We start from the raw sequence: 72089 nt of genomic DNA, 5'->3' as shown, positions 1-72089 counted from the left end.
ATTAACCGCCAACATCGCATTATGAAAAATCTTAAACCATTTAACGTTCGGAGTATAAACATGACTCGTCGAAGCAGAATCCTTGATCTTCTTAAGTTCCTGAGAATAAGTCGACTTCAAACTCCTTAGTTTATGATGCGCGTCCTTGGGTCCGAAGTCTCTGAGCCCCATACACGCACTTAACTTTACAAGTGCTGCATTACGCGCGTACCTGACTCCGAAACCGTGGCAGTTGACGTTATAAAGGCATTCGTGTTTTATATATTCTGTGACGAATTTAATCGTCTGTTCCTCAGTCCACTTCATGTTAGAAAGTATAAAGTACTCACAAGCCACTGTCTGACGCTAAAGTATAAGTACAGATAGATGTAAAGTACAGCGGACTCGCCACTGCCGACGCTGTAAATGCGAGTGATCAGTAGTGAGTGTCGTCCGGGAGTCGACCAAAATACCACGCGCTACTTCGCACTTGTTCTTCTCGCTCGCACTTTAGTGTGTACGTTCGTTTATTGATCCGCTCGCAGGGATGTTGTGACGTGGAGCGTGTTTGTTTTAAGGTGCACCCACACAGTAATACTATTAATAATAAAGTTAAGGAAGATGTTTGGTTTTGGATTTGGATTTGGATGATTTGCCACCTATGCTATGCTTAGGTGATATAGGTTATGTTTGTTTAATTTTAAACAATATTTCGTTTGTGTCTCCATCTGTATGCCTTTTTTTGCAATAGATTATGACATATAGGACATATCAGCGACGGAGGTTCCGTAACTTCCGATTCCTGCCAGCTTCCCTTTCGTTATTTATGTAAAGTCTATTTATCATAAGAACTGTGACATATTACATCTTCATGATCATTATCTTCAGCCTTTGGAAGTCCACAGCTGAACATATTTCAAGTTATCACATAACAGATGTAAATTACTAGTCAATATGATGTAACAAAATATAGAGCTTCTTTGGCATCTGCGTGAAGACACCTTTACTATTTAACTATGAGTAGTATTTTTCAAGTTTGGTTCCCGTGCCAATCTTACTGGTGTTTTTAGATCTGTCACTACCACACAAAGTTACCATAAACACCAGCACCAGAATATTTCAAAAACTAGACTTTTACATAACGTAAGTTGAATAAGTATAATATTGTCTACTTATATTTTGTACATTATACGACTTAGCTAGCGGCGATAGCCTAGTTGCGTGTGGCGGGCTGAAGAAAGGAATGTCTGCAGGTTCAAAACCCAAGGGCACCTTTTCTTTTTATAAAGATCTGTGAGTAATCTTTGTATATTGTCGCATGCTTAAACCGTGAAGAGAAACATCGTGAGAATACCTGCATATCTGAGAAGTTCTCTATAAGAATTTTGAGGGAATGTAAACCTGCCACCCTGCGCTAGGCCAGCGTGGTGGATTAAGTAAGGCCAAATCCCTTTCGATAGGCTTGTGCCTAGCAGTGGGACAGTATATAATACAGGACTAATATTATTAGGTATACAATTACGATGCAAATGATTATATCGCACCTGCCTGCACTTGTTTTGTGGTTTTTATTATTTTACGATTTAGTAGCTCTGCTGGATATTTAACACATTTAGTTTTTCCTAAAAAATTGGGTCTGTCATGAACTTTAAAGTTATATTTTACGTTATTATTCATATCGGTATACCTGTTTTTTTTGTATCAATACTGTTATACGTTCCCAATTTTCGATCCCGTGAAAAAACCAATCATTTGTAAGCTGTCAAAAATACTTTATTCTGATTGGTCCATTTTCGCCATGTCTTATAAAACGATTTAGATTGTTTATTGAAAACAGTTAAGGCACGTTACGTCACGTCAAAGTGTATTAAGGCACGGAACTGCGAACTTAACTGGTTTTTGAGCGTAATACAAACTGAATACGTTTAATATCTACCTGATACATTTAAGTAAAATTTTTGCGTAATCTACGAGGCTGATATTTTATTGTATGTTTGAGATTGTGACAGATTTAAAATTCGTACCAGAGAGATATGATTTTCTGTCATCAAACAATTATTACATTAATAGATGTATTTTATGAAATAAATATTCTATATAAAAATATATTTATCTAATGTTGCTTTTAGTTTTTTATTAGTTTAAATATTGATGTTACTACTGACGGAGTAGCTGGCAGCCCTCATGTTGAGAGCCTCCACTTGAGTAGTTGCCACCATAATGTGCGTTTGTTAGAGGAGTATTAAAAAAGCGCATCGTATAACACGCCATCTATACATCAGAACTAGAAATAAAGAAAAATCCGCATTGCAATTGACAAAGCACCTATCACCTTTAGGTTGATATTACATGTGGTACTAACACTGGTTATAAATACTAATATATAATGCTTCAGAGTTAGTTTGAACATTATATAAAATTAATAATTAATTATAGCTAAATTACGCCTAACGACCGAAATACATATCCTTTAATACATTGGATTATAAGCAAATATTTTTAGTCGTAAAGGTCAATTGATTTTAATTTGCAAACATTTTATTACAGTTATTGAAACTAGCGGTGTAAACGAGTTTGTTAATGCTATTGAATATGCGTAATCTATGCAGGGTCATTTTAATATTACGTAAATAAATGAAACCAGATTATCTTCTTGAAAATAACACTTTATAATAAATTCATGAACCGTAGACGCAAAAAAAAGTGTGACTTTCCAATAAAGTACCTTCTGTCAAACAATGCACAAGATTCTTTTCACTATTAAATCTGAGGAGCATTTATTAAATGTGATTTATAAATAGGTACCAATAATAAAATTTTAAATTAAATTTGATAGGGCCATCTATTAGTATTTTGTGTAACCAGTAAATTCAGTACTAGGAATTAATTTATAAATGTTTGCTACTTTAACGCTAGATGGCGCTTTTAAACAAAAAAAGAGACGCTTACCCGAGCTGAATTTAATGATACTATAATATGCTATGCTACTGAGATGGATTAGGCCTTAGTCCACCACGCTGCAGTGCGGATTGTTAGACTACACACACAATGATTTCTTATGTTTACGCGAATGTTAGACGTTGAAATAAAAACTATTTAACGGATTTTATCGCGGTTTTTATATTATTATCTTCTCCCGACGTTTCGAAGACTTTGCAGGCTTCATGGCCACGGGGGGGACTGAGGTGTTGTTCATCCGTAAATTCAAAGTTACAATATCTACCTACATTTTTCAAATATACAACTTTTTAAAAATTTTTAGCTGTTGACGGTCCGATCTACGCAGAATGAGCTCACAGTGGCTTGAGGTCTGGCAGCCGGTCTTTTGGGATCCGATTTAATTAAATGTAGAACAGGATCGCAGGATTGTGCAAGCTTCCAACCATCTTTCCTATTGAAATTTGGGTGTTTTTTAATTTCAATAGCCTCGCGAATCATCCTAGGCAGGAATCGGTGTTCTTTGGCAAGGATTTGTGGCTTGTCTAATCGCAAATAATGATTGGAACCTCCTACAGAATGTTCAGCGACTGCAGACTTTGTAGAGCGTCGGAAGGAACAGTCGGATCCCAAAAGACAGGCTGCCAGACCTCAAGACACTGTGAGCTCATTCTGCGTAGATCGGACTACACACACCTTCGAAATTCCTCTAGAGAATTTCCCAGGTGTGCAGGTTTCCTCCCGATGTTTTCCTTTACTGTTAAGGCAAGCGATAATTCACAAAGAATACACAGATCATTTTAGAAAAGTTAGAGACGAGTGCCCTTTGGATTTGAATCTGCAGACATTAGTCGCGGCAGTCCATTCCTCACCCAACTAGACTATCAACGCTATGCATTGCACCTCATATACTTCGTACAAAAATACTAGATGAGGAGATTAATATCGAGTCTGATGAAGTAAGAGTGTGTAAAGAGTTAAATAATACACATAATATATTAAAGCATTTATTTAGGAAATTATTTACAATTCTTACAATAAATTTTATATTACAATTGATTTTATCAACAACATTAATCAACTTTAAAGCGTAAATTATTTTAAGCAAATATAAACGTCATTACGTCGAATTATTAGTAGTCTTATCATTAAATGCATAAATAATATTAATTTTAAATATTAGATGTTTAGTTTTAAGGATAGGGAAGCAATGTTATAGAGAGATTGTTTTCTTACAAAAAATTTCATTTGTTTATCACAGAATATCTTATTTATAACTTAAATTAAATAATCTTAAATTAGTCTTTTATTGAGCACACTTAAAAAATCCACGTTAAGTTACGAGAATTGCTATATAGGTATCAAAAGCAAAGGGAGACATTTTTTAAAGGCAACCCATACAAAAATAATGCTTTAGTTAACATATCTCAACCAATTTAACACAAAACAAAAAATGAGAAAAAAAAAATAAACCTAGAAGGGAAGCCGGTAGGAATCGAATTGATAGGTGTAAATATATATCGGTATAGATAATTAATGTTTTGTGTATCATTTTATGTTTTTACTAATTATGATTAGATCAAAATGTTATTCTAGTTGTATATATGGGCATTTAGTATCTAGGCTAAGACCCAAGGCAGTCACAAGGTTCATTTAATTCTGCCTAAATAAAAAGTTATTGATATTATTATAGTTTTGACCTTATGTGACTTATTTGCGATGGTCACCTAAACAATGATATTGAAGAAAACTAGTGTTTCTTTATTTTGGTGTTGGCCTTATAAATAACAAAGTCAAGGAAGTGAATTTCATTATTTTTTGGTATTCCGGTATTGGATCGCCTGAATAAGTTCAAGTATCCTCTGAAACATTGTGAAGTAGTAGTTTAAATTTTGACACAAATGTATTCTAAAACACTCTTATTATTTCTATAATATTAATAATAAAAAAATTGGTCAATAAATTAGTGACGGCTTACCGCCATTTTGAATAAATGATTCCAACAGTTTTTTTTCGATGTATCTTAAAAATGAAACAAAGTTTTTTTTTAATCGCTTACAAATGAGTTATTGACATGACTTATTTGATTGATTATTTTCATCGATATATATTTATTCGTGTTACGTACTGGATATGGCGTTCCGAACACTCACTGTGTTAAACAGGATTGTACTGCAATTCAGTATTGGTTACCATTTTACTTATACTCTATTTAAAGCGCTTTAGCACTGCATTTTTAAAAGTTTGGTTAGACGATTGATCTTTTAGCGCTGTAGCGAACTGTAGGTCTAACTCCAAATTTTGAACTTTAATTTATATGAACGTTCGTGTCTTTAGAATGTTCGTTATTGATTAATTTACTTAATTGTTGGATTGGAGAGTCTTTTGTATAAAGCAGGAGTCATTCGTCCTGGTTTCCAACCCGGATTATTATTATGCTAACACTGGTTAAAGGATATCTAGTAAAAAAGTATCATATTATATGTAAAGAAAAACTTAACTATTTTTTTATAGGACTTGTTAATTCTCTTTTAACTGAGATAGGTGTAACTTATATTAATACGACTAAGATTATAATTAAATGTCTTTATCGGGTAATTAAGTCGATCTGAAATTATTTTCTTTTCCTAAAAAAAAAATAATTAAAAAAATAACATTTTTTAGTTATGACTTACAAATTAATGAAATTACACCGAATATAATCAACATAATTTGTAAATAGATGATTGGGTATACATCTGACATATGGCAATTTACACGAGTTTTAAAAATATTTTTATAGCACCGTGACGCGTCGAGTTTACATACTTAAGTTAAACCTAACGTCCTCCTATGACGTCACAGGAAGGAACCATCCCTCTCCCAGAACAGAACCCATGACCAGTCAATAAACCCACATATTCCAAGACGATAGATACTATATCTATTCTAATTTAACGCTTTGGAATCTTTTTAAAAAATCAACAATGTACCACTGAATGTGATAATAAAAAGGCAGTAATCCTATAGTTACGCCAATGAAAAGCCTGAAGTATATTGTGCCTTGAAGATATGTTAGGACTGGATATGGCCATATACCCTTCTCGTAGTAAGAGCCTATTAACCTGAAATCAGAAAAAAGTTAATTAAATACTGGCTTAGAGAAAGGACTTGCTTGTCGTTATGATTCTTATTTACTGTGTTTATATGATACTAGCTTTTGCTTGTGGCTCCGCTCGCTCGAGATTTTCTTTCCGGTATAATAAGGAGCCTATTGAAGTTAATATTTCAATTTAGACCTTTAATTAAATAATTTAATATGACGAAATTTTAAAGGCAGAAATATCCATGATTATTAATTATTTTTACGTTTTTCTTTCAACTGCGAGAACTAATCACTAACTAGACGTGAATTTAAATTCTTTACTTGCCAATACTTGTTTAGTTACCCAGATTAAAGCCGAAACAAAATGTATGAAAATGGACCTTGAGCTACCACCTTAAGACGGGACAACGTCTGTCGGGTCAACTAGTAATATTATAAAAATACTTACACAACCAAATAAATACTGGTGAAAAAGGCCAAGGTCATGAGATTCTTCGCATGGGATCTACGCGTGTATCGAGGGTTGAAGGCCATTTCCCAGACGACAACAGGGACGACCGCGGTGTGCACCAGGTGGTTGGAGAAAGAGCTCACCACCTTCTTCATAAAAGCTGGTAGGATCAAGTTCTTGTCATATATGAAGAGTGTCCAGAACATCGTTGGTACCATCTAGAAAATATTGTACAATAATTATACATAATCAGCTGTTTTCAACCATTTTTGAGAAGTAAGAATAAATCTATTTCCACAAAAAAATATACTAATGTCCTATAAAGACCACCACAAGCATGTAAAGATGTTGTACTGCGCCTGATCGCACTTCGGTCGTGTCGTATTGCCGTCTCACCGGACTATGAGAGTGAAGGAACAGGGAGTGCACCTGTGAATTGCGCACAAACTTGTGCACTATAATATCGCCTGCGTACGGCTGATCTACGTTGAGATTGAACGCCGTGACCAAAATTTGACTAGGATTATAACCAAATTGACATAACAATGTACAGGGCAAAATAATTAGTAACCATACATTCCAAATTCGCTCACGTGGCGCTGCTAAATTTCCGTACAAAAATTTACTTGAATGAAATCACTATGTTAACAATACTATAGCGCTAAAACTCGTTGGTAGCAGTACTGTATTCTAGAATTAAATAAGATTGGCGGTGTCTTAATTGACATAACACTTTCTTTAGCTTTTAATTTCACTTTCATAGTTCATTAAACTAGCTGCTAATTTTAGTTGTGGTTGTAACTAGGCAGTGTAGTTTAAGGTCTTGGCCCTTTTCCTCCATGACTGTGGAAAAACGGCCGCGTCACACTATCTTCGTGAAATTAACGTGGAAAGGTGTATTGCGTGCCAATTTCCATTTTCATAAGCGTATACGCATGGCATGAGGAATCAGTATCCTTTTTTGAATGTGTGATATCAAAAAATACTTACAAACGAGTATGGTACAACAATTCCTGGAAATGTGATATCGTTATATTGTTTTATTTTTTTTATGATGTTTGAATCTTTCTTTCCTTGGATATTTTTTACTTCACAGTACAGCTCTAGAGCGGCGTATATGATTTGTGCTACCTGAAATTTAATAATTTCAAATAGTTAATTCCTTGGAATACCTACTGCCTGGGTGGCGTAGTTGTGTTGCGGGATACGTCAATGTTGTTAGGTCCCAGGATTGAATCTCGGGTCGGGCAAAATTATATTGCGTTTTTCTGCTCAGCACCTATCCAGAATCTGAAACTTGTGCCTGATATGGCGATAGGCTCGCTTCCTAATCACGGGATGGAAATCACTTCGCGAAAAGCGGATGTCTTAGTCCTCTGCCTACTCTTTCGGGAATAGCGTGTGTTTTTTTTAATTAGTATTTATGAAAACAGTAATAACGAATATAAATTCGTATTTTCATTATGATTAACAAATAAAAATTATGATATTACTTTTTGGAAAGAGTAAAGAAAGATGTAGAGGAAAGTGCCATTTAATTCTAAATCCGAAAAAAAACAGTTATTTCGAGATTTTCAAGGTATTTTGTAAACAAGGTTTTTTTTGGAATTGAAAACATTGTATGCTAACGCCTTAATCATTGTAAAAATCTTCTATAACGTTATTTACCGAGAATTAATTAAGTTTGATAGTAGCAGTTCAAAAGAATACTTACAAATGTCCAGCAGGTGATGAATCTAGTCCGGAACTCGTAGTACCTCCGGACTCCAGGGTCACTCATGGCTCCACCATAGAAACCGCTCTCCATAATCAGGCCATTGACGGTGTGTACCACTATAGTCACCACGTACCCAGCAATACGAAGCTTGGTCGTGGTGGATATGGTTCTGAAAAAAGCAGTTATAAATGAAGGATTTTGTTGTCTTATTAACATTAATTTAATATTAGGCTGGTGGACTACCACCAGCTATGTACTAACATATTTTATATCTGTACTGAATAGCAACCACCGTACACAAGGTGTTAAAAAGTTTGCTGCCATTTTAGGTCATATGACTTGTGGTGCAAGTTGCCAGCATCAGCGTGAAGCTTAACACGAATAAAATTTCGAATAGACGGAGTCAGTCCTTGCTGGTGGCAGGATATATTTTATATCCGCCCGTATAGCGACCACCGTACACAAGGTGTTAAAACCCGCCATAGTGGCTCATGCAGAAGTGTCGCGTCGGATCAGCCTGTGTATATCCGGTTCCAACAGGCCGGCATAATTGTATCAACTGTCGAAGGGTAATCATCTCTCGTCAGTCGACATTCTATTTGATCTACTCCACTTATCACCACGTGCAGTGAAGTGCACTTTGCCGTGCCATTATCGAAAAAAATGCCAATCGATTTCGCATGGTCACGAAAAAATTATATTACTAGATTTTGATAGCGGTTCCACAAGCATTTAATTTCATATATCACAAAATCACACTCTGAGTTAAAAACAAACACGAAACCTTTAATAATTCCGTGTCAAAGCTAAAATAATTAAAAAGTAAACACCTACTAAACAACCTTAAAATCTGGTAAAAACCTAATTGTGCGAATAGTGAAGGACTTGAATAATTTATTACTGTCGTGACCTCATGGGTTGTCTTTAAATCCATAGTAGGATATTTTACGTAAATAGAACGAAGTATAGTTATACTTGAAGAAGTTTTTTTTTTTTTGGCAAGAATGTTCTGGAGTGGAGGCTACGAACTGGCAAGCGCAGCGTCGGACGTCCGCCCACGAGGTGGACAGATGACCTCATAAAACTTGCAGGAGGTCGCTGGATGCGGGTCGCTTCTCATAGATCAGGAAATCTTTGGAGGAGGCCCTTGTTCAACAGTGGACATCCTGCGGCTGATGATGATGATGATGTTATACAGTATACGTCTTGTATTTTTTGAAAAAGAAGACATATTCTATTTGTATTATAATAAAATTGTAACAGGCCGATGTTTGTACATTAAAGATATTGAAAAACTAACATGTTGAGTCTTTATAAGAGCAACAGACGCCGAAACAACAGTTTTTAGAATTTTTGTCTATCTGTCCGTATGTTTGCATGCATTACACAAAAACTGATGCATGGAATTGAATGCAGTATTCACCGATGTCTTGCTGAAGGTTTAACTTAAAGTATAGGCTCATTTTAAAACGGGAAAGTATGGAGCGGGATTTTTATGGAAAATCTTTTTTACGCGGGTAGAACCACAAGCAAACTGCAATTAATTATAATTATCATTATGTATAATTTAGAAGTCATTACGGTTCACTAATTCACTATTAAAAAAGAAAAAGACGTTAATGTTAAAACATTTTTTTAGGTTTCCATTGTATTCTAAAATTTATATCGTCTTTATATTTTTTCACCCGCTGGAACTAATTGTTTTTTTTTAATGGAATTTTATTATTTACGCGGAACTTGTTAAGTTGGTAATTGCGTGATTGCACATTGGAACCGCTGGTGTTGCCTGCTATTAGAACAAAGACTAATTATAATGTCAAGCGTCTAGCACTGCTAACAGCGGTGTGCAATAAACGATCTCAATCCCAATCTTCAATCCGATTCTGAGAATGACCCAAACAAAATAAACCATTTGTATTTATGTCAAAAAAAACTTTATTCTGATTGGTCCATTTCTGAGATAGATCGAAAAAGGCTGTTGTTATCGTTTATTGGTTTATGGTTAGTCAAATAGAATCGAGTTGAATTAATTCCCATTTTTTTCTTTTTATTGCTTTGAATGAAGAGACGAGCTTGCCGTTCGTCTGATGGTAAGCGAAACGACCGTCTATAAATGGTAGAAACACCATCCAGCACCTTGAATTACAAAGTATTGTTTGGTATTCCACTGCGCTCGCCATCCTGAGACATGAGATGTTAAGTCCTATTCTATCCTGTAGTTACAGGGGTACAATTTTTTCCAACCGGAATACAACATCACTGTTGTCACCTACACAGTGCTATTTGGAGCAACAGAAAAAGACATTGCGGTGGTACATACCAAGGCGAACTCTCACATAAGAGGGACCTACCACCAGTGATTAAAAAATCCCATAACTTCCCATGGAGGCAAATTACCTAAATAAAAAATACCTATGTGTTAATCGACGACATAGTCTTTTCGTGTAAAAAAATTCATACCAATCCATTCAGCTGTTTCTGAGTACCCTCAATTCAGAACCGAAGAATAAAGCTATGAAAATATAAGGAATATACAGAAAGAAATCCCATTTGAGTATAACTTGAGAAGGCTGAAAGTTAGATGATTTCTAAGGCTTTATGATAAACTTGTCCCTCAATAGGGTCCCCAAGATACAGGTTGTGCCTAGTTTGAGGACCACTAGTAATGTACTTCTTTCTTTAATGTTCTTGTACTAATAATAACACTTGTAGACATTATGTAACGAAGGTGCTGTGGAAAAATGTTTTCCTATTTTTTGACGATGATATCATTACTTTAGTATCGTGGTAAACATGAATAACTTGTTAAACTTAAAAATCATGGTGTTTTAGCAGGTTCGAAGGCGTGATTAATAATTTGCATACGGATATGCCTGAATGGCAGTATTATTTATTATTTTATTATCAAGTAATCAATCAACCATAATCAATGGAAAGGAGAACCGGATAAGTGCGAGTTGGACTCACGCACTGACGGTTCTTATAAATTTGTAGGTAAGGTAGCTAAATATGTATGTAAGTGCAAATTTAACTTTGCAGTTCGAGTCCTAGACACGGTTATTGCTCCAACTGCAAATAATAAGTTTGCAATAGTAAGGTACAGGCATTTGATTTGGCATATCGGGCAGAAGAGTGAAACTTACGTCAAAGACCGTCTGAGTTCGATTTTGTAGAGCATTATCTTTGTCTTACAGTGCTCCGACATCTTGGTATTTATATGGAGTAGTTAAAACCGATTGTGTTTTTTAAATATAGAATTATGTAATTAATATTTCTTTCTTTCTTTCTTTTCAATTAAAATGTTTATATACATTCTCTATCTTGTTATGTAATCAATTAAAATTTTTATACATATTCTATGTGTTTTTTTTCATTGAAGTACATATTTACGATATTGATTTTTTCGTTTCATGTGCTGTAAAGTCAGAGGTGTGTGCCTTTGGGATTTGAACCTGCGGACACTCGTCTCGGCAGTCCGTTCCACAACCAACTAGGCTATCGCCGCTTTGTGTGATAAGATTGAACCCATTAAAATATTTATCTAAATTAACATAATGTGGCATTATTTGTTTATGTTGTTTTTTACGTAATAAAGATAAAAAATATGCGGAAACCAGAACTTGAATGTACGATATTCCGGATAGACTCTATGGTAAATAACACGAAGTTTATATTGTATTTAATCGGACTTCCTACTACACCAATTTAGTTAGTTATGGATTTAGCCATGTTGACTATAAAAAAAATAATATTGAATAGATTATAATGTAATTAAGCCGTGTTCAATAAATCGATCTGGAAATTTTAGGGGAGGCCTGTGTTCAGCAGTGGACATCCTACGGCTGATGATGATGATGAATGTAAGTAGTTGAAACAAAATTAGAATATTTTAATCTTCCATATAATATATAAAAATAAATCCCTATTTCTCTTGGTCACGCCATCACGCGTGACGTGGCTGGACCGTTTTTATTATTTTTTTGTTGTGTTTGTTATTGTCAGGAGTAGGTTCTTATGAAAAAAAAATCAAAAAATCGCGCGGAAAATTAGAAAATATAAGAAAACGAAAATATTATTTTTATATATCTGTCAATTGTTTGAAATAACTGTCAGCGATTGACAGAATGCGTGCTGCAAATTCATAGTTAAGACGGGACAACGTCTGTCGGGTCAACTAGTATCATATAATTTTAATAAGATAAGCAATTTATATGGGACTGATTATACTTATTTAAAAAAATATAGAATTAAGGTCCCGTTTCAAAACAATTTTATTTTACTGTTATCGTTTTAAACAGCTAATGTAGATAGTACTCAATTTATACCATATATTTGGGAGCTTGTATTACAGTAGGACTTTTGTATTTTTTCAGTTTATAAATTTATGTGACGCATTACAAGTGTGAAACATGGCATAAATATTTTTATTAATAGTAAAAGTGAAAACTGAATTCAGATACAGAGCTTAAAAGATTAGAAAATTAGGTTTCGCTCGCGGCTTCGCCCGCGTGATAACCTCTCTCGCTACAAAAGTCCCTAAAACACTGTAAACACCAGCGCTGTGGCGGTTCATCGCCACTTGAAGTTCGCCGCGAGTCGAACTACGCATGCGCCAGTCAAATATATGTTGCGGTTCATCGCCCCTTGAAGTCACATACACTTCGACTCGCGGTTAACTTCAAGTAGCATGAACATGACATGAACGGCCACAGCGCCATCTTTTAAAAAATCGCATAATAATAATCCATTATTTCTCATGGGAACAACATACCGGGAAAAAAATCCTCTCATGTTAATCCAACAATCTGCCCTTTGTGTTAAAACAATTGTTTTAAAATTAATCTAAATCCTTTTAGTTGTTTTTGCGTTATCTTTTACAAACATACAAACATCCAAACACTTTAACAATTTCGCATTCATAATATAAGTAATATAAAACTATATTATGCCCTTGTTATGTAACATACGGTTATTCAAATTATTCCAATACATTTGTTTTGATTAGCCAAACTAGTTGCCAAAACTTCAAGGTTTCACCTTGAAATGACAGGCAGAATTTAAATACAGTTTTGTTTAGGAACCAAGTTTCTTGGAGGGCGATTTAATAATATAAAAGTATTTATTTGTGATCTAAAAAATAGTTGTTTAAGTAATATCTATTTTGAGAATACAATAATTCTTAATTTGTTTATGTTATGGATACAAATACTTCAACTTTGAAGTTTTCTACACTTAAATTGATACAAACAGACATGATTCAACTTCTATCCTACTCCTCCATTCTAGAACAAAATCTTTTGTCATCGCAGGAAATAAAGATTCTCACACATAGACTTGTAAAAAATAATTACGAATGTAAATTATGTCCCGATATGGATACAATATAGTAATGACTTTTCGTATTTGTACCAAACCTGCGTTTTTGAGTCTCATCCTCCTGTCCTACTGAGCCATAAAGACATTAAACAAACTATAATATATGGTTTGAATCTACTTAATATTATAGCTTTTTGGAATTAACATAAAATTATTTTTTTGTGTTATAATGTTTACATAATTTTCTGTAAATATATTTTTTATAATAAATAAAACCGGATAATTGCGAGTTGGTTCCGTATAAAATAGCTTTTTTATTAATTACAACACATATATTTTTAGTTTTCCCTAAATATGTACTATGATATTGCTTCGTGCCAAATTTCATGATCCTGGGTCAGCGGAAAGTACCCTATATGTCTGAATTTTTAGTGAAATTGTAATATATACGAGAATGTCGTAAATGGGCATATCTTTTGATCTCGTTGACTTACAAGTTTTTTCCCAGCTGAGAGAGCACATATAATTGAGTATTTGATATAAATTTCGGCATGATACCTTTATGTAGGCTTACCATACATCCCGGTTTGACCGGGATAGTCCCGGTTTGAGATCCCTGTCCCGGCGTCCTGGGTGATTGTACTTTGTCTCTTTTTCTTTTTAATAAAAAATATATTCACATTTATTAATATGTTTTCAATTCATAATAATTTTGATTGCATTTCAAATATGAAAAACACAAATTAAGCGAAAAGCAAAATGAAAATGAGCCTCTTTCTCTTCTGCGTCCCGGTTTGGCTCTTCGTAATTATGGTAAGCCTACCTTTATGTGTTCCTGACAAAAGGGGCTTGGCAGACAGAAAAACAAAGTGATCCTATAAGGGTTCCTTTGACCTGCAGAACCCTAAAAACGGTAAACTTATGTTTGTTTTAATTTGATTTTATAGCTTACTGGGTATTGCTTACAGCCCCACTGGTGTGGAAGATGTATCCAGAAAAAAATATCTGCAATTTAGTTTTCTAAAATATAAAGTAACCCACAGTGGCGAAGGGTATATATAACCCGATTCCTATTTATCCCGTGAAGACATAAAACGGGACGTAATCCCGGAAAAACTTTTCACGCGGGTGAAACCGCGAGTAACATATTGACTGCCTTGGTGACGCCGTTATAATCGGATTGCTGCGCTGGTGTATCGGGTTTGTTACTTAGGTTGGGTAAAGTGCTATTATGGTTTTTTGCTTAGTATCAGACCTGTATTCAGTGGTGGTAGGTCTGTCATATGTGAGAGTCCGCCTGGGTAGGTACCACCGCAATATCTATTTCTGCCGCCAAGCAACAGTGTGTAGTCACTGTATTGTTCCGGTTTGAAGAACATTGTAGCCAGTGTAACTATTGGAAATAATAAGACTTAACATCTCATGTCTCAGAATTGAGAGTACATCCGGCTTCGTCTCATCATTCGGAGCGGTAAAAAAAATATTTTAAATTTGTGGCTGACATGGCAATAACCTTGCTCTCTATTACATCATGGGATGGTATATATAATAGTCAAAAGTGTGCGCACTGCCTACACCTCTGCCTACCCCTTCGGGGGATAAAAAGACGTCTGTAGTATTCTAAAATTATGGAGAGAGAAAATTTGCATGGGGTAAAGGTTTCGTCTGCCGGGTCACGATGTTTAACATCCCTTAAAAGATAAATGTATAAACTCCTGGCCTTGGCTTCACCCGTGTAAAAAGGTTTTTCCGGGATAAAAGTCCCGCTATATATTTCCCGGGATATAAAGTAGCCTATATCCTTCCCAGGGCCTTAAACTATCTCCATAGCAAATTTCATCGAAATCGGGTTAATTGTTCAGCCTTACGTAGCCGAAAGCGTAACGGACAAGCAGAGTTACTTTTGGGTATTTGCATTTAAATATCGATTAATACATATGTTATTAAATTCAGCTCAAGTCTATTTTGGGTATTAGAGACCAAAGCTCTAACTTCGCTGGTGTTTTACATTAACCTTATGGAATGGCCTTATTAGTTGAACTTCCTAGTCATGGATGGACCTTCACCCAATAAAAACCAAGTATAAGAAATTAATTTGCGTATATTTTATGATTGACAATGAATATTATTTGCAATTTGGAGTGATATTGCCTTTAGTTGTTTGACATAATGTAGCTGGCAGTGTTGAAGGGTCCGTATAACTCGATTTCCGTGGGCTTCCCTATATGTAGAATTTATGTAGAATCTTATTATTGGAACGATTTGCAGACTTACAGATTAATGTTGAATAAAATTTATTGTAAGGAATGAAAATAATTTCTAAAATAAACGCTTTAATATATTATGTGTATTATTTACCTCTCTACACACTCTTACTTCACCAGACTCGATATTAATCTCCTCGTCTAGTATTTTTGTATAAAGTATATGAGGTGCAATGCACAGCGGCAATAGCCTAGCGGGTGTCGAACGGACTGCCGATACGAATGTGTGCAGGTTCAAATCCCAAGGGAACACACCTCTGTTTTTCCTAAAAATAATAATGTGTGTATTCTTGCTTTAACGGTGAAGGCAAACATCGTGAGGAAACCTGCATACCTGAGAAGTTCTCTATAGGAATTTTGAGGGTGTGTGAATTCTACCAATCCGCACTAGGCCAGCGTAGTAGACTAAGGCCTAATCCCTCTCAGTAGTTAGAGGAGGCCCGTGCCCAGCAGTAGGACAGTATATAATACAGGGCTGATATTATTATTATTATATACTTATATGTTGTGTCGGGTTTCCTCTCGGAAAAATTTGACCTTCCGCCACTGGTAGTTGGTCATTTGTTACTAACGTCATCTGCTATATTAATTGAATTAGGATTATTTTTAAAGTGCATAAAAATAGCCGCTATTGGATCTGTTCTTCCTCTTTATTTTTTGGTAGTTACTTAAAACTATTATAAGCTTTATTTTTAAGTGGCTAAGTTCTAAATTACCCTCACAATAACAGATCAAATAAAAAAACAAATCTAATCAAGACTGAGAACGCTCCATCAAAACATGCGTCACAAGAGACATAACGGAAAATTACAGATGGGTTTTACAAGAAGAGGTCCGGGTAATTGTTTTATAATTAATTGCTAGTTGCTTTGTCTTTTTAATCTCTGATGAAAAAAAGAGTGTTATAACTTTAACATGTACATAATATAACGTTGTGCGTGTGTATAGGTATCTATTTTAGGGTGTGTATCTGTAAGTATGTTTGTCAACATCATCATCATCATCAGCCCGTTGCGGTCTGCTGAGTGTCATAATTTTAACGTGTGTATCGTTGTGTGTGTGTGTGTGTGTGTGTGTGTGTAAGTATCTGTTTTTAGGGTTTGTATCTATATTTCTGTGGCATTCATCATTATCATCAACATCAGACCGTTGCAGTGCACTGAGTGTCATAATTTTAACGTATGTATCGTTGTGTGTATAGGCAACTGTTTTAGGATGTGTACCTGTATGTTTGTGGCATTCATCATCATCATCATCAGCTCGTTGCAGTCCACTGATTGTCATAATTTTAACGTCTGTATAGTTGTGTGTGTATATAGGTATCTATTTTAGGGTGTGTATCTGATGTCTGTGGTCTTCATCATCATCACCCCGTTGTAGTCCACTGCTAAACATAACCTCTACCAAGGTACGCTATAGAGCCCGGTCTGCTGCTTATGCTTCCAGTCGATGCCGGACCTCTAGTGTAAGTTGTCTCGGTATCTGATCAGAGGGCGTCTCTGGCATTGTAGCTCCTAAACGAATGGATCCATTTTCGCGTTGTTTTTAAGATGAAGTTTAACACATGTGATAGTTTGAGATTCAGATCGACCTTTAAAGATGTGGGGAAACAAGAAGATTCTAAATTTGAGAATACAACCACCCTCAAGTCTTTTTACCCAAAGGGGTAGGCAGAGGTGCAACTAGTGCACAGACTTTTCACCATCATATATACAATGATGTGATAGGGGACGAGGTTAACGCCATATGAGCCACAAATTCAGACCTGATACTATGCAGAAAACCCCAATAGCAATTTACTTGACCCGAGCATCAAACCACAGACACCAGCGCAGGAATTGACGACGCCAATTGACGTCATCACCGTTATACCAATCAATCAAAATCTTATGCAGTTAGATACCGCAAGTATGCAAGTTCAACACCCCTTTAACTTTTCGAAGTTACTTTTTTTTCCTGCCATGACAATGTTACCTTACTGCACCTGATGATATGAAGAGTAGGGTCCAATAGAATGTCGGCTGTACATAGACTGATCCCGGAAACATTGTGGTGAGGTGTAGGTATTTTTCTCAGTGAAATTGTATTTTTGTGTATTGTGTGCAATAAATGTTTTTATTATTAGTTTGTAACTTAAGTCTTCTATTTATTGTTATTGAAACTGCTTAAACACGGCACACCCGCCCAGAATGTTAATCCTACTTAATTCATTCTACGGGACAGGCAGTGCCTAGTGTAGAATGTTTTGCTAAATCTGACTGTGTAATTCTTTTGTTTTGGAAATAAATTATTATTATTATTAAATGTAGCAAAATCCCTTAACGGTGCCCGCCATCATTTCTGAAATCTTTACTAAATTTCGCATTTATTGTATTCATATAATAGTTAGATAAGATAATATTTATAGGTTATAAAGCTCTGCCTCGGTGGCGTAGTTATACGGCAATGCTCTGAGTTCCTGGATTCGAATCCCGTATCGGGCAAAGTGATATTAGGGTTTTTCTGCTCAGTATTAGCCCGGAGTCTGGAATTTGTGCCCGTTATGGCGATAGGATCACCTCCTACCACATCATGGGACGGAACACACTTGGCAAAATGTGGATGCCCTGATTACGCCTCTGCATACCCCTTCTGGGATAAATGCGTGATGTGTGTTTGTATTATTTTTATAAAGCTCTACGCCGCGCCGGCGCTGCCCGCTAGGTACACAATACAATATGTCAAAATACTTTTATTATGCACTAATAATGAGTTTAGTAGACATTTGCTTAATTGCAATACTAATTTGCGTTATTTGTCTGGTGCAACAAGTTGATAGCGTTTGCGCCGCGCCTAAATATAATCACAGGGCCAGTTCGAATATTGAAGGGATGCACGGTGATTCTAAGGCGTAAATAAAAAATAAAAAATTGACGGTAATTGAAACGACGGTAAGGTTATTTGAAAATAAAATCTTTTGAAGCGTAATCATTAAAATTAATTATAATTGATGTTCGGAAACAATTATAAAAAAATTATTTATTATTTAAATATAAATAGTGTAAAAAACACTTAAATAATCCACCTACCTTAATGATTGCACCTTCTCCATAATCACAAATTGCCAACAATTAACTTTATTAATCGCAACTAATTAATGCAATTAATGTCCCACACGTTCGCACCGAGTCAAACACACAAACATAATGTTTTGTTTACCACTATAAGTTTAAGTTTTGTTAGTAACGATCATAGATTATAAAAATAATAGACAGGTTGTCGGTTCGATTCTCCTTGTTAGCTAATTATTATGTAATTACAAATTCAATTTAAAGGCTACGCATATTTATGCGCTTTGTAAATTTTATGACATATATTATGTTGTATCAAGCTGGCCGCTTCCAATAGGTCGATCTGGATGGAATCTTTGGCTCATGTTCAGCAGTGGACATCCTGCGGCTGATGATGATGATGATATTATATTTAGACTGTTTCAGAGTTTGAATAAAGACCAATTGTAGGGTACTTTTTAAATGACAGCGTCTCATTTGATATCGCACTTCAGAGCAAAACTGCATTAATTTATCCATCAATACGACTCTTAAAACTAACCTTGAAATATGAAGCTTTACGGTTATGTTTTACGTAAGATAGCCCCTGCAATCTCAGGCTAAACCACTTATATTCCAATTGCTATATTTTTTTGTTAAAAGTAAGTCTAAAACGCACCTTTTCTTTGACATTATGGGTTATGACTTCTATCTTTGGTCGAGTTTTCTTAATACAATTTGTTTGATTAGATCCGCCAGCGTTTCCGAACAACGCCATGCTCATAATGAATTCAATATAAGATAACGGAGAGGTTCTGGTATGATGCTGCTTCGATACTTTCCCAATTCTGTTTTGTTGTGTTAAATTAAATATACGAATCTAATACAAGGACTTTTGTAAATATTGACGAATTTCTCCCTGTATTATTTTTAAGAACGTTTGTTTTTAATACTACTATGCTTGTGGTAAAAGTATGAAATCATACAGAGAAAAGGATAATACAAAATTATTACGTAGATGCAAATAGCGGCTGTATACTTTACTTTTACTCCTGTAAACCACAAGTCGTGTCTCATAAATTAATTCTGTATTCCGACAAATGCTGACAATACATCCTCGTCTAATTCATACATTTCTATGAAGTAATACATATTTAATAAAGTCATAAATCAGTACTGGGTCGCACTTTAATAGTCCGTATAAAATAACGTTCTATTCCAATAAACCGTTTTAACCGCTAACTACTCATTAATGGTAAAATAAACCAAACATTACAAGTTATCTATAAACATGTTAAAGAATTTTTTTTATTGATCAATTTTCGCTATGAATTCGACTATCACCGCCCGGTTAAGGTTTTCCATACGAATCGGTTATTAGTCGTAAGTTTAAACTGAAATATGATTTGTCGCTTCTGAGTTATTTTTATTCAGTCCGATCTGATTAGTGAACGATTAAAATTAATATGAAATAATTTGCTCTAGGTTTAATGACTTTAGTGGTTCCGTATTACGCATGTATGAAGGCCCTACTCGCTGTCTTATAGAAGTTTATAATAAATAATAATATATTGTAGAAATATGATGGTTAATTTTTCTATATTATTATCTTTACTTTGGTTGTATAATCGTTTTTAGTTTAGTTAATTTTGTAATGAAAATGCAACTAAGTTGTTTATTCTGTCATCTCTTAAATTACGCATCATTTTAATTTTCACTAACATTATTATATAGACATTCAATAAGAAATATTTGGGGGCTTCAAAATTTTCTAACAGACATAAAAATAATTTAAGTGAATATTCGTAATTGCATATTCTCGCTTTTAACTAACATGCCGCCAAAGATGGAACGAATTTCTCAAGGCCATTTGCTTGAGGAGGAACCTTAATGTATTAAATACCATCGACACTTTGGGATCATGAGGTCTCAGGATTTTACTTTTACACTTTTCAATCAGATTCAAAATAGATTAAGTATTGTATTAATATTATGAATGCAAGATGAAGTATTGCAAACCATTGAAAGGAGGAAAGGTAGATATATATCTTCGTAAACCTACAGCAGGGATGGTTAAACAATATCACGCCAGTAGTGGCAAAGACAAAATTTTTAGGACATGCCAATTGAGAATGTATGTAAAAAATCTTATATTTTTTACATACATTAGTAATTAAAGCGGCTTTAAAAAATATTTACGATTACCTATATACTGGTTACCAATTTCGGAGTCATTGGGACTAATCTGATAGAATATTCTTTCAATGAAAAAAAACAAATCGGGTAATAAAGGACTGAATACTAAGGTAACAAACATTAAAAATAAAAATACACGTTGAATTAAGAAACTCCTTTTATTAAAGTTGTGTTTTTTATTTAATTTATTCTACATATAAATTCTCTGACGTGGTCAGAGATCTTAAATGCCTCCGTACATTATTTAACATTCTTAGCATATTATATATTGAAGTTGGTTAAAATTATAGTTGGGATCTGGATAAAGGTTGGTCATGGATAATGTTATAGGCACATTATTATTTCTTTTCTCGTTATTCCCGACCTATAGGCGGCTTTTCCTTGAAATTACATAGTGGGAAATTTTATACTAAGGGTATTATTAATAGATGCAACTCACTCTCAAGTGCAATATCAGCTGAGATACTCAGAGTAAAGCCAGCATCGTAAAGTCATTATTTAAATAACAGATTTCAACATCTCAAGTGATACCGTAAGTATTAGCGTAATACAGATTTTGAGAGTTGAGTATTGTTTGTTAAACAACGCCGACTCAGCTGAGAGGCTCTTAAGTGTTAACTTAAACCTTGTTTAAATAGTTCAATACACTCTCTATTTGAAATTTTCTAAAAAGTAAGATTGATTTATTATTAATACGGTCTTAAAAAGGTTTAGCGCGGATGAACTTAACTGCCTCAGTGTTCAGTAGATGCTGGGTTTGAATCCCGGGTCAGGCAAAGTGATATTTTAGTTTTTCTGCTCAGTATTAGCCCGGAGTCTGTTATTTGTGCCTGATATGGCGATAGGCTCGCCCACTATCACATCATGGGACGGTACACATTTGGCGAAAATTGAGTGCCCTGGTTGTGCCTCTGCATACCGATTCGGGGAATATAGCTTGATGTGCGTTAGTTTGTTTTGCATCTAGCAACATTTAGAAATTATTTAAACTTTAATACGAACACCTTAAGCCAATTAACTTATAAAGTTACAAAAATCTCCAATAACAAGTTTTATTGACGCACAGAACAAGTTTAACTAATGGCCGCTTCCTACAATCTACTCGATGGTAATCTTGGGTCTTGTAATTATGGCAACTAACATTTTTAAACAGCGATTAATATAGTCATGGTTTTGTCTTTTTAATCTTATATTTGACCTTTAACCTCTTTTGGTACATTTTGAAAATGACGAATAATGATTGATGAAATAAAACTAAAAACTATTTAACGGATTTTATCGCGGTTTTTTATATTATTATTTTCTCCCGACGTTTCGAAGACTTTGCAGCCTTCATGGTCACGGGGGGGACAAAGGCTTTGAAGGCTGCAAAGTCTTCGAAACGTCGGGAGAAAATAATAATATAAAAAACCGCGACAAAATCCGTTAAATAGTTTTTAGTTTTATTTCAATGTCTAACATTCGCGTAAACATAAGAAATCATAATGATTGATGATTCAAATCCCATGTTAGGCAATTGTATTTCGTGTGAGTTTTTGATTCTAAATGCCTCATTTACGAGCTAGAAGAAAACACCCCTAAATGACCCCCGTAAGTGAGTCGCGTTTCGGGATTAGCCCGTGCATAATGGGTGTCAAATACAATGGCATAATTTTGTCATCTGGCAGAGATAATCAACTCTTGTCAGTCGACAGTCGACACTATTTGGACCCCACTCCGCTTACCATCAGATGCGGAGTCACTTCGCCGTGGTAATATAAAAAAAATTATGTACGATTAGGCCATAGTTTGTCCCGTATAAGATCAGAGAATTGAACAACTTAGTGACGTGTTCGCTAGGTCTGAACTATCCCCAATCTTGAAGATACAGACGTGAAATATAATAATATAATAAAACTATGCTAGAAACAAATATTAATCTTTACGTATAATAAAATTGTAACAGGCCGATGAAGAAAAACTTAAGCGAATTTTGTGATACGAGCGTATTAAAAAATTCCGTATCTATGTTGTTTACCGACATTTTTTTTTTCTTTTTTTTTCTATTATATGGCTACAAGCACTGAGTTGCTGTGCTACGCCAATGTCAATAAAGCTAGGGAAACATAATATTACAGAAAGAAAATAGGTTTCGGAATTTGGATTAAGTCAGGAAAGTTGGTTAAGGAAAATATATTAATATATATTAAGTAAATAATGATAATATACGTAAATATAATATATTAGGTATATACAAACTATATTTTAATATTATTATGTACAATAAATGAGGAAATAGCTTTATAAATATTTACATTAAATAAAAGGAGGGAAGAAATACAACAAGGAAAAGGAACACCAAAGGAAGTGAGTTGACTTATAAAATTAGCATTGTCAAAAAGTGGACAAGCGAAGAAGATGTGATTAAGGTCACCCTCTTCTTCACCGCATTCACAAGCTCTACTAGCATTAATACCAAGTCTAGCAAGGTGAGCTGGCGAACACACATGACCCAAGCGCATTCTCATTAATATACTAGTTGATCGCTTGCCAAGTTTCAATTTGCAAAACCATGGCTTCTCCGGTATACCCAATTGGACTTTCGAATATAATTTACCTTTTATCTGACTGCTTTCTTCCCAGCACTTTTCCCAGGATTCCCTGAGAAAAGTACTTGGAAGTGCAGCCAGATCGGTGCAATAATTTATATAGGGATATACATCACCACTTGTTATCGCCTCATTAGCCAAACGGTCCGCTTTAACATTTCCTTTTATATTAGCGTGACCAGGGACCCAACATAAAACTACCATTAAGTTTTTGGAAAGAAATTCTACGAGCTTTTCTCTTATATTCAATATCACAATTGAGTGGGATTTTGATTTAAAAGGAAATTTTTCAACGGCCTGAAGGGCACTATATGAATCTGAAAAAATAACAGTTTTACTAAGTCTAGCAATAAGAATAAATTCTAACGCTTTATATATTCCATAACATTCCCCTGTAAAGACTGAAGTTTCTGGAGGAAGCTTTATTTTTGTGTAATGTTATATTGAGTATGGTAAACGCCCACGCCAGTATAATCTGACAAGGAGTGTTTTGATGCGTCAGTGAATAAGTGGTGAAAATCAGGCCATTTAATGCTTACTAATTCATTAAACTGGGTATTAGTGTTAGGGTGGTCTCTATCAACGCCTAATGAATAACATATCACCGGCGAAAGCAGAAGTGATTTAAACCTAACCATAAAAATTGGGAGAGAAACTGATCTATAAGTAGGCGCCTGAAAACTTATAAATTTACGAAAACTTATAACCAAACAAGGAAGTGATTTTTCTTTACACGATGAAGACGTTGCAATATATTGAGAAAGAGATTGAAGTTTTTGAAAAAGAGCGTGATTAGAAAATTGCAAAGCTTTAAACAAAAATCTGTCTGACAAGTACTGTCTTCGCAATTTAAGAGGAGGTTCTACACACTCAACTTCCAGGGCGTTAATTGGACTGGATTTCATCGCACCAGCAATTATTCTAAGAGCTTTGTTCTGAATTAAGTCAAGTTTTTTAAACGCTGCTGAATTAGCCGGTTCCAAGATTAATGTACCATAGTCTAAAAGACTTCTAATTAATGCATTATATATGAGCCGTAAAGAAAATGGGTGCGCCCCCCACCAAACACCTGAAAGACAACGTAAAATATTCAAGTTCCGTTCACATTTAGCTACTAAATAATCACTATGTTGCGAACCCGTAAGTTTTGAGTCTAATAAAACACCAAGAAATTTCACTTCGGTCTTTACCGGAATCATAACATTTTTATATTTTACTTCAATTAAAGGAAATACACGTTTTCTGGTAAACAAAACTAAACAGCTTTTAGAGGGTGAAAGATCTAATCCATTTAGAGTCATCCAGGACTCTAAATATCTCATAGCTGATGACATAGAGGAACAAGAATTAGAAGTAATTTTTTCTGATGTATAAAGAAGGAGGTCATCTGCATATTGTAGGATTTTTACGGAACTATTCAAAGCTGATTCCAGGTCATATGTGTAAATATTGTATAGTAAGGGACTTAGCACTGACCCCTGGGGTAGACCCCTACATACGGTTCTAGATAATTTGGTAGCATCATCTGGACAAATATGAATATATCGTTCTCTTATTAAATTTGTAATAAAATTAGATAGTATACCGGGGATGTTAAGATCATGCATTTTTTTGCTTAGAATGGAGGGAACGACATTGTCGTATGCTGAATTGATATCTAAAAATGTGGCAACCACTGATTTGCTCTCAGAAAAAGCTAGGCGGATATCGGACACAAAAATACTAATACTATCTATCGTGCTTTTGCCTTTTCGGAATCCATATTGGCTATCTGACAGAAGGCGGTTACTCTCGATAAACCATTCCAATCGGTTTTTAACCATATGTTCAGCGAGTTTTAACAGTACCGAGGATAAAACTATTGGACGATAAGATGAGGCCTGGCACACAATTTTACCAGGTTTCAGAATAGGCAATACAATTTGTGATCGCCATGAGGCAGGTATGTTACCAGTTATCATAATAGAATTAACAATGTTTAAAAATAAAGTAATGCTGTGTCACTAAGATTACAAAAAAAAGAGTAGGGAATACCATCTTCACCCGGGGAAGAATCTTTAACGCTAGTTAAAACACCTTTGAGCTCTGATAGTGAAAATGGGGAGTTTAAGTCATCGTCTATTTTCAGGACTGCGGATGGACAAAGTTGTTGTGGAACAGTAGGAGGAGCCAAATGATCTAAAATATCTTCTGTTCGGGAGGGCGAGAGTGAACAGACGGAATTATCACTAAAGGCTGATCGAAATCTACGAATATTTCGCCAAACCATAGATGGACGAGTATCTGGGGAAATAGAATGACAAAATGATTTCCAACCTTCAGATTTTTTCTTTTGAAATAAATTTTTCGTCTGTTTAGAAATCAGTATGTAGTAATCAAAATTATCGGAAGTCATATTTTGGCAGTAAGCCCTTTCGGCTTCTTTCCTTTTCTTTACAGCTTCTGTACACTCTCGGTCCCACCATGGTGGAGAAGGAATTCTACTGTTCTTGGTGCTTTTAATGGGAAATATCTCATCCGCAACCTCCGTCATTACTTTAGCGAGAGCCACAGAACATACTGTTTCGTTATTATTTTCTATGTCAGGAAGATTTGAAATTTTTTGATCAAGTCGTTTTTTATATTCATTCCAATCTACATCTTTTAATATATATTTTAAACGTGATGACCGCGAAACAGAAGGCTTTTTGGTATGAGGAAAGCTAATCAGAATTGGTAGGTGATCGCTCCCATAAGAATAAGAGAGAGTTTCCCAAGTAAGAGAAGAAGCTAGGCTCGGTGAACTAATGGCTAAATCTATGGCACTGTGACCTTCATCAGGGTTGGTACGGCGGGTAGGAGAACCTGAGTTTATAATACAAAGATTATGAGAATCGATAATATCAACAAGGTCTCTTCCACAAGTTTTTGTTGTAGAACAACCCCATGACTCATGATGAGAATTAAAATCTCCTACAATTAAAAATGGTTTAGGTAAAATAGAAATAATGTTGTTTATTTCTCTAAATATAGAAGGACACGGACGCGGGATATAAATAGATACAAAACAAATATTATTAACAATGGATGCTATTATGGAAAAATCATTATGGTGAGATGGTAAGTCAAACTGGGAAAAATTAAGGGACTTTTTGATGAGTATGGCAACACCGCCATACCCATCGGCTCTATCTTCCCTGAGACAGGAATAACCAGGAATTTTAAAACAAAATCCCGGTTTTAACCACGTCTCACATAGAGCTATAATACAAGGGTTAAATTTGTTAATAAGATAAATTAAATCAGATTTGTTCTTCACTACGCTTCTGCAGTTCCATTGTAGTACTTTGCCTAAGTGAGCCATTGTTAAATATGTCAGTTATTATTTTCAATAAAGGGGCAACGTTGGACGGTAAAATTGTTTGTGACAGTGATGAAACTAAAGCTATAATAATATCAGCCACCGATTGTGGTTCTGGCAGGGTACCAGTGTTAGGTAGTGCACATCCATCGGCATAATTGGGAGAGTTGAAATCACCTACAATAGCTTGGTGGGCTGCACGATCATAACCTTGTATAGATTTAGGCGGAGAACGGGGCTCCTGAAAAACAGTTTTTTTATAAGAATTACTACTGTGCAATAATTGAGTGGCTGGAATTTTGACATCTTGGCTGTTTGGTATAAAAGAAGATGAGGATGTAAACTTTAATGTTTCTGCATATGATTTAGTCACCGGAGGATATATCTTTGATGCTTCTGAGTATGAAACGCAATTTTGAGCCATATATTTTTTTATATTTGTCTGCCTACTTGCTTCCGGATAATCCTTGCTGATTGCAATATGGTGGCCGCCACAAAGACAACAATAACTATTATCTTGGTCGCAGTCACAAGATGTACCAGTATGCCCTTGTCCACATTTATAGCACCTTGGTTTAGATCTGCATGTATCTTTAGTATGTCCATACCGGCAACAATTGTAGCATTGAATTGAAGGATAAATGTATAGTTCTACTTTGAGGGAATTGAAACACATAAATACTCTTGTGGGGAGGACCTGACCATCAAATGTTAGCACTACAGTCTGGGATGGTTTCCAACTGGCAGAGCCATCCACTATTGTTTTATAATTTAGGCGTCTTACTTTTATTATGTCACCACAACCTAAAGGAACCCTAATATTTTCTTTTATTTCTTCCACAGACATGTCCACTGGTACACCTCTTACAAGCCCCATTCTGGTAACATTAAATGATGGAATAAAGGCTTCATAGCCTTTTTCCAATAAGGCATGATGCTTTATAAAAGAATTTGCAGCTGAGTGACTGGAGAATGCCATCGAAATTTTGTTGCGACCGATACGTTTCAAACTGCCTTGTACTATGTTCGGCACCTGGATTTTATATAAAAATCTGCCAAAGCATATTGGATGCAAGTTGAGATCCTGTGTTACCTCACCAGTACTAGACCTAGCAACATGAATAATGAATGGTGAAGCATCCAATGCAGAATATTCTTTTCTAATACCATCTGTTATATTGGGAGGTACCTGAGAGGCCTGAGATGGAAGAGCTTGTGTATGTGGTGCTTTGAGAGGTGATGGATTTTCAGTGATTTTTTCGTCACTGTCTTCGCAACGACATCCAGTTCTACCCGAGTCTACAGCCATTGCATTTTTGCGTTTTTTTTTATTACATATTTTGCACACCTTACTTAATCGTATGCGTTTTCTTTTATTTGTGTTGGAAACTGAACAGTCAGTGTCTAAGCTTGAAGCAGTTTCTATTGTTACAAAATGTGATGGTTGGGGAACATCACCCCCAGGATCTGGGGGCTCGTCCATTCCAACTCCCAACTAAATATTAATTAAGTAAATACTCACTTACCAATAGATGTTTTCTATATACACTACACTAAAATTAAATAAATAATGAAAAATATATACAATTTACAACTTATCTGACTAAATTTCTGAATAAAAATAATTATTTTTAATTTAACATGAAAAAAGACACCCGCCAAATTCAAAGGTTTTCCGCGTTTTTTTTCTTACCGACATTTATACTAAGAGCGCGGTCGGCCATTGTTATTAACCCATTTAAAAAAAGAACAAGCAGTTCGAGGTGTATATTTTTTTATTTTATGTGTAAAGAGAATGTATTCTCTTTCATAAAATTATTGCTGGCATAAACGAAATCCAGTTTTAATAAAAGGAATGGTTATTTTTAAGAAATAATGTAGGTATGTAGTGTAAATAAAATAGAAAATTTTAAAATGTTATATTTGTAATTTGTATTGATTGGAAAATAAACTTCATAATTATATCGTTTTTTTGGAAACAAAAAACGTGCTTTTATGTTAGATATGGTTCAGTTTACTTCTTCCATGCATATTATATATGTACCTAAGATGTAGGATATACATATTTTATATAAACTAGTTAAATACAGGAAAAATATGGGAAAAAAATGTTACATTTCCACTAATATTTGCGATTAAAAGCGTTCAGTGAAATATTTGGTGGGAACTGATCAACGATATCTGATGCTTACGGTGTTTACCATTTCTGTGGCTTTGTTTTATTTAGCCACTTTTGTGGCTAACCATAACCACCTTGAACAAATCTGAATTCTTAGAATTATCATTATATATCTTAATGTTTGGGAATTACTAAAAATAGTAGTATCGATACAATTTCACGAGGTCAATTCATTCATAAATTAGACCTATTAAGAAATAAAGGCCGACTACAAAACTAACTAAACGAATGTGACAAAAGAACATGACAGAAGTCTGTGTCGTTTGTGATTGGCTGAGAGACGAACACGTGACTGACGCATTGGTCTCTCCGCCAATCACAAACGTCAAAATTTAACGACATCGACTTTTGAATCGTTTTTTTGGTTATTCTTTGGGGGTTACTGAAGGAAATTGTAAATATTTCGTCTTAAGATCACGAGAAAGTGATACTGCACCTGATGGTAAGTTGAGTGGGGTCTAATAGAATGTCGACTGACAAGAGATGATTACCCCCTGGCAGTCGACATAATTATGCCGGCCTGCTGGAATCGCATATACACGACTGATCCCTAAACGCGATACACGAGGACTACTATGGCGGGTTTTAACATTGGTATGCCAAGTGCGACATATGGAAGTCAAATGGGGGTGGTAGGGAATTGTTTATGACCCTTCTAGTCCCAATATCTTCCCTTATACGCAGTCGTGCATCTACAATATGTTTTGTAATTATGCGTAGTTTTTACAATGGAGATCATTTAATAGTACCAGAGCAATCGTTTAGTTGCCAACTTATTCTTTAAATATGGTGTAGATACAAGAAGGTGAGTACGATGACATATGCAAGAGAGGAAAATAACTATGAAACAGGTACGTTATGTTTTTAAATTCGCCAGTTAGCAACGACGGCCGACAATTATTTAAATAATCTGTACAATCTACAAGTAATTTATGATGTTCTCATAAAACATACTGCCTGATATATTTTATGGTCCCGCGTCACAATTTGGAGTACAGTCAGCCGCGAGAATTGTTAAAAAATTCCACATCAGTATTTCTTTTTTTTATTACTAGCAATATTTAATTGTATACACTGGATTATTACATTGCATTCGTAGACACTCACGCCTTATCCCATAGACTTCCCTTCCCGCACAGATATCCCGAGACTAGAGCGCCTTTCTACGATCTTGACACTCTTCTTTAATTTCTTCCATGCTTATAGTCCTTATTATAATTCTTTGTCGGTTGAGGATACTCCTGACCTGCTCCAATCAGAGATTATTTATTACATCAATATACGTTATAGTTAAGGATTTAATTTATTATGCGGTATGGCGGTATGTACCTATACTATTTTGAATTTTGTCAGTTGTTTTTTGCGATTGACTGTACCTTACTGGTACTTTTGTTTGAAAACAGCAGTGGTGGCCTTTGCGTATATTTTATAAAGAACCTTCATTGTTAGGGTTCCGGTTCCCAAAATGAACCTTTATAGGATGAATTTTTGCCCGTCTGTCTGTCTGTTTTTTAAGACCTTTTTCTCAATATCAACATGAAATTTATATCAAGTACTCGTGTGTACCATCTCTTTTAGCTGTGAAAAAAGAAACTTGTAAAATAATGTGATAATAATGTGACTGTTTGTGTCACACATTTGGTGATTTCAAAAAGGAAATAAAAATACCTATAGTCTGTTCAGAAAGAGAACTGTCGTGATCGAAAAGTGAACTAACTTTACAATTTTTACATGGCAACTCTTCCCCGTCATCTGATAAATGTTAAACTCATATCATGTCATATTGCTTTGTTATTCAATGATCTTACGTGATTTTAGAGTGCTTTTTGTCTAGAAACATGCCGAAAATAAAACAAAAAAGGCAATCAAACACAGTAACGAGCTCAAATCTCACGACGGTTCTCTTTCTGAACAGACTATACTTTACAACATTTACATGCAAAGGAGAAAACCTGAAAATCGTTAATATGTACTTTAATAATAAAACAAAAGGAAATTTACTATTACCAGCTAATTTGGGGTTGGTGCCTTCTCTAGATATCGAATGGCTGTCAACTTTGAACTTATATACGTAAATACGTTACCAACAAGTTTGTACAGAACCCTCAGTTCGCGAATCCAACTCGCACTTGTCCGGTTATATACTATGCCTGATCATACGCATGAGTCATTGAGAACTACCAGAATATCGAAACAAAAATAGGAAAATAATTTTATTTGAAAAATATGATAACTAACCAGGTGTTTATTTGGCGCTCATACTACGGAAGATAACACTTCCTTCTATCAGATTAACATAATAATTTGATAGACAAACTCTCCTGTAAATAGAGATATTGGTTTTCTAGTAGTCCTCTGTAAATCGTAAACCATTTAGGCGATAGTCATTTTTTACATTTCACCTTTAACAAGTATTAAGTAAAGAATTTTCACAGTTGAAAACGTTAATCATGGATATTTCGGCCTTTAAAATTTAATATGACGAAATTTTAAAGGCCGAAATATCCATGATTATTAATTATTTTTACGTTTTTCTTCAACTGCGAGAACTAATCACTAACTAGACGTGAATTTAAATTCTTTACTTGCCAATACTTGTTTAGTTACCCAGATTAAAGGTGAAACAAAATGTATGAAAATGGACCTTGAGGTATCGCCTTAATTTTAATGACCTCTTGATAGAAACTGGTTATTAGGTATTGAAGTTCAGACTACAGGTCACGTCTAATTGTCAGAGTCGATTGAACAATTAGATTTCACTAGAAATGTTTCAAGACAACTAACGCCATCTATTATATTTTTGTGTAATATACCACACACCACACACGACTTTACCATAGATTTTTTTATAAAATGTTACAACACTCCTAGCGCCATCTATTACTATTTTATGGAATATACCATATGCACAGTTACGCCTTATACACTTTCCGTCGCGTGTATTCGTCTATTGCAATATCTGGCACGAAGTTAGACTGTAGCCTGATACTGAGAAGAAAAACCTATTATATACCCAAATCGTCATAGAACATGGTAGATTATAAAACCGGCACATGAGCCACAGTGTGGATAAAAAAAAGAAGCTTTCCTTGTTTAAATATTTTTTCATATGACAAAAGTGATAAAATATGTTTTTGGGCGATTTTTACTTACCGACGGCAGGCCGCGTGGCTGCAACATGATGTTTTTTAGATGGGAGTCAGTTGTTTGGATGTTATAGCATTTGCCTAGAGTGCAGACGTTTCAGCTATGCTAACTTTGTCTCTTAAGTAGTACAGCGGTGTAATATAATCTTGAACATGCCTTCAACCCACCGAATCCATTCTAGAAAAATACATAAGCTACTTTCATCCCTTCAATTTGCTTCTAAGTCCCATAATATATTAAGAAGTTTTAATTCAGATTTTTAAATAGATGGCGCTGACGTCGTACTGGTAGCTGTATAATTCTATAGTATTTCGGAGACTTTTGTAGCGGGAATGGGTATTCAGGCGGAACACCTTAATACTCCATATTAAATTAATCACAGATAGGTAAGTTTATAATTATCACATAACTAATGGCGGTCAAGTTTTCGTTATAACGTGGTCATATAATATTTATGACCAAAATTAGAAGAACTTTTAATGACGCGTGCGCTTGTCCATTGTAATACAGACTATATTTTTTATGCATTATATTAGGTGACTAGCTTTTGCTCGCGGCTTCGCCCGCCTGAAGGAGTTTTCCGGGATAAAATTCCACTGTATGATAAAAGTCTTGCTATATATTTTCCCGGTACTAATAGGTTCAAACTAATTTTATCCCCATGGGGGTTGAATTTATCAAAATCATATTTAAGCGTACGTCTTCATCATAGTAGCTCCAAACTTTTATTTCAGTTCAATCAGACGAAAATCTAAGAAGATTTATATAAACTTTCATCCCCTATTTCATTCCTAGGGGTGGAATTTATCAAAATCCTTTCATAGGATGCCTACGTCATAACATCTACCTGCATGCCAAATTTCAGCCCGATCCGTCTAGTGGTTTGGGCTGTGTCAGTCAGTCAGTCAGTCACCTTTGAGTTATATATATTTAAATATGATTAAAAACATCGCATTTTTCATTATTTTACGTTAATTGTAAAGCTGTTGTGTTTTCTTTACAGTTTGTAAGCAATCCTTTAAATTTAGCATTTTTTTTTTTAAATATCTTATTAGCACTGCTGCGTAACGGTCCATGGAACACAAATATTTTAACCTAATGCTTACATTGGGACATAACAATTACTAAACAACTTAACCTTTTTAGTGGTGGTAGGTCTATCATATGTGAGAGTCCGCCTAGGTAGGTACCACCGCAATGTCTATTTCTGCCGCCAAGCAGCAATGTGAGGTCACTGTTGTGTTCCGGTTTAAAGGACACTGTAGCCAGTGTAAATACCGGAAATAATAAGACTTAACAGATGATTTCTTATGTTTACGCGAATGTTAGACATTGAAATTAAACTAATTTTCGGATTCTATCGCGGTGTTAGTATTTTATTTTCTCCCGACGTTTCGAAGACTTTGCAGCCTTCATGGTCACGGGGGGGACTGAGGTGTTGTTCATCCGTAAAGTCAGTTACGTTAATTTCAAGACTTAACAGCTTACGTCTCAGGATGTTGGGCGCAGTGGAATACCAAACAATACTTTATGATTCAAGTTGTTGGATGGTGTTTTTACTATTTATAGGCGGTCGTATCGCTTACCATCAGGCGAACGGCAAGCACGTCTCGTTATTCAAAGCCAAAAACCCTTTAGTATATTATATACCGAGCTACAATGAAAACAAGCACAGTTGAGAGCTCTAGCTTAATTGGCCGTATGATTTCCATGTCCGACAATCTCAGACCTACATTTCGCTTTCACTTCAAAGCCATTACAGGCCTTCGTTGCTGGCCGGTGTTCATTCGTCACATAGCTCAGTGAAACGCCGTTATGTGACGCGAGTGAACGTGTGTCGTTATAACTAGTTGGTTATTTATTTTTAGTACAACTAGTTTGTTATTTTAGTTGTAGATTGTGTAGGTAAGTTGTAATTTACTTATGTATTAAAAACGAAAATGTTTTGTACTGTCTTCTATTGCCTGTGGTGTGAGTTGAAGATATTTCCATTCTCCAGCGAGTAGCATTTTTGTTCTAAAACAATTGTCATTAATTTGTAATGTAATCGTGAGATTTTTGTTTGTGGGACAATTGTAGGTTCGCTCTTTTGCTTACTAAAGTAATAAAAAAAGTGTCTATAGATATGGGTTATTTCATGAAAAAACGTTAGTTGCGTTGAGGCCGTAGCCAAGATGCCTTTTTATAATCGCTAACGCTAACACAAAGCAGAAAAAATGTATGGGACTTATCCTATGGCTAAGTCTATCGTTAATTATCTAATTCTCATACATAAAATTAGCGTTAACGAATGTAGAAAGGCATCGGCCCGCGTATTGAAATTTTTGTTCTTAATGGCTTGCAGTCATATTAATAAATTGATTATATTACGGGTTATTAGAAAATGACGTACAATTAAATAATTATTTGCTTTACAAAAGGGTTCTATTGGTGTAAAAACTACATGCGTTAAAGCAACAAAAAGTTTAAAAACAGACATGTCAGTATAAGTGGCAAAGGGTTCATATAACCCGATTTCTGCTGGCTTCCCTTTCATAATTAATGTAACATATGATCATTAGAACGCTTTCCAAACCGCATTTATGCATATTATTAGCACCTATAAGTTGTGTCGAGTTCCCTTCGGAAAACTTCCTTCTTCGCCACTGGTATATAGACTATATACCCAATGTAATTCATATATGACTGCGAACCAAAGCGTAGCTACCGCTGCATCAACCGCGTCAGTGATACGGGGTCCGCGAGCTTTGAGCTCATACCTACGTTAAACTAAGCGGGCGCCGAAAAGTTCGCACTGCCCTGAAGTGCTCCCAAGTAATATAGATATAGGGCCCCTGTAACTGTAACAAGCTACACTACCGCTGTAAACTTAATTTTATGGTTTTAAAACCATCAATTTTTTACCATTAACAGGAAAACGGCCTTCAAAGACAACTTGTAACTCAAGAAGGTTAGTTTGTTAAACAAAATTCATGTTAACAACATAATAACCAACAATATTAAAATGAGTCATTGTCGCGATCGCAACAGCTATTTCTTCTATAATAAATATAGTCATACATATAATTCAGTCGCAGGAACATTATAAATAGTCACTTTGAAATGATTTGATAATGATAATACTAATACGTTAGAGTAAGTATTGTATAACCAAAGTATCCCAAAAGTTAATCAGCAGTCTAGTAGTGACCCATCATCATCATCAGCCTATATGTTTGTCCACTTCTAAACGTAGGTCACTTCCAATATGCGCCATTTTGCCCTGTCGCATCCAGTTTTTGTCAGCGACTTTTGTAAATCGTCACTTCACCCAACTGAAGAAGCTACACTATATTTGCCGAGTAGTGGTGTCCACTCAAGAACTCGTTTATCCCATCGGTTGTGGATTCTTCGACAGATATGTCCTGCCCTCTGCAATTTCTCGAATGCTCCAAACGCCCCCAATCCTCAGGGCGGGCGTCTTCTACGTTTCTTCAGGCAGCGGGAGGGATCCTCACGCTCGCGAAATCTCGGCACTCTCCTTCTGCAAGGTCACCACCTCACAGAAGTGGGATACCGCAGGGCCTCTAGCTACTAACCATTGAAGCAACTATGGCCGACATCTAAAGGTCTCCTTCGACCAAAAACCTAACCTAACCTACCCTTGCCTGTATTATTCCATTGTACCAAACAGCGAGACCCTACTATTTGCCGGCTATACCTACACACATAAAAAAAACACTACAGCGATTCTTGACACTCATTCCACAATACAATAAACACGGAAAAAAAACTTATATTTATTTTCCATTTTAACATCAGGCTAAATACGCCACCTGCGCAGACCCTTAAACTGAATCTCGTTTTTAATCGTGGGTAAATTCTATTGTTTTGTAGTTTTTGTTCAAAATTTATTCTAATGATATAAAAAATAACAATGAATAATTAAATCTGATAAGGTAATGTAAAAATTCAAAAATATTTATAACTATAGCTCGTTAATTTCTTATTTCGTATTTGATTCTTCCATTGTAGTAATTATGTTCATTGAAATTTAAATTAAATTAGTAATATGTGATCATCATTAGTTACTTACATTTCTACGTCATAATATTAAAATCTCTGAAGAGGATTACAAACTTGTTATTATGTAAATCTTAAAAACTCACCATACAAATATTTCTTCTATGATCTTCTATCTGTCACCATACCCCGATAAAGTAGTGTCAGTACAATATACTTTTTAAACAAATATGGCATAGGTTTTTAAATTCTATGGGATTTTGATCTCGGAAAAATTATGGTACAAAAATCTAATTCATTATAAATATTAGAAACAATACATGGCACCTACTAAATATATACAGTAACAGTTTATGACGTTTCCTTTTAAGCATAGCAATTCTTGTATTAGAAGGCACTGCTCTTCCATATTTGTTATAAATTATTAATTAAAATCAAGTTCCATATACCTTTAAAAGGACATGTCTGTTTTGTATTGGAGCTAAAGAATAACTCTAACTCGTAATTTTAGAAAAAAATATCCATTTAATAATGAAGTCACTAAATGTCCCCTTTTTTGGTATTCCAGGAAAAAATGTCAAGCCAAATATACTTCCGGATGGCGGGGTACGTGATCACTTTAGTGATGCATATAACAAATTTGATTGCGATGCGCATCACCATCAAAGGTGCAAACATCACGCAAGGGACCCTGGAGGACATTGGCATCCGGACTTTCAAAAGCATGGAGTATCGATATTTGACCACCTGGAATGTTGTAAGTATTATCATATATGGAAATGAGAAATTCTTGGTAGATGTAATCATTCTCTACATATTATATGCGGAAATCTTTAAAGATTTAGTGTATTGGGTTGGGATCAGACTATAATGAAGATAAAACTCTATATTCTGAGCATAAAATATTTTATCCAAAACGAACATACATGAATAGTATCACGTCTCTATCTCATGGGTGTGGACGGAGACTATGGATTGGTACTTTGCACGATTCTGGCATATTTCTCTCGATTCCTGCACCTTCACCAATATATTTTTTTTCATTTTCATGCATTCTCACCGGTTCAGAGTACTTTTGACCTGGCCTTTAGTAAGAATTTCAGGTATCTATGAAATCGAAGAAATGTATTAAAATTTAAAGGCTGCTGACTAGAGTTTTATGCAGGTTATAACTTTAAAGGATTGTGTAATAAAATAATTAAAGAAAGATGTTGGTATGCGAATAAATAACGTTCTGTGAGAATGGGTCAAATTAATTAATTTGTGAATTTAATTGAATGAAACTATTATCAATTAACTTATTAATCAAATAATTAGTTGAAACGTCCGTCAGTTTCTTATGAAAACGAAATGTGAAAAGCGCGTTGCCGCCATTTTGGGGTCATATGTCTAATGGTGTAACTTGACAGCATCTGCACGGAGCTTAACAATAAAAAAATAACTTAACTAATAAAATTCTAAGTAGACGGAGTCGTTTCGGAGTCAATCCTTGCTGGTGGCAAGATATATTTTATATTCGCCCGGATGTCGACCACCGTACACAAGGTGTTAAAACCCGCCATAGTGGCCCACGCAAAAGTGTCGCGTCGGATCAGCCTGTGTATATCCGGTTCCAACAGGCCGGCATAATAATGTCGACTGTAGAGGGGTAATCATCTCTCGTCAGTCGACATTCTATTGCACCCACTCCACTAACCGTGCACGTATAAAAAAGAAAGTCATTGTCATAGATAGATTATAAATAAATTAAAAAAAACTAAAATATTTCATATTGAATGACCGCGTTTGATTTATTATCGATTTACCTTTAGACCAAGTTGCGAGAGTCCAATTATTGTTAGCCTCCTTATGTCCTCTCAAGGGTATTATTACTGACTGAACATATTGTCAAACGATTACATAACGATGCATGGAAATGTCTAGAATGAATTACGTAATGGCGAATAATTGTTAAAAGGAAGTTAATTATGTAATTGCAATTTTATTATAGTACTGTACATAAAGTCCATTTTACATTGTTAATGTTTTATAATATGAAGTTTTACTAGATAATATTTTTTTTAAGCCGGTTCTTTCACTTTCTAATGCCCAAATCTAGTTCACATGTTATGTTATAACGAAGAAAGTTATATGCCGACATTATTTCTCGTAGATTTGTAAATTTTCTTAGACGAAATATGTTTATAGTATCATGCAGATACAATATTTTATAAATGACTCATATAAAATTAGAAAAAAAAAATTGCATGTTAAATTTAATTTTCATTACTGACCCGCTGCTTGACGTTAGTCCATTTCAGGAAAAAAAAAAACAATAATTCATCACACCTTTATTCCTGACGAAGTAGGCAAAGATACACCTAGGGTACCCACTCATCGCTAATTGCGTTCCGATAATTGATGTAATAGGTGACGAGTCTATCCCCATACCGCACATAAATTCCAGACTTCGAGCTGACACCAAGCTGAGGAACCCAATAACACTTTTCCCGACCCAGGAAACGAAACTAAGTCGTACCACGCACGTAATACAACTACGCCATCGGGGCAGTCAATAATAGGAACAAAAATCTCGAAAATTTATAGAAAACTTATGCAAAATTGTCTAACTAAGGATTTCAGTCCAGGGCCTCCCGCTTGTAATTATTTAAAATTTATTGCTTTGAATGACAAGACGAGCTTGTCGTTCGCCTGATGGTAAGCAATACGACCGCCCATAAACAGTAGAAACACCATCCAATTCCTTAATTTTTTTGGATCATTGTTTGGTATTCCACTGTTCTCGCCATTCTGAGACATGTTCTTTAAACTACAATGTTCTTTAAACCGGAACACAACAGTGACTACAGACTGCTGCTTGGCGGCAGAAATAGACATTGCGGTGGTACCTACCCAGACGGACACTCATATAAAATAAGGAGACGCCAAGATTTCTTCAATTGATGAATATTAATAAATCATCATCATCATCATATCAGCCACAGGAAGTCCACTGCTGAACATAGGCCTCCCCCAAGGATCTCCACGTCGACCTGTTGGAAGCGGCCTGCATCCAGCGACTTCCTGCGACCCTAGCCAGGTCGTCCGTCCACCTTGTAGGCGGGCGTCCGATATTAATAAATATCCTTCTCATTTCAGGTGAATCAAATAAATTACGCGATTTTGGGACTTGTCTGTGATATATTAACTATTAAGAACAGAAAAAAGAAGAATTACAAATTACCTCCACTTTTACGGTCTACGAGAGACATTATATTTGATGGAATTGTCCTTCCCAATACTTTCGTAAGTACACCGCACCTAAAAGCACTTTATTAACATATTTTTTAGTTAATGGGACGATTTATATGAGTCCGTATATATACATAGGTATAAAACTCATCCTAATGGCCCACATAACATGACGTAATTTGATTTAAATAAAATTACCGACGCTTCAAAAGTAATCATATCTAAATGTTAGCCAGTAAAGTTTTGGACAAAGCTATATAAACTGTCAATTTTAATAAGAAAATTCATAACCATTAAGCAGAGATAAAACAAATTTTCGGATTTTACCGCAATTTTAATATTATAATTTTCTGCCGACGTTTCATAAACAATCATTAACCAAGCTGGCCTAATGCGGATTGGTAAACTTCGCACACCCTCAAAATTCCTATAGACAACTTTTCACATACGCAAGTTTCCTCACAATGTTGTTTCTTCATTTTTTTTTCAGGTGGTGTCCTCACTATTCTGGACCTTATTCTTGTACGATAGAAGTCTAGTTTACCCTGAATTCATAGACTTGATAGTCACTAAGGCCTCAAACCATGTGATACACACGGCGATCGTGCCTGTAGTATCATGGGAGATGATGTTCCGGCCTAGGAAAGAACCGAAATCCCATTTAAGGAATATTTCGTTGTTAACATTATATATGATTCTTTACTGTTTTGTGTAAGTATTGTTTACTATCCTAATTCTAATATATGGGAGTCTGTGACGATGTTTGTACGTTTGGAGGTTTATTACAAATTTCCTTTGCTCGCGGGAAAAAAAACCCGCTTTATATTTTCACGGGATATAATGTCTATAGTACTCAAGAGTAATGTGGCCTAGTATAAGTGAAAGAATTTTCAAAATACATTCAGTAGTTTCAGAAATTAGACCCTACAAACAAACAAATAAACAAACAGACTCACAAACTTTTCCTCTTTACATAAATATAAATAGTTCATTTAACGGTAATAACTCCTAAATTTGTATTAACTAAGCGCTGTATGTTATATTACATAAATAGCCTACATTGTTGCACATTTAGAGGTGGCGAACTACGTATCAAATATACTTGACCATCCTCTTACACCCCATACATTGCAATCACAGCAAATAATGTAAGAAAATGTCACAATCGCGTACCTGACATGATTGAGACCACATAGAAATAAAAAAAAAATGAATGAAGCATATACATTACATCATGTTTTGAATAGATATACTTATATGCTGCTCTTTATCTCAGAAAAGTGCATAGTAAAATATAATTCGGGAATGTGAATTCTCGCGAGCAATGCCACGAGTAATGTCCAACCGTTGATAAAATACCTAAGAGTTTGTAAGTCCCTAATTTAATCTGTAAACAGAAATGTCGAGAGAAATTTAGGCTAGAATATAGCAACACTAAAATATCCAATGATGCTGTCAACTTGATGCCGCATAATATTGCAATATATAAACTATAAAATTGTATCAGTTCATAAAGGAACTCCCAGCTGTCCAGTAACTGATAATTTGGGAACATGATGACAGCGTCTGCGCGGTCTCTACATTATAGTATTTGGCTGTTCTCGTGTAGTTTTGACAAGAATGTGGAGCGGGCTTTATTAGCCAATTAGTTTTGCCCGCGGCACCGCCCGCTCAAAAGAGTTTTCCCGGAATAAATATTCTCCTGGAATAAAAATTTTAGTACTCAGAAGTAATGTATCTTCCTATTAGTGAAATAATTTTGTTAATCGTTTCATCGGCCAGTAGTTCCAGAGATTAGCCCCTACAAACAAACAAAGTTACAATATTTCCTCTTTATAGTATTAGTATAGATAAACTTCCAACAAAATGATTCCCAATTGAAAACTCATTTAATTTTTTTTCCATTCCAGATTGCATTTCACTCACTACCAGAAGGGAGTGTGGCTGTACCCTATATTAGACGTTTTACAGGGAGTGCACTTCATACTGTTTCATTTATGTGTTGCTGCTATGGGCTACTTCTATTATTTCGCGCAATGGAAACTGAACAAGATTATACATCGAGAAAGTAATACGAAGAAAATTAAATAATTTATTGGACAGTATTAGTGACTGTAATTATTCATAAAAAAAGTGTAGGTATGTCATACTCTAACAAATCAAAGGCGAAATGTGTTTGGTTCGTACACATACATTTGAAATGAAAGTGTTATATGAAAGCGTTGACGCATGTCAACAAAATATTATACCGCCTTCAAAAACCACTAAAAACCAAACAATAATGTAACATTACGAGTCGGTGCCTAAAAAAAATTGTCGAATTGAGAACCTCCTTTTTTGAAGTGGTTTAAAAAAGACAGCGATTGTTTATCATTTTTATTTCTTTATTTAATGATCTTGGTCGTATTTATATGACCATGTCGCTCCGTAGCCTTCACCGATGTTCTCACTTTTCATGATTTCAAAATATAAAAAAAAAACCCTAGTCTATTCTGACGCTGGAACCGACAACAAAAACAATTTATCATTTACGTGTAGTATATGCAATCGTCCCAATTGAGAAAATTTCAGATCTTCAGTTTGCGCGCCCTAATGGCATATCTGGCTTTTTATCATAATCTATAACATCATCGGGGCACTCCTCGAAAAGGAAGAAGATTAAAAGCAAGGTGTTGGTGGATTAAGTTTTCTAAATCGAGAGTTTATTTATTTGTACATAGAGTGGAAATACGTAATAAATGGGTAATGAAAGTATTAAGTTTTATTCGTAACCTTGAAGATATATTTCACTTTTTCATTTTTTTGTTACTATAGGAACTGGTCAAAATACTTTGTAATATATCGATTAGAACTTTGCAGTATTTGTAATTTGGCCGGGAATCAGATACTTACTAAATTAATATATTTTGAGGGTATGGTAAAGTCTATCAATCCGCACTAGGCCAGCGTGGTGGATTAATAACTAATCCCTCTCAGTAGTAGAGGAGGCGTTTGCCCAGCAGTGGGACATATAATACAAAGCTAATATTATTATAAACATTAAAAATGTTGATATAATAAAACGTTAATCACTGTATTAAATAAGAATTAACGTATAGATTGAAATGAATGAATTCTTTACTTAGCAAAAAGTTATTTTGTGCTTAAGTATATAATATATGATATAATCTTATAGATGTAATTAAAGGTTACCTGTTTCTTTTTTTTTACAATAATGCCAGAGAGTATTGCTCTTATTCTGTTGTCCTTGTCCAGTATAAACAAGTCTAGAACGCAATTAAAAAAATATATGAGTTTACGAATAAAATGATAAAAATTAAGATAAATTAACATTATAAATTAAGCTTCGGCTATTTTCTTGATATTTTTCACGATTTGTTTAAAGTTGAAATAAGAGGTAAGAGCAAAGGTTGTATTATTTATTATGTCGTCCGTACACATTAATGTGTAGAAAATATCTTTAATATTGAGGCGGGTATACATTATGTAACTTAGATTTAATTTCAAATATTTTAATAACTACAAAAAAACTGGAATGCCTATTGCACGCCTACCCCCTTGGATATTTTTCATTCTATTTCGCAATTTATTTGTATTTGTGTTGCTGTATATTGTGATTGTAAATCCCGCCATAGTGGTCCAAATAAGTAGTAAGTTGCATTCCGGGATCAGCCTTTTAAGTAGGCCGACATAATTATGTTGACTCGTCAGAAGTAATCATCTCACGTTCGTTAACAATCAACACTCTATATTATCCCATTCCGCTTAATTACAGTTGCTTTGGGGTCACTTCGCCGTGCTCTATACAATGATACTGGCATTGTCGATGTCTATAGGCCATGGCGATTACTATCCATCAGATCAATTGCTAGCTCATCTACCTTCGTAAACTATAAAAATATTGCAACGTCTTATTAATTTCAAGTTTATATGACACAGTCCGTCTACACCGCTAGAGCTGATCAATACACATAAATTGCTGATGAAAATATTATACTTAATAAAAAAATAAGACCAAAAACGTAAATATAATTGTCATTAAAATATGGCATGAAATGCCCGAATGCGTGCGCGCATGAACGGGCAATGTCTCGAAGCATGGTGAATAAATTTATAAAAATTATTAATCATAGAAATATATCCAAATTGTTTGGAATCTAATGAATTTTAATATGATAGCCAACGACTACGAACGACTAAACCAGTAGATGAAGAGTTATTGATATACGAAAGTGATGGTGTTTCATAGTATGACATAATGACTTATTGTATGAACGTCAATGTTGTATTGTGTTATGCATTGACGATAAAGGAACGGATTGTCACGTACCAGACTGGAGGACATTCTGGCAGTTTGAATTGGTGGACATCTTGAGACATATTCTTTTGTTTTAGCTCTTAAGAAGACGAGCACAGAGTAATTAAGTAGAACAATGACTTCGAAGCGCTACGTGATATTACCGACTGCTTCGGCGGCGTAGTTGTATTGCGCTTAGGTTTTGGATTCGAATACTGGCTCGGGCAAAGTGATATTAGGTTTTGTTGTATTTAATATCAGTCTGAGTCTCAAATTCGTACTCGATATGGCGCAAGAGTCATGCATTACATCGTGGGATGGCACACATCACTAAAATTGGGCGTCCTGGTTGCAACCATGAACACCTCTACCTTCCCCTTCGGTGATATAGGCGTGAATACTGAACGTGTGTTTTTGTGTTTGAGGTCAGGTCTAAAAGGTCTTGCTCGTTAGTAATTACGTTGTGTAATATAAAAAAGAAGATCTTTTAAGCAACTAGTTTTTATTGAATTTAGTATTATTATTTAAATTAATTTTTAATTGTGGTCCTTCTGCATCCTTCAAAATAAAACACTTGGTATGCTGTTTTTAGAATAAAAAACAACATCTTTGTGTTAATCCATAACTTGATCTATTTAAGTAACTAAAGTCTAATCTAATTCAAAAGTTTCTATGTACAAACTATGTTGCTGTATAACTTAGAATTGGGGACATTCTAGGAGCGCCTTCTAATTAATAATGTAATAATGATGTTTTATTTACCATAAAGTTTAGAATATTAAACTATAATAAAATATTTACAAATGTCTTCATTTAACGGCGGCCTCTGCACTAGGCTCTACTCCTGTATCGCAGAGACCAGTGAAAAATTACTGGAAGTTGTTACTGTGGCGACAGGTTCGGGACACATCATTAAACTATTCAATACTGTTACACTGTTCTTTGGCTTGCTTATAGTAAATTAGACGCGCGGTTGCAGCGCTACCGTTGCGACAAGATAAATCCAAAAGAATTGCCACGACACAAACGACGCTAAAATAAAAGAGCTAAGAGCGCATTAAATTTACCGCTATGTGTCGCGCGTCTGCAGCTCGGAAGTCGTTTTTATGCGGATTCACTTGGTCTCGCGACAATTGTGCTGCAGTCGTGTGTACAAGTTGAAGGTTCCCTAAGGTTTTCCAGTAATACTTAGGAATTACCAACTCAAAATGGTAAAAGTCGACAGTGTCCCGAGATCATTTTTTGCTTTTAACACCACCCACTTGGTAAATCTTAAGTTTTAATACAGAGACTCGGTAAATGTAACACACTGTGTGGTAAAAGTTATATCACAAACATCCTTAACTTCTTGTACACTCGGTCTCCATACCGCACGCCCATGCGTGGGTAGACATTTGTGGCAACCTTAGGCACATAGTTTATTGTGGGAGTGTATACTTAATGGTTGCTAATTCACATTGAGGTCTACGATAGCTCGCGAACATTTCCTGGCCTTTTCCCTCTCCTTCCATCCTAAAAGAGTTCCTTTTCTTCCCATACACTTCCTGTCGCCAGAAATCTCCTTCCAACTTTCCTCCAGGCCCCTGTAGTAAGCCGGCGGATTCCAGTATTCGCTATGCTGGGCAATTCCAATATTCCATTTGCAGGCCTCCCCTGGAGCAGAATAGGGGGCCCGACACCAAAAAAAATTTCCTCAGGTTTTTAAGGATAGGTATTGTCTCTCACAAAAATTGAGTTATGAATAAGCAATTGCGATTAACCTTGCAATTATTATGATGTGTTATATAAATAGTAATGACAACGCTAATTTACAATAGTGATGTCCCTCATCTTGAAATATTACTCGTGAAAGTGACTGCCTCTATGGCCTAGTTGTAATGCGTACGCGATACCAGTTCGACTACCGCCCTGAGGTCTCGGATTCTAATCCCGGATCGGGCCAAAAATAATAGTGTTTTTCCATCTTAAAAAATATTCGGTCGCAGCTTGGAGTTGGATAGCGAATAAGAAATAGATAGTGCACCTGTGAATTGCACACATACTTGTGCACTGTAATATCTCCTGCGTACCTAGGTCAGTTCCGTTGAGATTGGCTGCTGTGGCCGAAATGCGGCTAAGAATTATTAATTAGTGAAAAAATATTTTGCCAGTTACCAGACAACATTAAACTTCTTAGGAAAATATTCCAATATAAAATCTACCCTAAAAAAATCGTCCCAACAATTAAAATAAAAAGGACATAAATCGGTTAACAAAATAAAGAGCTAATAATAATTACTGTCAAGTTGCCAAGTTTACTGTAAACATGGAATTTCCCGTTGGAAAATCTAGTAAACAACCATGAATGATGTTGTCTAGTAAAGGGCGAAGAATGTAAGTATTTAAACCAACAAAATGACCTCAAGACTCGCATAACCGCTGTCAACTTGTTGCCGCGAAATACTACTACGAAAGTAGCTCTAGCAACTTTAGCAATAATACTCAATAGTAACCAAATTGTATTATTTTATATTGTATATAATTGTATATTGTATAGCGGCGATAGCCTAGTTGGGTGTGGAACGGACTGCCGAGACGAATGTCCGCAGGTTCAAATCCCAAGGGCACACACCTCTGACTTTTCTAAAATCATGTGTGTATTCTTTGTGCATTTATCGTCCGCTTTAACGGTGAAGGAAAACATCGTGAGGAAACCTGCACATCTGAGAAGTTCTCTATAGGAATTTCGAAGGTGTGTGAAGTCTACCAATCCGCACTAGGCCAGCGTGGTGGACTAAGGCCTAATCCTTCTCAGTAGTAGAGGAGGCCCGTGCTCAGCAGTGGGCAAGTATATAATACAGGGCTGATATTATTATTATTATTATTAACCAAATTGTAGTTTAATAAAAGAATAGCGATCCTTGACAGCCGCTAGAATTAGGTATATATACTATAGGTACTATAGGTATCTATATATATATATATATATATATATATATATATATATATATATATACTGTTAGGATAAAAATATTTTTATGAGGGTACTTGTGATACCTTTTGCTATAACACTCAGCGTTTGACAGACCGGAGCAGTCATCAGTCGGCAGTTGGCAGCGAGCAGTTGTTAGCAGTAGTACCGATCGTTTGGTTTGTGAAAGTATATCTGTAGTGATATATCTTATCATTATAATAAAACTCGCTTCAGTTTCTAACAATAACTACAATTAAATATTGAAATTGAACACAATTTTCGGATATAATCGTGGTTTTAAATTTTATTGTACTCACGACGTTTCGAAGGTTTGCAGTACTCTTGGTTACGAGACGGACTGTGTTAAAAGTCAGAAAAATCAATGTTACAATTCTATCTTTAATTTTTAATTATACAACTAAAATGTAAAAAGTTGTTATGACGAGATGAGTGCTTCTAATGGTATCTAACGAAGCGTGACAACCTCAAACAGTGAGAACATCAAATTTGGAATTACGCAGGACTACGCAGCATCACCCAGCGCTTGTCATCCTGGAACCGAACATATTAAGTCCCCCCCGAGGCAATTATTGTGCGCTTAGTCTCCACACCGAATGCACGCTCATGCACAAGAGGATATTCGCCGCGGCCCTAGGCACACAGTAAAGTGTAATAACTCACGGTTGCCAATTCACATTGAGGCCCTGCGATTATTCTCCCCTCTACCCACCCTAAAAGGATTTCTTTTTTCCCCCACTCATCCCTCCCTCAATTATTCCTTCCCAACTTTCGACCAGACCCCTAAAGTCACTAAGTCGAAGGATTCCAAATCCCATTCGCAGGCTTCCCCCGGTATACACCCCAGGCTCACTTACAAAAAAAGTAGCCATTCTAAAAGGCTTGTGGGTTATTCTTTCCTTGCACTACACATCTCTTCCTCAAATATTCGCTCCAAACTTTTCTCCGAGCCCGTGTCGTCACTATGTTGAGGGATTCCATTATCTCATTCGTAGGTTTCACCTGGTTTATACTGTAGGCTTACTTACAAAAAAAATGTTCAGTCAATGTCCACTCACTACAATATCTTCTAAATCAGTGCATAACAGTTTGCGCAGAACTTCCAGAGGAAGCGAGAGATATAGACAATTTAATGCCTATACAAGCAGACTCCCGCATACAAGGTATCCACCACCTAATAAATATAAGATTTAGGTTGGTGTCCAGGTGATCAACGTATTTCCAGTTTATTTTCATGTTTTCGATATAAGTTATGCCAATGTCGACCTTGTAGATACAAAAATTAAATAGTCGACAAGATTGTCGACTATTTAATTTCGCAAGTAGGAAATGCGCATATTAAAATTTTAAATAAAAATTGTAAGTTACTTACTTCCCGGATTCGTATTTCAATGTTGTTTATCAAATACTGTTGTCTATACCTTAAACTGATTTTGAAAAGAGCATCACCAGAGATTCTTGCCCGTTCTTTTTTGGTAAGAACTGCTTTCCGAACTGGTGGTAGAATTAATACTGACGAAATCTAAATAATGTAAACATTTTACGAGTTCAAATAAATCCTTTCATTTCATTGGGATTGTTTATCCAATTTGAAATATTTGAATTTCGAATAATTCTCTTGCTGAGACATTCGAATTTACTATTCGACTTTAACTGGTTATATTATAAAAGCACTTTGATTGATTTTAATGTATGATTTAATTAAGCACTTACATTATTTTATTTCTTTTGATTTCGATGCAAAAGGTCTGGGTCCGTGGGAGCTCAGCTCTAGTTTTGATAAATATTAATTATACACAAACGTATCGCCAGTATTGTGTTTATTTTAGTGCGAAGCGCCCGTAGGTGTTCAGCTGTATTTAATCAGAATCAAATGGTAAGTGAAAAACGATTGCATTCAAAATTAAACCTAAGCTTATGTAAAATTAAAGTAAAAAATAATATGTAATTATTTTTCATAATTTATTGTCTGCACACAATTTTAAGTGGTTATAGCTTTAAGTGAGTGTAGTTTTATCTTTAAGAGGAAAAATTTACTCGTAAGACGAAAAATTATTTAAATTTGGAATTTAATTTTATAGCATATATTTGCTTGTGTACAGTACTTACATTGTTTTTATCTGACCCTTGCCCGGGTCGAAGGTGTGGGATTGTGTGATAATTATTTAAAATGACTTTATGTGTTGAAGTTCTTGAAAGTCTGTACCCGAGTTATATGTTATACGGGATAATGCAGCTTCATAATGAAATAAATTTCATAATTTCAGCTTCAGGTTATTCTTTAACCAAACTTTTAAATTTTATAATTTTGACGTAACAACTAAATATAATATAATAATATCAGCCATGTATTATATACTTGCCCACTGCTGAGCACGGGCCTCTTCTCCTACTGAGAGGGATTAGGCGTTAGTCCACCACGCTGGCCTAGTGCGGGTTGAGAGACTTCATACACACTCGAAAATTAAATATGTTCGTGACGTGGACCAAGTATAATTAGGTATCTAACAATGGAGAAGGGTCCATACAACTCGATTCCTGCCGGCTTCCCTTTCGTAAATTATATCAAGTCTAAAGCGAAGAAGAAATTTCATACTCTTATTAGGTATTTCGATCTGAACAAACTGTTTTTAGTAAAAAAATTACTAAATATGAATATATTTAGTTGATAAATAATCGTCAGTAAAAAATCCAAAGTATCAATTACGACTGAAACGAGAAGTAAAAAAATAAACCAATTATATTCATACAACAACGATTCACTGTTTTTTGTTTTATTTTTAATGAATATTTTTTATCGGATTGATACATTTGCCCATAGTCTGTTATGATATTTGACTCAAGAACAGCAGAATCTACATCATTGAAAACTCTTGTGTATACGTTCTAGAACAGGGGTTTCTAAAGTCCTCTTTGCCGTGCCACCCTGCTGCCTAAAATAGAAATGCCTCTTCAACCCAACGAAGACGAGATCACGGTGATCGCCAAGTATATTACTAATATTATGAAAGCGAATTTGTTAATTTGTTACGTCTTCACACCTTTACTACTCAAACAAATGATCATATAATTTTGCATATACGTTGTTAGGGTTATAAAAGGACATATTATAGTAACTTTGCTGTTGGTAGGATATATTTAATATCCGCCCGGATAGCGACCACCGTGCACACGGTGTTAAAAACCGCCATAGTGGCACACATCCGGCATCAGCCTGTGTTTATCCAGTTCCAACAGGCCGGCATAATTGTGTCGACTGCCGAGAGGTAATCATCTTAGTCGCCATTCTATTGGACCCTTATTCACTTACTATAAGGTGTAGGGGTCGCTCCGCCGTGTCCGTATAAGAAAAAAGTTTTTATCCAGAAAAGTATTGTTTCCGATAGATTTAAAATTAATTAACAAGATCTACATTAACCTCCCAGTTAAATAGTTCACGCTTACCAAGGGAGGCGCCCCCTACTTAAAAGAGCAATGTACTAGAAGGATAGAAAGGAGTAAATATTGCAATGAACTTATTTATGTCACTTCCATTATTAGATTGGGTATACGTTGTCTCGACGAATAAATAACGAATATATTCATAATTGTACGTTGTAATTGTGTAATCATTTGTCATGAGGTAACATGCTGATTTGACCCCTATCTACAAACAATAACATTTTTATCAATGTTATGTTTTAGGGTGAACAATCTTATAAATTATATATACTATTAATTTAGTGTAATCAAAGATAGCATAATGTTTATATTTAGAATTATCTCGTAATTTTTATTTAAACTCAAAAAAAGCTAACATTTAAAATTATTCTTAATTCTAAAGGATAAGAAAATCATATAATCTAATAAGGTAATCCTTACTAACCTACTTTAATATTAAACTGATATTACATACTTTTTCGAATACAAATAAGTTCAATTTACTAAAATAAATTTGTAAACCAGAAAATAATTAAACAATCTGCCATTACATCATAAACTAAAAATAATATTAGAGAACAATACCAAGAGAAATAAAGAAAACTAAATAACATATAAAATACATTAAACTTAATTAGTTTTTAATTTAGTTTTTGATAAGTATAGTTGTTTGAAATGAATGAAAAAGAACTCTGGAGGTTATTTAAATAACTCTAGATTCTATTAAACGGCGAAGATTCCTCACATTGGATCGATGTAGGCGCGTACGGAAGGTACCTTATCAACCTTATGGACTTGCAGTAAAGTTTCGATTTATTAAAATTTACTACATGAATTACATTTACTATAAAGAGCGATCGTTTTCACTGCGAATTCATTCTAAAGTTGTCAAGTATGGTCGCATCGTACGCGCCGAAGAAGGCAATTGAAAATTATAACCGATATACTGGTATAGGTTGTACATAGGGTTAGAGACACGGTCCTATGCTCGTTCGAATGAAGCTATACTCCTGAATGTCGACATTCGGCTGTAAGACCAGTAAAACCAACATAACCGTTCCAATCCTCCTCTTTGGAAGTCATGAAGCCTTTTTCCAGCGAAAAAATTTAGTCGTATAATAAACAGCTTGATTAATGCAAGCGCTCTGGTTGCGTTTCGATTTGTGAGCCAAAATCTTGTAATTTTTTTTTCTAGGCAGTCAATGTGTTCTTAGCAGTACGACTTCCACTTAACTGCAGTATTCAAGCCGACTGCAAACAAGAGCACAATAAACTGTTCTTAAAGTCTTACCGCCGTTTTCAATAAACGATTCCGATCGCTTTTTTCGATCCATGTCAAAATTTTCCAATCGAAATTTTTTTTTGACATGTTTACAAATAATTTATTTTTATAGGTTCATTCTCAGAATGGGATTGAAGATTGAGATTAGGATCGTTTAATGAAAACGGCTGGTTGGTTGCAAGACTTGCTATCTCTTTTGATGAAACCGTACATCTTGTACCACTGGGCTATTTGATCGATATCCCTTATAAATTTTAATTTTCTGACGAGATTAACCCCGGTTCCTTTATTATATAGACTTCAGCAAATTTTATACTATACTAGCTGACCCGGCAGACTTCATACTACCTCATGGATAAATAAAAGACCTAATCTTTTGTATAAAATGATTTTAAAACAAACAAATCGAATCCGTATTTAATAAAAAAGCATTTATTGAATAAATAATTTAGCCTATCTCCTACATTGTCACTCACTAAAGAACGCAATTCTGACATAGCAATACGACTATTTTCTTGATTTGTCTGTCTCTGGTCATCAGTGCGGTTAGCACGTGAGGTAGCTCTTCGCACATTTGATTGACTACGACGACCTAAGTCAGGTCGTCTTCTCCTCGGCATCGTAAATTGTAATTAATCAAAGTGAGAAAATTTCCCGCTCATTTAGCAGTAAAGTGTCACTATCACAAAAAGAGCACATTACTTGGAATGTCACTATCACAAAGGATCACCAAAGTAAAGAAAGTTCTCGCGCACGTAACCACAAAGATAGATATAATATCGTAATAATACTTTTTCCGTGCTCTGAAATGCGACAGGATGGATTGACATATTAGTTGGTTGTCAAATCTAATCTATATCTATACTATTATATAAAGCTGAAGAGTTTGTTTGTTTGTTTGTTTGTTTGTTTGTTTGTTTGTTTGAACGCGCTAATCTCAGGAACTACCGGTCCAAACCGAAAAATTCTTTTTGCGTTGGATAGCCCTATGTTCGTGGAGTGCTATAGGCTATATATCATCACGCTATACCCAAAAGGAGCGGAGCAGTAATGCCTAATCTCAGGAACTACTGTCCGAACTGAAAAAATCTTTTTGCGTTGGATAGCCCTTTGTTCGTGGAGTGCTATAGGCTATATATCATCACGCTATACCCAATAGGAGCGGAGCAGTAATGACTAATCTCAGGAACTACTGTCCGAACTGAAAAATTCTTTTTGCGTTGGATAGCCCTTTGTTCGTGGAGTGCTATAGGCTATATATCATCACGCTATACCCAAAAGGAGCGGAGCAGTAATGCCTAATCTCAGGAACTACTGTCCGAACTGAAAAATTCTTTTTGCGTTGGATAGCCCTTTGTTCGTGGAGTGCTATAGGCTATATATCATCACGCTATACCCAAAAGGAGCGGAGCAGTAATGCCTAATCTCAGGAACTACTGTCCGAACTGAAAAATTCTTTTTGCGTTGGATAGCCCTTTGTTCGTGGAGTGCTATAGGCTATATATCATCACGCTATACCCAATAGGAGCGGAGCAGTAATGACTAATCTCAGGATCTACCGGTCCAAACTGAAAAATTCTTTTTGCGTTGGATAGCCCTTTGTTCGTGGAGTGCTATAGGCTATATATCATCACGCTATACCCAATAGGAGCAGAGCAGTAATGGCTAATCTCAGGAACTACCGGTTCGAACTAAAAAAAATCATTTTGTATTGGATAGCCCTTTGTTCGTGAAGTGCTGTAGGGTATATATCATCACGCTATGACCAATAGGAGCAGAGCAGTAATGGCTAATCTCAGAAACTAGGAGTTTGAACTGAATCTATACTATTATATAAAGCTGAAGAGTTTGTTTGTTTGTTTGTTTGTTTGTTTGTTTGTTTGTTTGTTTGTTTGTTTGTTTGTTTGTTTGTTTGTTTGTTTGAACGCGCTAATCTCAGGAACTACCGGTCCAAACCGAAAAATTCTTTTTGCGTTGGATAGCCCTATGTTCGTGGAGTGCTATAGGCTATATATCATCACGCTATACCCAAAAGGAGCGGAGCAGTAATGCCTAATCTCAGGAACTACTGTCCGAACTGAAAAATTCTTTTTGCGTTGGATAGCCCTTTGTTCGTGGAGTGCTATAGGCTATATATCATCACGCTATACCCAATAGGAGCGGAGCAGTAATGACTAATCTCAGGATCTACCGGTCCAAACTGAAAAATTCTTTTTGCGTTGGATAGCCCTTTGTTCGTGGAGTGCTATAGGCTATATATCATCACGCTATACCCAATAGGAGCAGAGCAGTAATGGCTAATCTCAGGAACTACCGGTTCGAACTAAAAAAAATCATTTTGTATTGGATAGCCCTTTGTTCGTGAAGTGCTGTAGGCTATATATCATCACGCTATGACCAATAGGAGCAGAGCAGTAATGGCTAATCTCAGAAACTAGGAGTTTGAACTGAATAATTCTTTTTGTGTTGGATAGCCCTTTGTTCCTGGAATGCTATAGGCTATATATATCATCACGCTATGCCCAATAGGAGCGGAGCAGTAATCGCTAATCTCAGGAACTACCGGTTCGAACTGAAAAAATATTTTTGTGTTGGATAGCCCTTTGTTCCTGGAGTGCTATAGGTTTATATCTATACTATTATATAAAGCTGAAGAGTTTGTTTGTTTGTNTTGTTTGTTTGTTTGTTTGTTTGTTTGAACGCGCTAATCTCAGGAACTACCGGTCCAAACTGAAAAATTCTTTTTGCGTTGGATAGCCCTTTGTTCGTGGAGTGCTATAGGCTATATATCATCACGCTATACCCAATAGGAGCGGAGCAGTAATGTCTAATCTCAGGAACTACCGGTCCGAACTGAAAAATTCTTTTAGCGTTGTATATCCCTTTCTTCGTGGAGTGCTATAGGCTATATATCATCACGCTATGACCAATAGGAGCGGAGCAGTAATGTCTAATCTCAGGAACTAACGGTTCGAACTGAAAAATTCTTTTGCGTTATATAGCCCTTTGTTCGTGGAGTGCTATAGGCTATATATCATCACGCTATACCCATTAGGAGCGGAGCAGTAATGGCTAATCTCAGGAACTACCGGTTCAAACTGAAAAATTCTTTTTGCGTTGGATAGCCCTTTGTTCGTGGAGTGCTATAGGCTATATATCATCACGCTATACCCAATAGGCGCAGAGCAGTAATGGCTAATCTCAGGAACTACCGGTTCGAACTAAAAAATTCATTTTGTATTAGATAGCCCTTTGTTCGTGAAGTGCTATAGGCTATATATCATCACGCTATGACCAATAGGAGCAGAGCAGTAATGGCTAATCTCAGAAATTAGGAGTTTGAACTGAATAATTATTTTTGTGTTGGATAGCCCTTTGTTCCTGGAATGCTATAGGCTATATATATCATCACGCTATGCCCAATAGGAGCGGAGCAGTAATCGCTAATCTCAGGAACTACCGGTTCGAACTGAAAAATATTTTTGTGTTGGATAGCCCTTTGTTCCTGGAGTGCTATAGGTTATATATCGTCACGCTATGACCAATAGGAGCGGAGCAGTAATGAAACATGATGCAAAAACGGGGACAATTTATTAGTTTTGAGAGCTTCTGTTGCGTGCGCTGCGTAAACGGTTAAAGTTATGCAACAATAATGTATGACGGGATTGTTCCTCTTAAAAAGTTCTACAAAAATATATCATAAAACAAACTCCCCCGCTGCATCGGTCTGCCCGAACGTGTTAAACTCAAAAACTACCCAACGTATTAGGATAAAATTAGGTATGGAGACAGTTTGAGACCCTGGGAAGAACATAGGCTCCCGGGAAAATATATAGCGTGACTTTTATAACGGAAAACTTTAGCCCGAAAAACTTTAAAACGCGGGCGGAGCCGCGGGCAAAAGCTAGTGTCAAATATTATGATTGCGTTCAGAAATTTAACTTAAGATTCATAATTTAATTTGTGACAAAACTTAAGATTTATCTTTCGATTTCTATATAGTCTTATTAAAAAAATAATCGGACAGATTAACAACTGAAGTTAGCTAAAATTGAGTTTCTCGAAGCCGACCACTATTTATGTACTATGTATTTTTGAGACTATGCAATTTTGTCGCGTTCGCGATTCACTTTCACTTTTGTTGAGTTTCAGAACGCGATATTAGATCCTCCAACGCGCACGCGAATTTGAACTTTATGCAGCGGTAATAAATTACAAATTGACTCTACGTATTAGTTAGAAAACGTTTGTATGGGAAATAGAAAAATGCTGTTTTGAGGATTTTCCCGGCAATTATTCGAATTTTTCTCACCTTTTAAATCTTCCCTAGACCTCCACGAATAATTCAAGACCAAGATAAGATAAATCCGTTCAGCCGTTCTCGAGTTTTAGCGAGACTAACGAACAGCAATTGATTTTTATATATATAGATTATATGTAAATGTCATCATAAATTTTGACAAGGTTAAGCATCACATTATTTAAAACCCGCCTTAACACTAGACAAACCCGTCTGTAAAAATCTAATTTTACTTACTTAAAAATATAAAACTGATAGAATTCTAGTTTGGGTAAGCATTCATAGAAACTGCATCCAAATCCGTTCAGACGTTTCGAACTAACGAACAATATAACAAAGTAGGTTTAAAGTTGTATAATGTGTTTATCAATATTATCATCAGCGTCGATTAATGTGAGGCTCCCTTTGGTATAAGGAAATTAATTTGGCAATTGGCATCGAAAAAATCGAGATTTTTTGCCTTAATATAACAAAAAAACAGATTGGAAGGAATTCAGATTCATACTCAATTAATAAGATTTTTTTTGCAAAAAAAAAAACACTTCATATGAACATAAGTAATTATAGTTAAGCTTTGAAAATCAGTTTAAGTATACCTTTAAGTTTAAGTATTACCTTAAACTGATTTTAAGTCAGTATTACTAATTATGACAGACATATATAAGGTCTATTATTAAGGTTAACCATCTATTATTAAAAATGGTGCTATATAATATATGCAGTAATATATCTGAACAAGCTATGTATGAATAAGAAATATATAATAATCTTTCGCATTTTTTATAAAGTTACTCAATTTTTTGCTCGTTACGTCGATTACGTGGGTGTTTTTCTTAAAATAAAAAACCACGACTTCTATATTTGAGCCAAGTTCTATTTAAATGTAATTACTGAATTAGTATGTAAACTATTTTTGTCTCAAAAATACACTTCTATTCGAAAGAAAGGTTTTCAATTATAATGTATGTAGTGTCCGCAGTTTGGTAGGGATGTTTTGTTCGTGCGGCGAGCCTAATCTACACATTATAGAAACCACAACGGTATACTAATTATACTTCACAGTACACACTCAAACTTAGGGTAACCTTTAGCTTCGGTTTCCGCTAAATGAGACAAACGAGCACATTGCTCATTAACCTGTCAAAAAGGTCAGATGTTATAATAATACTCTGGAATCAATTTCTAAGGTCCAGTAATAAAAATATTTGAGTTTTGTGATTGGAATTTGTACCCAATTTGGCGGTAGTTTCACACATCATTGGACGCTTAATATATTATTCCTCTGTCCATCCTTTGGCGATAAAGGCGTGAGTTGTTAGACGACGGACGAACCATGAGACCTAATTTTTTTTTAAATATTAAATTTGATTTAAAGAAAATATCACATATTTATAAAATTATTTATTAAATCTAAAAGTGTACGGAGAATTACTGGATAATATTTTGTTTGAGATACTTAACTTTGACCTGTCTTCTACTCTTATACTTCCTGTTCATTCAAGTAAAAACTATTAGTCAAACTTGCCAAACATGTTCTGCAAATTCATACGTTATGATACAAATAAATATTACAAATTGGTTTCCTGACCATGAGTAACAGGAATAATGGACTATAAATAGATTTTAGAATTGCAAATTTCTTTACTAATCGCAAATTTATGCTTATTGAAATATTGATAACCAACACGGTTCGCGGCAGCGCGCCACAAGCCAAGTTCGAGAAAAAGAAACTGGCGACGCAAAAGCCGCGTGTAATTTTACGCGGACCATTTGAAGCGACTTTTGACGCCACTATACATCGATATGTATGTACTACGTACTAAATTCGGCGTTCCGAACATTCACTGTGTTCAACTGAATTAAACTGCAATCGATTCAAACTGACTTTAGTATGGTCAATGTTGACAGCTTGTGGCTATGTATGGAGTTGCGCTCCAAATTCCATTACTACAGCTCAAATGCTTATTGAGATAATGGCATTAAAAATCGATATTTTAATCACTCATCGTTTATCATTAACTGACGTATATAGATAAATAATCTAACCCACTTGTAATTGATCTAGAAAGTCGAAATTTAGCGTTCAGCTACGAAAGCAGTTTTTTTTTATGTTTTAAAATATATTTTAATAATCGATTTTCTTAACACCTAGCGCCTTACAAAATAATAATAGAAACAGAAACTAAGACATTTACTTTAGCGGGAGGATAAGAATTGACGATGCGAAGTCACTTTTATAGTTTTATATACCAGATTTATTAATGATTTATTAATAATTTATTAATAATAACACAAACTGCGACTGCGCCAGCAGTAATTAACAATCATGCAATTTGTTTTTATTATACTTAAAATAATAAAAGTTTGACATATATAAGATCTGGATTCCATTCCTTTTGTCTATAAACGTTCAATAAACACTTTAAAAATGTATGGAATCACTCAAACTTCCGTTGTGGAAAATTCATTGTAATGCATAAGTAATTTTTATTTGCAATTCCTTCTACCTTTCGACTGATTTAAGTGTAGAAATAAAAGTAATTTGAAGTAGGTAATAATATCCATGAATTATTTTATTGGATTGGGATAGTAACGTCAGCAATGAAGAGATAACAGTATCATCACATTTCATTTCATCATGAACAAAGCACATATTTTACTGGTAGTAGATCTTTCATGTGTAAGAGACTTTACTTATCAGATTTTCCAATGTTCTCCTCTTTATCACAGAAATCAAGGACTTTTATCTAGGAAAGGTTTTCACGCCAATCATAAATGGTCTCTGTTTCCAGAAACATGTCTAACCACATCTATCTGCGCATGCTCGGGTATGCCATCACCATCCCACTGCATGTCACCAACATGGTAGTGATGCTATCCTCCTTCAAGGGGGAGGTGATGAACGACCCCATAGTCTACCACTTCAGCCAAATGCAAGTGTTTTTCTTCACTTGCTGGACTTTCGTAAGTAGTTCGTAGACAATAGTAATCATTATGGTAACAAAAAACCTGCTAACAAACTTAGTTAATCAGTATCTTAACTAATGTATTGTCACTTTATTTCTAGTACAATTGTAATACAATTAATGACTTTAGAAGTTATAGCTTCCGGCGTAGTGCAGCATTACAGAATTTTTTTGGTTTTATTGGGTTATTTATTTTAAACTCTATTGTCTAAGGCAAAGAGGAAAAATAAAAATATAATAGAGACTAAAACGAACAAGTATAAATGGCGATCTTATCGTAACTGGCAATTTATTCCAGACAGCCTTGAGTTGGATATAGTTAATTAATGATTTCTTATGTTTACGCGAATGTTAGACGTCGAAATAAAGCAAAAAATTTTTGGAATTTATGTTTTTTTTTTATTATGATTTGCTTCCGACGTTGCCAAGATTGCAGCCTTTGGTCACGGAGCGGACTGAAGTGTCGGTCGCCGAAAAACTGAAAGTTACTATATCTACCTACATTTTCTAAATGTTGTATAATTTATATCTGCTTTATATTGTACTAGCTTTTGCTCGCGACTCCGCCCGCGTTATAAAGTTTTTCAGGCTAAAGTTTTCCGTTATAAAAATAGTAGTTTCCCGGGAGCCTATGTTCTTCCCAGGGTCTCAAACTGTCTCCATACCAAATTTCATCTTAATACGTTAGGTAGTTTTTCCTATAGCACTCCAGGAACAAAGGGCTATCCAACACAAAAATATTTTTCAGTTCAAACCGGTAGTTCCTGAGATTAGCCATTACTGCTCCGCTCCTATTGGTCATAGCGTGATGATATATAGCTTATAGCGGTCCACAAATAAAGGGCTATCCAACACAAAACGAATTTTTCAGTTGAAACCGGTAGTTCCTGAGATTAGCCATTACTGCTCCGCTCCTATTGGTCATAGCGTGATGATATATAACTTTGAGCACTCCACAAACAAAGGACTATTCAACACAAAAATATTTTTTCAGTTCGAATCGGTAGTTCCTGAGATTAGCCATTACTGCTCCGCTTCTATTGAATATAGCGTGATGATATATAGCCTATAGCTCTCCACGAACAAAGGGCTATCCAACGAAAAAAGATTTTTTCAGTTTGGTCCGGTAGTTCCTGAGATTAGCCATTACTGCCCCGCTCCTATTGGGTATAGCGTGATGATATATAGCCTATAGCACTCCACGAATAAAGGGCTATCCAACGCAAAAAGATTTTTTCAGTTTGGACCAGTAGTTCCTGAGATTAGCCATTACTGCCCCGCTCCTATTGGGTATAGCGTGATGATATATAGCCTATAGCACTCCACGAACAAAGGGCTATCCAACGCAAAAATAATTTTTCAGTTTGGACCGGTAGTTCCTGAGATTAGCGCGTTCAAACAAACAAACAAACAAACAAACTCTTCAGCTTTATATAATAGTATAGATATAGATAATTGTAAAAATAAGGTAGATATAATAACTTTGACTTTTCAGACAACCCCGTGACCAAAGACTGTAAAGTCTTCGAAACGTCGCTACAAATTATAACCGCGAAGGTTCGTTCGCATAACTGAGATATTTATATATACTTGTGTGCAAATCTATGTAAACTATCTAGGTACTGTTATCTATGTAATCTATTTTCCCACTCATTTGAGCTAAACTAACTTAGCTTAGGTATCAGTTTTTACAAAAAAAAAATCAAAGATTTTAACACGTGTCTATACAGTGTACACGTGATGAAAAATCTACGTATACAATATGCTATCCATTGTGTTTTAAAACTTATATCTTTAAACATACGGTGGCTTACATTTTAATGTGGTATATTCATTGCGCTTTCTCCTCGTAATATGACTTTTGTTTTTTTCACAGATCTTTCAGACGGTATTCGCGTCTTTTAGTTTGTACTACGACCTGCAGACTCTAAAAAATGCCCACACAGACTACAAGCCGCCCAAGATTGTTGATTTCATCCGCCAAGAAGCGTTTTCAAGTATCGTCTGGCCGTCCACATTCGTGAGTATTATAAATTCTTTCTAGAGACATTATAAAAATGTAGTTCATTATGTTTTTACCGCATAAAGTAAAATATAATCATTTTTAAGTAATATGATAGAATATGCTATTACTAATTGACTGCCTCGGTGGCGCAGCTGTACTGTGTGTGCGGTACGACAGCGCTCTGAGGTCCAGGGTTCGAATCTCGGGTCGGGCAAAGTGATATTTGGGTTTTTTTGCTCAGTATCAGCCGGAGTCTATAATTTGTATTCGATATTGCGATAGTCTCGCCCCTATCACATTATAGGACGGAACACACTTGGCGAAAAGTGGATGCCCAGGTTTATTTTCTTAATTACTTTATGCAAATACACTTAAAAAGTTTTGAAATCAAAATGTTTTGAATTCAAAAATTGTTCACTGTTCATTGATTTTAAACAAAATGTCTAAAACAATTGACGTAAGAAAAAGTGACCTTCAACATAAAGCCAAATTTATATTCTTAAATCAGCTAATTACTGTAAGGAAAATGTACACTACAACAGCAGATGCAATTAATTATTTGTTCAAAATTGTTAACTAGTTTTGGCAATTCTGCAGAAAATAATACTTAATAGTATTTTAAAATATAAAGTGTATGTATTTCAATTTACTTTTCCGTAATTATTTTATTAATATTGATAATTACTATTTTACACTTATTTCGATAATTCGCTTAATTTTTACGGAGTGTTGAGAACTTTTCAGCCTTCATAACATAAAAGTATCGCATTCCAGGATCAGCCTATGTATAACCGGTTGCAAACAGCCCAGCATAATTGCATTGGCTGTTGATAAATTACTTCTCTTTAATCGCGACTCTGTCTAGACACCGTTCCTTATCATCATGTAATGGAGTTCATTGTCTTGCGCATATCAAAAGGAACAAGTATGTTTATGTAGTAAAATACTTAATTGATTTATCTTAATATGTAATTGACTGCCTCATTCTCTCCTCAGTCTCTGATCCTATTCCTGGGCAGGGCCAGAGGCGACCTTTGTGGGAGGCGAACCGGGCAACCGCCCGTGGCCTCGCGCGGTGCCTCGCAGGACCTTTTTTTACGTTCTTACTGACAAAACTGTTAAAACAGGGGAACGTCTTTTTTATTCTGCCCAGGGCCTCGCGTCTGTTTCTTTTTGCTTTCGCCTGGGGTTTTGCGTCGTTTAGGGCCGCCACTGGGCTGGGCAAAGTGATATTGGGTTTTTCTACTCAATATCAGCCCAGAGTCTGGAATTTGTGCCCGATATGGCGGTAGGCCCCCTTTCATATAATAAGACGGAATACAAACGGTGGAAATTAGGTGCACCAGTTATCCCTCTACCTACCCCTTTGGGAATAAATTTGTATGATTCATATTGTTTTTTTCAGTTCGTGTTCTCAGTCTTCTGGTTATTCTTCGCGTACGACCGGAGTCTGTTCTACCCTGCCAACATAGATAAGGCTATTAGCGACACGTCCAACCACATCATGCATACATGGATATTCCCGATAGCCCTCTGGGAGATGATGTTCTACCACAGGAGTAAGCCGAAGAACTCCTGGATGCGGTTAGCAGTCACTTGGATCGTTGAGGTTACGTATATCTCTACGTAAGTATTTTATTATTTAATATTGTTTTGAGTTTGAATTGTGCCCCGCTATAGGATAATTTCCTTTGTTTAATTTTGTATATTATTGAAATAAAACAGTTTACGGAATTTATCGCGGTTATTTATTATTATTTTCTCCCGCCATTTCGAAGACTTTGTAGCCTTCGTGGTAACGGGGCGGACTGAGGTGTTGGTCATTGCAAGTCAAAGTTATAATATCTACCTACATTTTACAATAAACCATTTTTTTAGCTGTTTTCATTTCGATCTACGTAAAATGTGTATGCTGCTTAGGGCACAAAATATTTATTAGTATTTTACTTATACCTAAAAACCTTTATCTGTTTAGCGCCATCTATTGATTTCTACGGAAGGCATTACCTGAACTGTAGAACTTTTTTATGCGATAGAACAACACAATAGGAATTTAACGTAAATTTAATTTTATATGAAAGACGAGTTTGATTTAGAATTTACAGACAAAACATAGATCACGCCGTTTATTCAAAAGAAATATGTATGGCTCTAGACATAGAACTAATGCATTGAAACCTAGCCAAGCTTATATCCGACTTGAGTCCAGAACGTTACGGTTGACAATCGAACGCAGCAGTTTCTCCAACAATGAGTCGAATATGCACTCTCGCATTATATCCCAGAAGGGGTAGACAGAGACGTAACTAGTGTGCCCACTTTTCTAAATAGCCCATTGTTTATAAATCGGGCACAACTTTCAAACTCTGAGCTGATACTAATCAGAAAAACCCAAAATCATAGATAATATTAATATATATTTCCATTTTGTTTTTATTCCAGATTGATTTACGTCTACGCTTCCTATGGGGCCTGGGTGTACCCTATATTCGGCAAATTACACGGTTCTTTATGGTTCCCGCTGTTTTTTGTCGCATCTGCAGGCATTTTGGCAGTTGCATACCATCTACAGTGGTATTTATATTCAATTTTTTGGAGAACAGTACCTAAATTGTCTGAGAAAGCACCGTGATTGTGATTCTTAGTAGTATTACTAGATGGCGTTGTTTAATGTTAAGCGTTGTACTATAACTTGTATTTTAGTTTGATAAAACTGTAAATAGTTTTTACCTTGTGTGTGTGTTTTATTTATGAAATAATTGTAATTAAATTTGATTTTATTTTTATAACACCAAATCATACAAGTTTCACATACTATATTTTTGTATCACATATTATTCATATATTTTTTTCTGCATTTCCCTATATTATGAAATTTAATTATGTCAAAACTGACACTTCACCGTAAAAATAATGTGCTTTAAAGGGAAACAAAGATTTTTCTTCATGTATTAATACATAGATTGGGTATTATATAATTCAATTATATAATATAACTAGCGACCCGCACCGGCTTCGCACGGGTGCAATGCTGACTATTTAATGGATGTTATTATTATACATATAAACCTTCCTCTTGAATCACTCTATCTATTAAAAAAACCGCATCAAAATCCGTTGCGTAGTTTTAAAGATTTAAGCACACATAGGGACAGAGAAAGCGACTTTGTTTTATACTATGTAGTGATGCTACCTTATAAAAAATGGGTTGATCATCATTATCAATATAAGTTGTATGAACTCTACTGCTTATCATACACCTTCCCTATAGATCTTCAGGTGGAGCTGTCAAAAGCGCTTGAAAAGTAAAAACAAAGTTACTAACGAGCAATTGCCCATAAACGCCCATAATGCTGGAGAATTTATGGGGATTTAACTGTCCTTTAAAAATTAAACTCAGATTAGATAAGTTACGAATTTTGGGGTTCCAACTAGCTGACTAGATATAACGTATATAGCAAAAGTGAAGAGATCGTGGTACAAACCCACGGACCTATCAGTTCATCTAACAATTATTAGTATTCTTTAGTATCTTTCGATAAAAAAGGCATGAATTTGGAATTGTTTTTTTTTTCTTTTTAAACTTTTTTATTGTTCTTACGTGTGTAAAAAAAAAAATAGTTTAAATGGACATAATATAAATAACTAGGTCAAGAAACTGGTTAGGAAGGCCTAAGAATTCAATAAAAAAGTAAAAAAAAGAATCCGTTCTTTGTTATCCTAATCGTTCAGATCTACCTCTACCTGTAAAAGCTTAGTAAGTATAGGTCTCCTAAAATGGTTATATTGAATAGTAACAAATCATGTCACGCGTATCGGTTAATATATTGTGGTCTTTGTTATTAGACTTTACGGTCGAAGATTGAATGTGTCGTATAATAGTATAAGAAAATACAAGTTTGTGTGTTTTGATAGTAGTTCAATGATGCTTTCCACTTCACGGTCAAGAGCAACTGAGTTGCCAGGTAATAAAATTTACCGTAATATTGTGTAATTTCAGTATCCTATAAAAATATTTTCTATGACGATTAAAATTATGTAAGAAGTTCGCTTTAGCTTTTATAACGAATTTCAAAGATTGTAATTTGTAAGTTATTTGTTAATCACCATATTTCTGTACTCATTACTGCTACACTATTAATGAATTATAATTAGATACATCTTAAAATATGGGTCTTACTTTTCGTTAATCATATTCCACTTAAAATAAGGCTTAATTACCTTAATAATTAAGGTCAAAAGTTGCAAACGAATTAATGCAATTATTTTGACATTTTAACATAAAGTCCCACATTGGGTAATATTTCAACCTTGGCAACACAATAGGTATGCGGGGCATCCGAGCAGGCAAACATTTCACCGGCACTCGCTTAGCGCGCTGCACAACTCATAAAAAAGTTAGTTTAAAAAAGTGAATTTGAAAAAGTGAATATTCAACAATGGCGGCGTCGTACGCCGTCTCCCGGGTCCTGAGGCGCGGGTCGTCGTTCTTTTTTCAAAAAAGATTCGAATCGACGATGGCCAGTTTGACTAAAGATGAAATCCTTATACTGTTGCGGCCTCCTTTCTCGAACTGGAGCAACATCATACGAGATGCAGAGAAAGTTGTCGGATATCCGACCTCTTTTATGAATTTAAGGTGTCTTCTAAGCGATGAATTCGCTAATCTGGCTCTCTACCTGAGGAAATTGGTGAGTAATTTTATTCTTAACTTTTAAATAATGTTTTTTTAAATTAATTTTATAGATAACACTGTTCATTTCTTAAACTAGTCCCTGTTATAATTATTAACTATGCATCTAACATATTACAATTTCATAAGTCTCAAGGTTTAGTTATAAAAATTGTGAAAGAAGTTAGCACACATAATAAAATATTAGTTCACATACTGCGCCAATTTCGTTTTTAAATGTAACTGTTTTCATTTTGACCGTTTTTCATAAATTCATTCTGACCATAAACAACTTTTACTTTCATTTCCTAATATCACCGCCTTTTTTTCTGTGTGCGTTACTCATAAAAGACGGATACAGAAAACGAGGTAAAAATGCTTGAAGATTTCACTTCGTTTCATTTATTAAATCGCTTCAAAAATGTTATATAAAAAATGTCTATGATAAATTCTTTTTTCAAATTTTAATTGTAGTGTTGCTCGCGATTTTGTTGCGTTTCCTTATTTTTGTAAGTAAAATTAAGTAATTCGAAAGATCGGTAAACCGTTTCGTGAAAGTTAATAAGGCGGCCATTACTTTCTACGTGATGTCGACTGGTACCGGTTTTTAGTAGAATTGCGTCCGTTTTAACTGTAGATCCTTTTACGTGTGATGTTGTTGAACAACTTAGATTCCAAGATCGATTCTCGGTTAGCACAAAAATACTGAGTGATATTCAGATGTAGCAAAACGTCCAAACATGAGCCTCGGTGTACGAAAAAAAAGGAAGTTCTCAATTCGTGCGTTTGTATTTTTTTGTAGACTTCTCTACCATATAATTGAGCCGGTACAATTTGTCTATATCTTACAGACACCGTTGTGCTGTGAATTTAGAGCTTATCAAACTCGATATAAGGTGTAATGTAAAGAAGCAGTTTAATAAGAATATCCCTCCATCAGATTGCGTTTCGTAAGAGTACTAATTCCACAAGCCTCTCTACCATCCTAATTCTTACTCCTTTATTTTAAGGGCGGCTTTAGCATCTACTATTTTTATTCTTGTGTTTGTTTATGCGAAGTAGAAGTTATTCAACATTAGATACTTCCAATGACGTAATAATTTTATATACATATAAAACATTAGTTTCAAAATCAATATAACACAATCGTAAGAACCGTAATATGATCTAAGACATGTTTAAAAAGCGATTTTGATAGATTTATTACATTCCTTTCTCTGTCTACTCTCTCAAGGATAATGCGTTATGTTAATCGATTTGATTCGTGTTACGTAAGTGTAAAACATTTAAGTTTCGTAAATGCACTTAAGGACAAGAGAAAGGTCCATATATATCAAGGTATATAATTGGTATAATTGATATTTTTCCATAAAAAAAGATCAAAATATTTGCGTAATATAAAACCGATAGTATGAGTACCAAAGTTATCCAAATTCCATTGTTTATGGACTGGCAAGTTTATTTTATGGGCTTGGAAAAAAAATATTTTTGGTTCAAAATTATAGACGTATAATGTGGATAAATTAGTATTATATTATATGAGTATTATATCAAGCGTGTTTGAGAATTTCTACGCATATAAACAAGTTATTTGAATAATTACTCTGTATTGGATGTTTGTGGGAAATTTACTATGATAGTGTAGCCAGTGTAACCACTAGACATAATGATAATTACACTTAGCATCTCATGTCTCAGGATGGCGAGCGCAGTGGATTACCAAACAATACTTTGTAATTCAATGTGTTGGAAGTGTTTATAATATTTATGGGCGGTCGTATCGCTTACCACCAGGCGAACAGCAAGCTCATCCCGTCATTCAAAGCAATAAAAAAAACATTTACTATTACTTTCAAATGCAATCAAACACATAAAATTATTTATTAGATATTTTAAAAAGTTTTATATAAACTATGCTAAGCTGATTTAATTCTAATATAATTATTATATTATACTTACCATGTACGATTACGAAGACAGAATTGACACTAGAGGTTTTGTAAGAAATATAACTAACAGGAAAAAAGGAAAATTAAATACAGATTTACCCTGACCTTCCAAAGACTGCAGCCATAATGATCACGGGGCGAAATTTAAATATAGAAAAACCCGCGATAAAATCCTAAAACGAGTTTTATTCCGATGGTTTTAGTGATCGTTTACCACAAATTTAATTTGGGGTTGTGTATTGGTTGGGAGTACTTGCGAGTCATAGAGTCATTATATTTCCTATTTTTTCTTTAACGTCGTAAGCATAATTAGCCGAGTTATTAGTTGAGCTTAAAATGCACCCCCTCTACCCATATACATTTAGGATTGTTTAATGTTTAATTGCTGTTGCCCTTCTAAGGTCCTGAATTATATTATCGACCGTTCGTATTGCTTCCTTATCCATCAGCTCAGTCACTTGTAGATAAATGAGATGATTATTAAGTAACACGATCAAATCAAATAGCGTTGATAAGTAATGTAGCATTTTTTGCTCTTGAAAAAATAAGCAGATTCTGAATTAGAGCAAAGAAAAGTGACAGCTACTATAGTTTTCGACCCTAATGTGTCTGTGGAAAGAAAATTATTAGACCTTCATGAATCTCCATATATCTATATATTAATTAACTGAATAGCTTTTTTTTCTTTCCAGGTTGGCAGTAATCACTTAGTAATGCAGACAGCAAAGAACGTGTTGTACGGTGATTCAAAGAACCTCCAGCCCTGGGGCCTCATAATACTACTGCTCTCGAAATCAATCAAAACAACAGTACCTAGAACAAAGAAATCAGAAGAACAAACCAGAGTTCTTGCAGAACTAACTGAAATGATACGTACTGGACATCTCATACACAGAGGAATAGTAAATGTACCGTTCACGAAACGTTCAAAAGATACAGAATCAGCTATATTCGGCAACAAAATTGCTATCCTACTTGGAGATTATTTACTAGTTACAGCTAACGCTATGCTTGCTAATTTAAGGAACTCTGATGTGTCTTACATAATTTCGACGGCTTTGAAGGATTTGTCTGAAGGCGAATTTTTCGGTGAGAGAGATGAGCAGAACATGCCTTTACCAGGTAAACCTAAGCGAGCCACAGACGATCTAGAAATTACATTTGACACAACGTCCATAGCAGTTGATGATGTGTTAGGTAAACCAAGGAAGGAATGGACAGCTCGGTCAGTTTTCAACGGCGTCAGTCTTTTGGGCAGGGGGTGTCAATCAGCAATGGTTTTGGACAAACATAATCGTGAGATCCAGAATTATGCGTACCATTTCGGATGCCACGTGGGCCTCGCGTGGCAAGCCGCTACAGAACTACAGAAACTAACTTCAGATTCCAAAGAACAATTTTGTTTGGCCAGTGCTCCGGTGTTATTTGCTCTTGATGGTAATCCTGATTTGTATAAGATAATAGATCAAGCCAAAAATGACGTCAAAGATGTAGATTATGAAGATTTAAAGTTTAATATATTAAAAACTGATGCGGTTGACAAAACTAAAATGCTATACGAAGATCATGCAAAAAAAGCAACAGCGTATATCGATAGCATAGGCCAAAACGAATCAGTTGATATGATTAAGAAATTAATAAATACATTTTGATTAAGTTACGAATTGTAAATAAAGCTAATTTATATTGATAGAGGTCAATTATATATACTCAACATTTCGGTAACATTTGATTTCACAACATGGAGCCGTCTTCATGAATAATTTTAAACTTAAATCATCTTAGCCTTAAAATTATTAATCAAAGAACAATTTTTATCTCCATATTAACCCTTATGCATAGGTTTACCATAATTTTGGTTGAAAACGTATTATCCCGAAATTATCCTTTTGGCAGTTCGGTCTGGAGATCCAAAAGCAGGAAAATAGAGTTAAAAACAGCTTTTACTATCCATCCGTAGCTACCTAACTAAGCATAGGGGTTTTTTTAAAACATATTCATCTTAAAAACTTACGCAATAAAACGTAATAAAATCGAAGACATGGTATCTAGAGACGATAAATTGAAGTCTTCTGCAATATTGCCAAGTCATGATACCCATGGCAATGTAAATTTACATTCGACTTATCAAACAAAAGTGAATTTGTGTATTTATAAATTATCACTTTGAGTCTAACGTCTGGGTCACTTTGCGGTGTATTATGACTTGAATAACAAAATTCATCCAAGATCAGCTCTTACGTACATGAATGAGATTATAACTACAATAAAGGTAGTACTATAAAGGTAATATTGTAACTGTTTTATTAGATTTAATAAGACAATTGTGTAATTGGTGCTAATATGTTGTTGATGATGTTTTGTTCTGTAATTTTGAATTAATGACCAGTAACAGTTAACATTACTTGTTTTCTGAAATCAACAACTCATAAAAAAACAATTCAGTTTATTTTTCATTTAAAATACTGGCCACTTATCTTTTGCTGTCAACTGATGACTACCTCCATATGATGCAAAGAAACAAATTTGAATGAAGTCTTTATTATATTAAATGTACGCATTTGTATTTGAATTTTGAGTGCATTTCAATAAAGCCTATTATGGCTTGGATTTTAAGATTATTATAGTAACTTTAAAAAATAAGGCATAATAGTGGCCAAAATTGTCCTGGTAATCAATATAGCAGTAAGTCAAAATAGAGGGTTCTGCTCTATTTCACGGTAACTAGCTTAACTTATCGTTCATACTGCCGTTTATCAAACAAGAAAATGTATTTCTAATTTATGTAGATGTATGAAATCTAGATAGGAAGAAAGTTCGTTTAACGCACAATCCAAATCAGTAATAAAAATTGCCCATCTTTCACTTGCTATCCTCTATCACGTTAATGGAGAACTACTAAATTTCATAATAAGTTGAAGTGATAAGACGTGGTAACTTTTTAAGTAAACACCTGAAGCAACGACCTGCTCAATGTTCATGGCCACGAAAGACTTAATTTATTAATCTGTGTAAATTTACCAATAAATGATTAGCAATCAAAATGAATCTTGAGAATGGTTGAGGTGTAAAATAACCTTATTTATTTAAATACGAATGGCTGTCTCGGTGGCGTTGTATTACTGTACAACTGGTGGCACTGGTAAGGTTTTGGATTTGAACCCAATTTTGGGCAAAATGAAATTGTATTTTTTTTTAAGCAGTATCAACCTTGAGTCTGAAATTTACATCTCATCTGGAATATTTATCTGGAATCTGTCGCTTATTGGGACGGAACATACACGGCGGAAAGTAGGTGCACCAGTTACGGTCAGCCTACCCCTTCGAGGATAACGGGCGTGAGTTTGTGTGTGTTAAATAGGAACATCAACAGTATCTACAGGTGCGGTATTTATCACTACATAGTATAAAACAAAGTCACTTTCTCTGTCCCTACCTTTGTATGCTTAAATCTTTAAAACTACGCAACAGATCTTGATGCGGTTTTTTTAATAGATAGAGTGATTCAAGAGGAAGGTTTATATGTATCACATCCATTAAATAGTGGAGAAATATTGCACCCGTGCGAAGCCGGGGCGGGTCGCTAGTATAATATAAATTTCAATTCGTCAGGACTAAATTTGAGCTCCAAAAGTTATCACCAATTGGTAATAAGCCAGTTTGCCTTATTTGATATGTCCGTGTGACTACATGTCACAGCGTCCTTAGATATTTATAGAAAATATGCTAATATGAGCATTAAACACGTATCAATCACGATATGGAAAAATATGAAGTATTTTACATTTATTCTATTAGATTGAGTAACAACGGCATGAGCGCAATATTATTGTATGACAATCTACCCAATGTCCGCTCTATATAACCCCAGAACTCTGACTAAAAGCAACTTCTACATTTGTATTTGAAATTGACGGAATAAAAAATACGGCATAGATCATTATAGGTATATAGTAAAAATCCTATATATTTTTGTGTTTAGTATCCGATATATTTTTGTTAAAATGAAGGTTTGTGACTTGGACTTGAATCTTATGAATATATAAAATATGGTCTTTTTTATAAATATTACCATACGTATTTATATTTGTATGTTTAGACATTTAACGTAAGGAAATATATTTTGTATGAATTGTATTTATTCAAATAATTATATACTGTACTTTATTACATTATTGTAGTTTATTTACTTTTCCCTAATTAATTACAGATTTCATACTTTATATGTACAGTATGGAGCGATTCCATAGATCAGAGACAATTTATTTAACACTTCTATTCTGCTTACATATCGCTGGTTCACTATTACAAGGTACTGTGTGATATTTTATAACCAAATTGAATAAAATATATCACTTTTTATGTTCCTTTTAGTAAAAATTCTAATAATCCAATAGTAAAGTAAAGGGGAACAGTAAATTTTCTAATTGTTACCAACATAAAAAATTTAAATCTCGTTTTTCCGATATAAATAAAAATTAACATAGGCCTTGTAAAGTGAGCCAGTAATGTCATAATGTTACATTATGTATCACATATTATTATAGGCTAGCGCAGTGGCCTCAAGTCTAAACTCAGAAGTAGGGGAGGCCCATGCTGAATAGTATTGGGCAGTTTGCAATACGAAAGTCCTTCAGTGTCGTATTTGTTATGCATGCGCGGTTCAACTGATAAAGATGTTAAATTATTTCAATTATGCATAATGCCTATAAAATATTTTCGGCCACTCCTTATAGGCTGACGCGTCATCTTTTTATAGACAAAGC

The 72089-nt window shown here is 35.0% G+C and overlaps 4 protein-coding genes and 1 long non-coding RNA gene across 6 annotated transcripts; 4 read left to right on the top strand and 1 right to left on the bottom strand.

Moving 5' to 3' along the window:
• Positions 1 to 3907: 3907 nt before the first annotated feature.
• On the bottom strand, positions 3908 to 18924 carry LOC115441650 (androgen-dependent TFPI-regulating protein-like). The gene is made up of 5 exons (XM_037440269.1): positions 18818 to 18924; positions 8167 to 8338; positions 7443 to 7583; positions 6450 to 6670; positions 3908 to 6020 (listed from the first exon to the last, which is right to left on the bottom strand). Exons 1-5 carry the CDS (start codon positions 18838 to 18840, stop codon positions 5840 to 5842), a joined length of 738 nt encoding a protein of 245 aa, XP_037296166.1. The 5' UTR covers positions 18841 to 18924; the 3' UTR covers positions 3908 to 5839.
• Positions 18925 to 26417: 7493 nt separating this feature from the next.
• LOC119189729 lies at positions 26418 to 28259 on the top strand. Its single transcript, XR_005112575.1, has 2 exons — positions 26418 to 26896; positions 27746 to 28259. It is a non-coding gene; the product is annotated as an uncharacterized LOC119189729 (long non-coding RNA).
• Positions 28260 to 33990: 5731 nt separating this feature from the next.
• On the top strand, positions 33991 to 42215 carry LOC115441653 (androgen-dependent TFPI-regulating protein). Of its 2 annotated transcripts, none has more exons than XM_030166511.2 (5): positions 33991 to 34133; positions 36799 to 36987; positions 39369 to 39515; positions 39952 to 40172; positions 41372 to 42215. In XM_030166511.2, exons 2-5 carry the CDS (start codon positions 36805 to 36807, stop codon positions 41550 to 41552), a joined length of 732 nt encoding a protein of 243 aa, XP_030022371.1. In that variant the 5' UTR covers positions 33991 to 34133; positions 36799 to 36804; the 3' UTR covers positions 41553 to 42215. The 2 variants fall into 2 exon arrangements, with proteins under 2 accessions (XP_030022371.1, XP_037296174.1); XM_037440277.1 differs by lacking the exon at positions 33991 to 34133 and adding an exon at positions 35161 to 35178.
• Positions 42216 to 48500: 6285 nt separating this feature from the next.
• On the top strand, positions 48501 to 63436 carry LOC115441597 (androgen-dependent TFPI-regulating protein). Its single transcript, XM_030166456.2, has 5 exons — positions 48501 to 48605; positions 58524 to 58695; positions 60574 to 60717; positions 62108 to 62328; positions 63145 to 63436. The coding sequence occupies exons 2-5, from the start codon at positions 58528 to 58530 to the stop codon at positions 63332 to 63334; spliced, it is 723 nt and encodes a 240-aa protein (XP_030022316.1). The 5' UTR covers positions 48501 to 48605; positions 58524 to 58527; the 3' UTR covers positions 63335 to 63436.
• A 364-nt stretch (positions 63437 to 63800) lies between these two features.
• Positions 63801 to 71461, top strand: LOC115441652 (decaprenyl-diphosphate synthase subunit 2). Its single transcript, XM_030166510.2, has 2 exons — positions 63801 to 65393; positions 68016 to 71461. Exons 1-2 carry the CDS (start codon positions 65142 to 65144, stop codon positions 68973 to 68975), a joined length of 1212 nt encoding a protein of 403 aa, XP_030022370.2. The 5' UTR covers positions 63801 to 65141; the 3' UTR covers positions 68976 to 71461.
• The last annotated feature ends 628 nt before the right edge of the window (positions 71462 to 72089 follow it).

The sequence above is a fragment of the Manduca sexta genome, chromosome 18, assembly GCF_014839805.1.
Source record: "Manduca sexta isolate Smith_Timp_Sample1 chromosome 18, JHU_Msex_v1.0, whole genome shotgun sequence".
NCBI classification, from domain to species: domain Eukaryota; kingdom Metazoa; phylum Arthropoda; class Insecta; order Lepidoptera; family Sphingidae; genus Manduca; species Manduca sexta.
This window is presented reverse-complemented; position numbering and strand designations above follow the sequence as displayed.

Excerpts from the sequence above, each read along its gene's own strand:
- LOC115441650 (XM_037440269.1), bottom strand. The coding sequence starts at position 18,840 with ATGGAGAAGGTGCAATCATTAAG. Across the intron at positions 6,671-7,442 it reads TTGTTGTACCATACTCGTTT|ATGGTACCAACGATGTTCTG; the intron begins GTAAGTATTTTT and ends AATATTTTCTAG. Across the intron at positions 6,021-6,449 it reads ACCAGTATTTATTTGGTTGT|GTTAATAGGCTCTTACTACG; the intron begins GTAAGTATTTTT and ends TTCTGATTTCAG.
- LOC115441653 (XM_030166511.2), top strand. The coding sequence starts at position 36,805 with ATGTCAAGCCAAATATACTTCCGGATGGCGGGGTACGTGATCACTTTA. Across the intron at positions 36,988-39,368 it reads ATTTGACCACCTGGAATGTT|GTGAATCAAATAAATTACGC; the intron begins GTAAGTATTATC and ends TTCTCATTTCAG. Across the intron at positions 40,173-41,371 it reads ATGATTCTTTACTGTTTTGT|ATTGCATTTCACTCACTACC; the intron begins GTAAGTATTGTT and ends TTTCCATTCCAG.
- LOC115441597 (XM_030166456.2), top strand. The coding sequence starts at position 58,528 with ATGTCTAACCACATCTATCTGCGCATGCTCGGGTATGCCATCACCATC. Across the intron at positions 60,718-62,107 it reads TCGTCTGGCCGTCCACATTC|TTCGTGTTCTCAGTCTTCTG; the intron begins GTGAGTATTATA and ends TGTTTTTTTCAG. Across the intron at positions 62,329-63,144 it reads GAGGTTACGTATATCTCTAC|ATTGATTTACGTCTACGCTT; the intron begins GTAAGTATTTTA and ends TTTTTATTCCAG.
- LOC115441652 (XM_030166510.2), top strand. The coding sequence starts at position 65,142 with ATGGCGGCGTCGTACGCCGTCTCCCGGGTCCTGAGGCGCGGGTCGTCG. Across the intron at positions 65,394-68,015 it reads CTCTCTACCTGAGGAAATTG|GTTGGCAGTAATCACTTAGT; the intron begins GTGAGTAATTTT and ends TTTTCTTTCCAG.